Source organism: Hyaena hyaena, unplaced genomic scaffold (genome assembly GCF_003009895.1).
Source record: "Hyaena hyaena isolate Hyena2069 unplaced genomic scaffold, ASM300989v1 scaffold_84, whole genome shotgun sequence".
Taxonomy (NCBI): domain Eukaryota; kingdom Metazoa; phylum Chordata; class Mammalia; order Carnivora; family Hyaenidae; genus Hyaena; species Hyaena hyaena.
This window is the reverse complement of record NW_024080716.1, coordinates 3,069,791-3,141,879: the sequence shown is the minus strand read 5'-3', so window position 1 is coordinate 3,141,879 and position 72,089 is coordinate 3,069,791. Positions and strand designations below refer to the sequence as shown.

The 72,089-nt window shown below is 38.7% G+C and overlaps 1 protein-coding gene across 1 annotated transcript; it reads left to right on the top strand.

Moving 5' to 3' along the window:
- The first annotated feature begins 51,613 nt into the window (after positions 1-51,613).
- TMEM207 (transmembrane protein 207) lies at positions 51,614-71,046 on the top strand. Its single transcript, XM_039234193.1, has 5 exons — positions 51,614-51,688; positions 53,568-53,605; positions 60,464-60,508; positions 61,382-61,524; positions 70,910-71,046. The coding sequence occupies exons 1-5, from the start codon at positions 51,614-51,616 to the stop codon at positions 71,044-71,046; spliced, it is 438 nt and encodes a 145-aa protein (XP_039090124.1).
- The last annotated feature ends 1,043 nt before the right edge of the window (positions 71,047-72,089 follow it).

Here is a 72,089-nt window from a genome sequence, read left to right as displayed (position 1 = left end):
TCTTAATCCCCTTCACCTATAAACACAGTCTTCCTCCCCATGGAAAATTGCACTCATGAGTAACTTGTTCATAGAGAAGCCCCTTTAGAAAGAGAAATCAAAACATATACTTGGTTTGGGATAAGAGCAATGAAATAAAATGGAACTCGAACTATGAACTACAGAAAATCACAAGGATACACAAACACTGAGTTTATTATTTAACATTTTATGTTTTGCCATATCCCATTTGTGATTCATTTGTAATATCATTATTGTTTTATTGAATTTTATTTCCTTTTAGATGTATGGTTTTATGAGATTAGTAAACTTACTTTGTAGTTGTTCATATATAATGCTGCAAAAACAATTTTCTATTGGACCATACCCCACTTTTATAATGGAGATGGACAGAAAAATATGATTTGGTAAATATTCTTTATAATAAGTAGATTTTAAAGGATACCAATGCTAGCATTAAGTGTGTATTCATTCAATAAATATACATTTTTTCTTCACAAAATAATTTATAGCTGATATTTAAAATTCACAAATATGTCAGATATCTCTAGATGTTATTTAACATGTAACAATTTTTCTAACTGTAAAAATGAGGTAAGAGCCCTCATTCCCTCTGTGATAATGAAATATTCTGTAAGCATAAGTGAAATCACATGACACCACCATATGTAAACCAATTAAGATTTAAATGAAGAGTTCATCATGAAGCAGCCCAATGGAGAAAAAGAGATAGAGAGAGGGCCCAGAGCTCCATTTCCCTCAAATGCGGTTCTTTGAGTGCATGAAACCACAGAAAACAAGAGAGGAAGGGACACTCCCAAGAGTCCCTGCGATGCTTGGCTGGCCCTTCCTACTATTTGTCCAAGACCTAGCCTGGGATGGATGTTCAACTTTCTGACTGATGGCTGATGGATTCTTGAATAAGTTATCGGACTTCTCTATGCCTAGAAATTTAAAAAAAAAAAAAAAAAAAAACCCTTTATCTCAAAAGGTAAGAATTACTGTGAGGAGGGGTGCCTGGGTGGCTCAGTTGGTTAGACGTCCGACTTCAGCTCAGGTCATGATCTCATGATTTGTGGGTTCGAGCCCCGTATCGGGCTCTGTGCTGACGTCCAGCTCAGAGCCTGGAGCCTGCTTCAGATTCTGTGTCTCCCTCTATCTCTGACCCTCCCCTGCTCATGCTGTGTCTCTCTCTCTCTCTCTCTCTCTCTCTCTCTCTCTCAGAAATAAAAAAAAAAAAAGAATTACTCTGAGGATTAAAGAGATGATGCATTTAAATTGCCTTCTATAGTGTCTGGTGCACGATATGTGAACAGATAAAGAAAGTTTCTGCCTCCATCCACTGGCTTAAAATGAATTTCTAATGTGTCTCCTGTTCCTAAGGAACCATGGGTACTGTAAGGAAACCATAGCTGATACTAATTCTTATTCTCTCCCAAAGTCCAACACAATTCTTTACATGTGATAGGTACTTGATATACATACATTGATTAACACAAACATTCAATAAACACTTTGCTTGATCCATATTGTGGCAGGAGATATATGGTTTTAAGATGCTTTCTTGATTTATTGTGAGAAGTCCAAGGTACCAAGCCAGCTCCAACCTTACTATTTAAGAGGAGGGAAAGATCTTTACTGGAATTGTAATAATTACAACTCTTTAAATTTATGCACTTCAATGTACCTCACAAGACATTATTGTCTATAACTTGATCCTCAAAACAATAGGTGAGAAAACGAAGAAGCAGCACTAATTATTGTCCCCATTTTAACATGAAGCTCAAATTGGGTGATGTGACTTGCAAATATATAGTAAATGTCAGCAAAGGGACCTGAATCCAGGTCCTCCACACCATGTTCTCTTTACAATGCTGCTTTGGTTTATGACAGAGTAAGACTTGTTCCAACACAAGCCCTCACACAACCTTGCACACCTGACTATTAGTCGCCTCTCTCCGTGTAACACAGAACTAGTCAGCATTTTCATCACCAGGCTTCAGAGTGTTTGGCTCTGAGTCTACACCTATATATGCATTGTAGTTTATTGAGGTACGTTGACTTCCCCTTGAGAAAGACACAAAAAGATGATTTTTACTAAAATTATTGTAATCACTATAATTATTTCATATGGACTGCTCCATCAATGCTTTTCATACTCCATCTTAAATAATCATCACATTTGAAATGTTGTCCCTTTGAAGACCCACAAGTCAGAGCTAAGGCTGTGAAAAGAACCTTAGAGTAAAATGAGTGGCAAAACCAATGAAATGAAGTTGGCATCTCAAAAGGGAGACTGCCCGCATCTTTCTCAGGTATTGTTGATGGCAGCCGTCTGTCATGAGCATGAATGTCATGTGATTTGGCTTCACAAGCCAGTCTTGCTGATAGAACAACCTGATACCTTGTCACCTAAGGAGCTCTGGTGTATTAGGGAACATTAAATCATCTGGCGGCCTTTATCATCCCATTGGCGTGTCTTAATCTAAGATATAGGCACCAGAGTTGGAACTGATTGACAGCACAATTCAGAGATACTGAAACCACATGGTATGTAATCTATGGGTCTTTAATATTAGCCCTTCTCATGCCTACAGCCATGCACTGATTGTTTACCGTGCACCTACTATGTGCAAAGTATGGCTCAAGGATTATGGAGGAGAATATTCTAAATCTGACACCTTTTGAGAATCTCAGAGGAGGTAAAAGTAGACAAACAGAAATCACAGAAGAAATATGGAATGAGAACTATAGACAGTTACAGAGTGCAAAGCAGTTCAGAAAAAATACAAATAAAACAAATCACCCCAATTGCTTCCATCTGGCAAATGGTCTCCTCCATATATATTCCTTGGTTTTAAACAATTCTGTTAAAACCCAACATTCCGCACTCTCACTTTGCATCCTATGTTGGTTCTTCCTAGTCACCATCAAAAAATTAAGGTCTCTTTTTGCCTCTGCTATTCTTATTCTTGGTCTTAGGGAGAAAAAGCTTAGTTCTGCTCATTAAGTGGTTTCAAATATTATGTTTCATATTTCTGCTAATAGAAGTCTTGGCATCCATCTAGTGAAAATTTCAGAGGAGGTAGAAAATGGGGGCTTGTCCAATTGTCTGGACGCAAGCACATGACTTCTGACTTGGGACCCTCTCTTACAAAGGACGACAGGAGAGAGACAACGTATGACAGCAAAACGTGCATCCGGCTGTTGGAAATTTTAGAGGTCAGACTGCAAGTGACCTGCTTTTATATGTGAATTTCACAGTGACTAAAGAACAAATGTTCTGAAGAGATTAGCTGGATAAAATGACTATTATAAACTCACCATTTATGTATGTCAGGACAAATGGAGCAGCATAAGAGCATTTTTTTTCTGAATTTCTTTGAGGTATGACAGAGAAAATTAATTTGAGACTAGAGAATAGGAAGGGAGAGTTATAAATTTGGAATTTGACAAATAAGGCATGCTTATACAATGTGCCAAGTCTGAAATAAAAAATGAACTTATGAGAAAATCCCAAGTCCTTGTGAAGAAGTCTCTTTTCTTAAATTTTTTTTTTGCCAGTCAGTCCTTCTTATATATTTTTTCTTTTTTCTTTTGTGCTGTTACTCTTGTTTTTATTGTGTTTCTAGAGTCTTGAGCCATGATCAGATCATCACTACTCTCATCATCATGGAAAAAAATACATTAAAAGTGAATGCACATTTTTTCTGAGCTGTTTACAAGCTAGCATATAACACTAAGTTCCGCTTTAAGCCTGGGGGCGGGGTGGAATTTATGGAACCTACTAAAATTAAACAATAGTATTTTTATATATCTAGTTATATATATAATATGTATATAGGACAACTATAAATCTATGGTGCTGATTTTTCATATGCATATGTATACCAGTGCCCACACCATAGCCCACACACACCAGGCAGTGCTCTTACTATATATATGTATGTGTACACACAAACACACATGTACAATACTTTATATAGTACTTTGTCCATCTGTTTAAGAAGTTTCCATATATTCCCTTCAATAGAGTTGAATGTGCACATGTGTTTCCTATTTAAGATCAGGTGGATCCATCTTTTCTATTTCTGCCCTGCACATGGTGGAGGTGGTGAGTAAATCTTGTTCGAACTAAATTGGATTGAATGGTGAATACCACAAATAACGAATTAAATCAATACAGCGTTGGTATGAGAGAGAACACAGGCATATGAGATTTGGCTTAACACTGTAATCAGAATAGTTCAAATCCTGGAGTTTGGAAGTTTTAAGGTGCAGTAAAGAGAGCATATCGAGACATAGAAGTCACAGAATCTGGGTGCAAATCTCAGCTCCACTACTGAATAGCTGTGTGACTGGGGTTGATTTATTTAACATCTCACAACAGTACTTCCTTGTTGAAGCATGAAACATCAGACTAACTAACATGTACAGGCAACTTGTGGGTGCCAAATACTTAATACATATTGCACGCTCGCCTATTTTCTGGTCTAAGTTTCAGCTGTTTAATATTCGAAAGGAATAGCTTTGTCTTTCCCGGAGTTTAAATATGCCCTCCCTCTCCTACTTAAAGGAAAATTAATTGCTTAAAAATATTAGACCTTTGAATTAGTTCAGTTATATGATCCGTCATTTTATCCAGCGAGCACATACCTTCCAGTGTAATAGGTAACTGAGATGGGTCCACTTTTACACAAGGATGTTAATAGTGGACGAGACCTCCTGGTAAGGCAATGGCAGTAAGGAGAGTGAGAGCTGGACTGTGACCATGGACAAATCATTCCTGCATCCTCCGGGCCACAATCACTCTGTCTTTAAAATAAGGAGCTTAGACCGTATATCAAGGTTACCCTGACTTTGGTGATTCTGCATGCAGGAAAAAATTCTTGCTTATTTGAATTTATAAGAAATAGCAGAGAAAGAAGTGCAGCAGAAAAGAGAATCATTTGGCCCCACTGAACAATGGATTCTTTATTATTATTATTATTATTATTATCATTTCCTCTCTCTCCATAAGTGTTCAAGTTGAAATGCACCCTTTACCAGCCAACTGTCCAGAGCTAAAACTGTAGATCTTTGATTATGCTTGCTCTGTAATGTGAATGATTGCTTTAAGCCCTGATAATTAATCTCGTTCTCATATTCTCGCTTTAGGCAGTCTATCCTCTTTAGCCGCGTGCTGAGAGCTTCCTGTGTGTCAGCTGCCTTGGTGTTATGGGAGCTGCACAAGATAAGACATGGTCCCTGTTGCCAACGGAGACACAGAAAAAGAGAGAAAACAACTGAGGAAGACCAAATAAGTTTCTAATTAGGGCATGAGAAGGTGGGGAGTTTTGAGGGAAGAGTGATTAATTCTGACTCAAGGAAGCAATGCTTACTAATTTAAAATAAATGAATTGTTCATTTCCGTAACCCTCCTCAAGGTAACTATTTCTTTTCAAAATAATAATATTTGAGAATGTTGCAAATTTAGGCCTGCAATACTGCCCACGGATGGTTTTCTGCCTACGTGCTGGATCCCACTTGGCTTGATGAGAGAAGAGTCAAGGATTGCCTGGGAGGCTCAGTCGATTAAGCATCTAAATTTAGCTCAGATCATGATCTTGTGCTTCATGAGTTAAGTCCTGTATTGGGCTCTGGGCTGACAGCTCAGAGCGTGGAGCCTGTTTCTGATTCTGTGTCTCCCTCTCTACCTGTCTCCCAGTTGCATTCTGTCTTTCTCAAAAAAATAAACATTTTAAAAATAAAAAAAAGAGAAGAGTCAGATTTGGGGAAGATATTCTGTTCCAAACAGCCCTACCCACCAATCCTGCTTGCAATTCATTCATTCATTTATTCATTCAAAAAATATTTATGAAGAGACTTTTCTGTTCCAGGTACTGTCTAGGTATTAGGGATATAGTAATAATTGAATCCATAATTCAATTATTCACCACTTCACTTTTCGGGGAGTGGCTGAACCTAGGACTGGGGCAGGAAATACACGAGATGAGCCTAGAGCATCTCATAATGCCAGAAAGTAAGAAAGTGGTAAAAAAAAAAAATTGGTGGGAATATGTCAAATGAGAACAGGAGTGACTGAAAGAGTTCCCAGTGGCCAAATCTGGAACAATTTGAACAATAAACTAAATAAAGTAGTGTTGGATTATACCCCAAAGTATAAAATAGAATATCTTCAAGCTTATACTTGATCATTTAAAAGCAAATGATCAAAAATTTAATAAATTGGTCCAGAGAGACAAATCTCCCATGCAGAAGAATTCCAGATAATGTACACAGATACTCTGCCTCCAAGGATTTGGAGCATAACTGCCCCCTCTTTAAATGTGGACTGTGTATCGTGACTTCCTTCCAAAGATTACAATATGGAAAACTGGATGGGGAAAAAGAAACAGTACAGTGGAGGAAGCTGATAAATGCTGCATCGGCCGGGTGATCAAGGTCAATAGCATCAGTCACAAATCATGTTGATCGTATGCACTGTCTACATGTGATGAAAATGACACTGTACCTCTGTGATCTTCCTCTTCAACATTCATAAGATCAGTCTAATCATGAGAATAATATCAGAAAATTTCCCAAGGAGGACATTGTGTGTACTCCTACAATATATCTGACTTGTACACTTTCAAACTCTCAAGTTCATAAAAAGCAAACAAAGTTTGAGAAATTGTCCAAGCCAAGAAGAGCTTAAGGCCACATGACAACTCGTATAACATAGTATCCTGGATGGGATGCTGGGTTAGGAAAAGGGCATCATGGAAAAACTAAGGAAATCTGAATAAACTACAAGCCTCAGCTAATAATAATAATGTTTCAATATTGAGTCATTAATTGTGACAAATGCACCACACTAAAGAGAGATGTTAGTAATAAGAGAAACCGGGTATATAGGAACTTTCTGAGCTATTGTCTCAATTTTTTTTTTTTCAGAAAATACCAAGTTGTGCTAAAAATTAAAGTGTATTTTAAAAGTTTCACCATTTAATGGAGCTTAATAATTTACATAAGATAAACTGTAAAATATACAGTATATCTATAAAAAAAATCTATGAAAAGAATAAAGCAGAAAAGGAGTAGAGAGCACTGGTGGTAGTATAATTTTATCCAGAGCAGACAGAGAAGGTCTACTGGAGAGGGTAACATTTGAACAAGGATTTCAAAGGTGAGGCAGGGGAATCAAGAAGATCAAGAAGATGGAATAGGAAGTCCAAGGATTCTGAGGTAGGAGCAAGCTTATGATGTTTAAGGAATAGCAAGGACACCAGTGTGGCTGGAATGAAGTGGAAGATGACATAACACATTTACTGGTTGGTTAGATCACCTAGTGCCTTATTAACTACACTGTAAAGTATTTATCTCTTACTCAGGGTGAGATGTGAAGCTTCTAGTGGATTCTGAGCAGAAAATCGACATGATCTTTTTCTTTTTAAATTTTATGTATTTTGAGAGAGAGAGAGCAAGTGAGGGAGGGGCAGAGAGAGAGAGAGAGAGAGGAAGAGAGAGAATCACAAGCGGGCTCTGCACCTTCAGCGCAGAGCCCAACATAGGATTCGAACTCACGAACCATGAGATCGTGACCTGAACCAAAGTTGGATGCTTAACAGACTGAGGCTCCCAGGAGCCTCATCTGATCTATTTTTTATTGGCATGGAACATCTCTGAATGTCTCCCAGATCATAGACTGCCGGAGGAAAAACAGAAGCAGGGGAACTTGTTGCAATTATCTATGTAAGAGATGATGGTGGTTTCAGTTAGGGATTTTAGAGGGAGAGTTGGTGAGAGGTGGTAGATTCTGGATACATTTTTAATGTAGAACCAGTAGATAGCTCACTGTTTGAATGAAGGGAACGAGGGTGGTTGGTCATTAACTAAAGGGGGAAGATTATAAAATGAGCAGGTTTGTGGTAGGAGACCAGAAGTTCATCATCAAGGTTCTGTTCTTCTACCTCCCAAATATATTTCAGACTTGCCTTTCTGCATCTTCACTGGCACCTCTCTTATCAATTATCTAGCATTCTTTCTCTTGGACTTTTGCCATGGCTCCCTAACTGGGCTCCCTACTTCATTCTTGTCTTCCTCCGATCAATTTCCTTCCTGGAAATGACTATGATCTATTAAAAATGTAAACGGATCAAATCATTCACTGCATAAAGCTGTGCAAGTGATTTCCTTTCACTCACTGTAACTGAAATCCGCATCTGTCTATAGCTTCAGATTCACTAAGTTTGTTCTTATTTAACACAAACTCCGTCTCTCTTTGTTATTCTAAGTTACCTGTTCCTTTCTTCAAAATAAAACTGGTTATTTATTTATTTATTTTGAGAGAGAACATGCGTGAGCAGGGGAGGGGCAGACAGAGGGGGACAGCGAGAATCCCAAGCGCTCTCGGCACAGAGCCTGACTCGGAGCTTGAACTCATGACCCATGAGATCATGACCTGACCTAGAATCAAGAGTCAGATGCCACTCAGAAGCCCCACACGTATTTATTTCTTATCACAATATGTCATTTTGGTGCTTCTGGTTGTCTGTTTTTCCATCAAATCTGTAAACTATATAATCGGGTGTCAGATCTGTTGAGTCCAATAATTCATTCTAAATGTCTAATACCCACAAACCATATTAGGAGTTCAATCACTATTTGATGAATTAATATATATTGAGGTTTTACTGTCGTTTTATTGACACATTCTTGGGACAGGCTTTTGGCCTCAGTTTTACACCCTCATCCTGGATACCACACTATGGAATCCATAGAGTTCATAGAGAAACACCGTGAATGCTTAACCTGAAGAAGCCATTTAGCAGCTAGTGTCAGTGATAGAATCTCATTGAGTGGGCCTCTCTGTTCTGCTCAAGTGGAGTAAAAATAGGCACTGCTTAGCAACGAGCATTTTGTACTGAGCTCTTTCCCCAAGGAAGGCAGAGTTCTGCTAGGTCTAACACACTGAGGGGATTTAGGAACTAGTAAGTACAATAAACAATTAAGGAAAAGTGCTTTTTGGAAAAAGGTTTTGAACAGTTGCTCCAGAAAGAACATGAACATGACATGCTAATGATGAAAAGGCCCCTTTTTACCGTAAACTTTTGCATTGTCTAAATTAGAGAGTACGCTCAGGTCAGATTACAAAAGGTTCTTCGCATAAACCAAAATAGAACTACAGCATCTAAATCTCCCCTAACCCTCCTGTTTAACTAGATTCATTGCCCTTATTACCACATATGCACCAACCATGGAGATAAAGTGAAAGCCAAATTAAGAATTGCACTTTGTTTATTTGGGGCTTTTGCTTCTGGCTTGATTATTAATTCTAATCAGCCAGCTGGTATATCCAAATCTGTTTTATTTCTGCCACTCCATCTCCATACAAACTTGGGTAAGTCACTTTTGGGGCCTGAGAGCAATTTTCCACAACTGTCCAGGCAAGTGATTCAGTGACCTCCAAAGCCTCTTTTTCACTTAAGAGTAAGTGATGGAATTATCTTATTTTTATCAACATTCTAGCTTCCAGAAGCAATTCTTAGCATGCAGTTTATATTTTTAAAAGATCTAATGATTTCAAGAGACAAAGAATAAATAAAATACATTTATATTTTCATTACCAGGCACTCTCACTTATACATCTCGTTTAATTCTTCCGATGATCTCTTGAGGAATGTAATATGCATAGTTTACATACCAAAAACTGAAGCCTGAGAAAGTAAAATGTATAGTCGTAAGTCATAGAGAGCTATCATCTATATGTAATGTTAGTATTTTTATCCTGGTTGTTTGATTCTTAAACATAGAGAACATTCTCCCATATTACGGACAAGTTACAGTAAAATTAGAAAATTAGAAAAATAAATTAGGTTAAATGGATGATGCGCATTAAGGAGGGCACTTGTTGGGATAAACAGTGGGTGTAAAGAGATGAATCACTTGTTTCTACTCCCGAAGCCAAGGCTACACTGCATGTTAACTAACTTGAACTTAAATTTAAAAAAAGGAAAAGAAAAAGAAGTTAGTAATCTATTGTCTTCAATACATAGTCTTATCAACAATGGAATTTTTGTAAAATCTTTCCTTAAAAGTGAGCAGGAAAGACTTCTCAGTAGAGGGCGCTAATGGGACATTGTAGAAGAAAGAGGCTTCCTCTGAGGACTGGGGATCAGCAAAGTGGGTGTGAAAACGTCTGGTGAAGCCTCCCTCAGCGATGGACAGTCTCTCTAGGATCCTGCAATCTCTGCTCGATAACCTTCTTTCTTGCAGCCACCTGCCCAGATTCTCTGGATGAGTCCCAAGCTCCTGTGGCCGAAAGGGCTACACACCCAACAGTGGTTTCACCTGTAAGGCTCTTTCCCCGCTCAGGGTGGCCTGCCTGGCCCTGAAGTCCTCCTGCCCTGGCGTATCCGGGTTCTCGCTGTGCTCGTACACCAGAGATTGCTGGCCTTCCGCAGCTCATCTGTAATCAGAGGACTGGCTTTTTTTTGGCCCTGCAACTCTGATCCAGTTCCAGATGTCTCTGTTACTCCGTGGCTGAATCATACCTTCTTCAATGAGGTCAGAACTTCTTCCAAGTAGGTGCATTTTGGTACTCTATATGGTGCCATATAGAGTTTACTTATTACTTCTGATAGTGGTTAATTATTTTTTTATGTTTAACTTCTCCATTTTAATCTAAGTGGTTTCTATTTATCTCTTGCCTAGACCCAGACTGCCAATCAATTGAATTAAGTTGGTGATACATTTCAGCAGAGTATTGTATTTATTAGAGAGAGGATGAAGCTCAATTTCAATTATTTTAAAAAAGAGCATCTTAGAAGGGTGCCTGGGTGGCTCATTGGTTTGGGCATCCAACTTCCGCTCAGGTCATGATCTCATGGCCCATGGGTTTGAGCCTGACATCCGCCTCTGTGCTAACAGCTCAGAGACTGGAGCCTGCTTTGGATTCTGTCTCTGTCTCTCTGTCTCTCTCTGTCCCTTCCCTGCTTGCATCCTCTCTCTCTCTCTCTCTCTCTCTCTCCCTCTCTCTGTCTCTCAAATATAAATAAACATTAAAAATTTAAAAATAACATCTTAGAGAATATCATGACTTAGAGAAGATAACTTTCAATAAAGATTGATCTCAGGCTCATACTAATGGAATTAATAATGGAGTAAGGAGAGTAAGATTGGCAAAGACAGGTCTAGAAAACCAACCCTAAGGAAGGATCGAGGAACAATTTGGGTCATTGAAAAATTAATATTCAGAGGTGGTGCTTGGGTAGCTCAGTCAGTTAAGCAACTGACCCTTGATTTAGGTTCTGGTAATGATATCATGGTTTTTGAGTTCATGAGCCACATCGTGGGTGTGAGCCCCACTTCCATCTCGGTACTGGCAGTGCAGAGCCTGCTTGGGGTTCTCTTTGTGCCCTTCCCCCACTCATATGTGCCCATATGCACTAGTGTGCACATGTTCTCTCTCTCTCAAAATAAATAATAAACTTAAAAAAAAGAGAAAAATGCATATTCAATTTTGGATCCCAATATCTGTCCCTTCTCCCCCTATTTTTAATACTGTGAAACCATTTTGTAATTAAAAAGAAGGGCAGGAAATATTAATACAATTGAGAGTGAAGTTGACTTCTTACAATCCTTAGGAAGATTTTGTCTGCGTCTTTCTACATTTAAGAACTTGTAAAATATCCATCTCAACTTGAAGGGAAGACTCTAGTGGAATGACACAGAAAACCATCTTGTGTCTAATTTGGTTCAATGTCTCTGCTACTGCATTAAAAACAAAGGGTGAAGATTCGTTAAACTTTCCAATAACAGATGCTGGGAGGAATAATAAATGTATAGGTATAGAATTAAGAACCACAAAGATCTATGTAGAGTTGAATCTAAGTACTCTACTATGTAATAATGTTAAATGAAAGCTGAGTCCTCAGTAAATTCATATTTTAAGACAAGTTCCTAAAATCTTATAACTCTCCCCAGAGGCGAGAAAGTTTACTATTTTCTCAATAAGAAATTATATGTATTGCCCATTTCTGATGATTGCTCTTGGCAAAAGTGAATCCCTTGATGAATCTTCAGAAAGATTCATAAATATAAGGAATTCACTGTCTTGATCTTTTTTTTATCAGTTCTTAAGGATCCGACATGGGTTGCGCCTACACAAAGTCATAAATCTGGTCAATTCATGTTGAAAAGAAAAGCAAGTCAAATGAGTGGAAAATAAATCAAGATGTCAGTTATAAAACAACTCCTTACATGATTCAGTTTTTCAGTTTCCATGTCCATATGAGTATCTCATGCAGTATACATAATCACAGAAAATTTGAGGTGAATTAATGGAAGCTATGAAAGACATTATCAGCCCATAACCAAAAATGAGCTACCATATATAGGTGCCTTAGATAAAGTCACCTTAAAGGATTTATAATAATTAAGAATAGTATAATAATAAAATGTCTAATAATTACTGAGAGCACTCTATATTCCAGGTACTGTGATAAGTACTCTATTTCTTAGAGATTAAGTATTGTGTTAAATTCATACAGATGTTGGACTTGCATCCTACTGTGCCTGACTCCAAAACCACTTTTCTGCACTACCAGAGTTGAAAGAAGCCTGGAGATCATTTGGTCCACACCTCCTTTTGTGGGAGAACTAGTTCTAAGGGGAGAACTACGTGTATAACATGGACTCACAGGATCACAACTCAAGCCTAAGTCTCCTGACTTCTTGTCTGTTACGTTTGGCATCACACAAAGTTCATAAGGGACATCAGATTCTCCTTGATGGTGCAGAGTGTATGTTTTGTCTGCCTATATGAAGAGTAGAATAGGAAAAAGGTAGAGGTAGGGGAAGAAAGGATGAACTTATTTTTTAAGTTTATTTATTTATTTTGAGAGAGACAGAAACAGTGTACTTTGGGGAGGGCCAGAAATAGAGGAGGAGAAACACAGAATCCCAAGCAGGCTCCACACTACCAGTGCAGAGCCCGGTGCGAGGTTCGAACGCAGAAACTATAAGATCATGACCTAAACCAAAGTCGGACACTTAGCCAGGTGGGACACCCGGGTTCCCCTCATTGAATGAATTTAAATCAGAACCTATAGAGTTAGTAATGATCAGATATGGATAAATAGTTCAATACATGTTTTTTATGCTTTCTATGGGACAGTTACTACGCCAGGTGCTACAGGAGAGGAATAAGAGCAATAAGCAGATATAAATCTTTCCTTCAAAAGAATTATTTAAAATATAGTAGAGGAAAAGTATACATCCATAAACTATTTTAGTACAAGGCAGCCAATCTGAAGTCCATGAGAGATTTTTTTAGAAGAGGATTGGCTTGGGTGATTAACCACTGCATTCACTATATTGTAAGTTCCATGATTAAGAGCCCCGTCTTTGCCACCTGAAACGATCGACAAAACCAAAGGGCAGCCTATGGAATGGGAGAAGATATTTGCAAATGACATATCAGATAAAGGGTTAGTATACAAAATCTAATCTAAGTTCTAAAAGAACTAATCAAACTCAACACCCTAAAAAACAAAAAATCTGTTGAGGAAATGGGCAGAAGACAGGAACAGACACTTTTTCAAAGACATCCTGATGGCTAACAGACACATGAAAAGATGCTCAACATCACTCAGCATCAGGGAAATACAAACCAAAATCTATCACCTCACGCCTGTCAGAATGGCTAAAATTAACAACTCAGGAAACAACAGATGTTGGCAAGGATGCAGAGAAAGACCTCTTTTGCACTGTTGGTGGGAATGAAAACTGGTGCAACCACTCTGGAAAACACTATGGAGGTTCCTCAAAAAATTAAAAATAGAACTACCCTATGACCCAGCAATTGCACTACTAGGTATTTATCCAAAGGATACAAAAATGCTGATTTGAAGGGGCACATGCACCCCAATGAGTATAGCATCGCTGTCAACAATAGCCAGATTATGGAAACAGCCCAAATGTCCATTGACTGATGAATGGATAAAGAAGATGTGGTAAATGGAATATTACTTGGCGATCAAAAAGAATGAAATCTAGCCATTTGCAACAACATGTATGGAACTAAAGTCTATTATGCTAAGTTAAATAAGTCAGTCAGATAAAGGCAAATACCATATTGATTTCATTCATATGTGAAATTTAAGAAACAAAACAGATAAACATAGGGGAAGGGAAGGAAGAGTAAGAGAACAAAGTGTGCGTTGCTGAAGGGGAGTTGACTGGAGGGATGGGCTAATGGGTGATGGGCATTAAGGAGGGAACTTGTTGAAGTATGAGCACTGGGTGTTATATCTAAGTGATGAATCACTAAATTCTACTCCTGAAACCATTACTACCCTCTATGCTAAGTAACCTGGATTTAATTTAAAAATAAGTTAAAAAATAAGTAAAAACAGTTACTGAAATAATTTTTCCTGTCAGTTCTTCTGGGTAAAGACAAATCCAGATATACGTCATTTAGGATAATAAAGACAGGAGAGAGTTTTGGCATACAAACAAACCAAGCCCTATCTTTTCACAAGTATAAATGGATGTCAAAGGAAGAATTCTAGTTTGAGAAAAAGCCAAGAACTCAAAGCCTGTTCAAGGAAAGTAAATAGATCAAGAAATAATTACGTGCAATGGGACAGATCATGGTAAAGGGAGGAACCAAGTGAGAAATGGTGAAAGGCAGGTATGGAGAAGCTCCAGAATGGCAAAGTAATGTCTACTGAGCTCTTTTCCTCTTCTTATTCTTTGTTGAGAAACGTTTCAAAAAACATTGTTAAGCTCATATAACAGTCTAGCCAAAATTAAAATTTAAGAAAATATTCAATCAATCCCATTTTAAATGAGAATGATTTCTTTTTCCCCATTTCCCCCACTCCCCTTAACCTCTTGTCCATCATCTATCACAGTCCCTAAATAATTTCTAAAATAGATCTGTAAGGGGGACGCGATATAGAGAAATACTTTCATCCCTTGATGACCTCTTGCTCACACAGTATTTTAGTGCTTGATATTACCAAGCTCTTCCATAGATATTCTCATTCAAGTTCCACAACTATGAGATGTAGATGAAATTGGTTTCTACTAGATGGATCTAAATCCTGTGTTTTGTACCTCAGGGTCCATGTTCTTTCCAATAATCCCCAGTTAACTCCGCAGTTCATTTGATCTTCATGCTCTGGGCAGCTATGGGCACATAAAGGGTGCACTCCACAGTACAGGGCTCATGAGGACAGTCTGACCTAGAACCAGGTGTCTTAACCAAGATGAGGCAGAGGTTGAGCGTGGCAGTGGGGCCGAGGAGTGACCAGCCTGCAAGTGCAAGCCCTATATTTTAGGAGGGAAATGGGACATGAGTGAGAGATGTCAGGAACCCCACTAAGCAGTCTACTCTATAGGGCAGGGTGGGTTACTTAACAGACCTGTAGTCTATGTGGGAAGCATCTACAAAGACTCAGGAAAAATCTCTATCTACGGCCCCTTGGGCATATTAGGAAGACAAGGATTCAGGAATTATAGTAAAGATTCCAGGAAAAAGCCAGAGTCAGTGTGTTACAAATGGCAATGCTTTTCAAGCTTTTCAGTGTATTAGAATCACTGCAGGTCTTTTCAGGAATGCTGATTCTGATCAGACAGGTCTGAGGGAAGACCTGAGATTCTGCATCTCTAACAAGCTCTCCAGTGTTACAGATGCTCGTGGTTCTCTGCCGAGCTCTAAAAGCAAAATAGAATCAGGACAGATTAGGTGTCAGGGGCCCCGGGGCTGTCTCAGATGAAGATCCTTCCTGAAAACTCCCAAGTCCAAACTGGCATGTTTGGATCACTCTACCTCTGCTATGTAGAATGAAAGATCTCAACACAAGGCTCAGCTTGACCCACCTCCCCAGGCTCTGTTTCCTGTGACAGTAGTGATGGAGAGGAGTCTCAATTCATCAGGAGAGCACTTCCCTGAGACTCACAAGCCATACAGGGCCATTCTCAAGTAGTCATTTGATATATAAATACTTTTTAAACAGGCTTTCATATCTTTGCAGAAGAACTGGAGTCAGTCTTTTCAAACCCTGCCCTAGGTCAGTGGGAAATAATAAGTATGAGATTTTTTATTGTTTTAAACCTGGCAGAAAAATTTGGGAGCATGGCTCTGCATCTGTAGCTTACCCAAGAGGGCTGAAAATGGGATTCACTGGCAGAGAATGTCATCTGCTGTGTCTGAGATTGAAACAAAAGCCAGATGGGCCTCAAAGACAGAAGAGGTGGGGCAGATCAGAAATGCCCACCAAGGGCTATATAAAATGCGGGATGAGAAATTTATATTTTACCCTTTGAACTGAAAGGAGAGTGATCACCTTGAAATGAGGTGGTCAGCTGTCTAATGTCAAAGATAAAGCTGGATCCTAGTTCAAGTGGTAAGGACAGATTTTCATCAGTAATATACGATTACAATAAGGGGAAGAGTGCTATGCAAACTGAATTTTCAACTTTGATTGGTACAGAAGTGACTGGGCACGGAGAGGGAAAATGAAGGAATAAGGAAGGAAGTCAACAGAGCCTCAGCAGAGTCAAGGAAGTAAAAAATTACAAAAAGCAGGAAGATGGGGATATGGTCCCAGTCAACCCCATCTGGATTTGTCAACTGGTTCTTATCAGACATAGGCTCTTGGTTTCCCACACAGGCTGGGAGACAGGGACCCTATTTCAGATGCTGGTTGGAACAAGCAGTAAATCCTTTTGGCAGCTTTGAGTTTCCTTAAGCAGATACTTTAAGAGAAGCTGGGTCTTCCTAGGGATAGAGAGTTAAGTGGTTAGAAGGTACGATTGTATTTCGTACAAGTCTTTACAGGGCCAAGCGTGAGGCCTAGTCAAGAAAAGGGCTCAGAGGAGCCTGGCTGGAGTTGAGTCAGAGGAAATCTTTGCCTCTAAATATTGAGACATTGAGAGCTCTGGGAAGTTCCTAAATGGCTCTACCTTTGGAAAATTCTGAAGCCTGGAAAATACGCCCTCATTCAGTCCTTTGCTATTATATAATCAGAGCACTGAAGATGCATAAAAAAGAATTATCAGCTGTATTAATAATAGCAAAATAAACCATAAAAGATTCATGCTAGAAAGACTCAAAGAATTCATCTAGACAGCCCTGTCCTCACCATCCCCATCTCTGGTGCATTTCAGAAATGTGGACAATGCGATTCAAGAACAGGGAAGCGTCTTTTCCAAGATCACACTCAGCTAGGGGGAGAGTCAGATATATGTCAGATATATGGTTTAGGTTCAGAAAAAGGAGTTGCTGAAGCAGTGTGGGGAATTTGATGTCGTAAATGCTGGGATTCTCCCTTCCTAAATGGAGTTTGCACTGCTTTCCCGGCCCTCCCCACGCCCACCTCCCTGTCCATTCTCTGCACCGTCCACAGCCTCAGGTGTGGTGGGAGGCAGGAGTCCCAAAGCCATCTGTGCTGCTAGAATGCCCGAGTATTTCCACCACCACCGCCCCCTGCGTCTCATCTCCACCCCTAGATTTTCTGTTTAGGAAAATATGCACGGGGAGCTAAGAACTGCCTGAGCTCATCTCTCTCTCCCTCTAACCACTCCCCCCACACACAAACACACATTCCTCCCTTGAGTCAGTTTGTCAAACCTTTTGTTATTTACCCTTTCGTGTCACAAGTAAGTCTGGTCTTGCCAACGTGAACCCACACTGCAGGATTATTTATACGGCAGCAACTGCTTCCTGCATCTGTGATTATAACCTAGAGGAGAGAACGAGAGAGCCGGTTGGTCCTTCAAGTGTTTCCTTTTTGCTTAAGTCATTAATGTTCCAACATTCCGAGCAGGTTTTCTGCTGTGGCTTTTAGGCACTAAAGTAACGTTACATTAAAGTGATAAATGATGCTATAAAAATGAGGGACCCCAGCTGAGGGATTAATGTGAGGTGCCCTTTCAAAAGGATTTAGATTGTGTGTTTTGAATGTATTTGTGATGAGATTTCTTGAGCATCTCAGTAATATACCAGCTTTACACTCTTGCATTCTCATGTTGTCTGTTTAAACAATGTCAGATCAACTCTCGCTTCATAGACACCAAAGATAAATCTTCTCATTAAACAAAGCCCTTTTGGTCCGATCCAGGTGGAAGCCCATGGTAGGCAAATGATTAAGCGGCTCCTCTGAACTCATTACCATTCATTCTGTCCACACTGACTTCCTCTTCCTAATCTCTTCCTTTCTTTTTGCCTCCACAAGAGCCAGCCTGTTTTTTCATACCAAGTGGGTGAAGCCTTACTCTGACATCCTATATCGTATGCAGGTGGTTTGGCAGAGGATAAAAAAAATCTTCATTGCTGACAACTCCACTATTGAGTCTTTCCCCTAAAACAGGGCCATTTTATGGTATCATCAAAGTTACTCCAGACCACTGAGTGGTGAGTTCAAGAAAAGCTCATACATTTTCCTGGTTTTGCCATAGGTAGATTTATTTTATTTTTACATTTGTAAGAAGCTTTAAAACTAACACTCTTGTGGGGCACCTGGGTGGCTTAGTCGACTGAGCGTCCGACTTCAGCTCAGGTCGTGATCTCACCGTTCGTGGGTTCGAGCCCCACGTTGGGCTCTGTGGTGACAGCTAGCTCAGAGCCTGGAGCCTGTTTCGGATTCTGTGTCTCCCTCTCTCTCTGACCCTCCCCTGCTCATGCTGTCCCTCTCTCTCTCAGAAATAAAAAACAAAACAAAACAAAACAAAAACCTAACACTCTTGCTCTCCCAAATACAAGCTCTTACAAAGCATCAGAAAACATATGTGGTAATACTGGCTAGGAAGATAATTACATTTCCATTAACCAAAATACTAACATTAAATTATTTCTTAATGTCACCTTTAGTGAGTAGATCTTTTCCCCTCATACCTTTAATCTAATGTCACCATCCTAACTTCTTTTACTGGCACTCAAAAACAGGTATGATCCGGGATGACGTAGGTATAAGAGGTCTCATAGCAACCAGGAGAAGCTGTAATTATCCTGCTGTGTTATCATTTTGGTATTGCAGGGACTTATGTTCTTTAAAAAAAAATGTGTACTTTCTTTTCAAGTTAAGGCAATTAGAAATCTGTGCAGATTGGCTATTACTCGGAACCTGCAAAAGCACATCTGAGCCCAATTTCTCAGCTTATTTGCAACACACATCAAGAAAAATGGGGATTATGTTGCTAATTCAAGCCAAAGATGCTTTGGGGGATTCCTCGGGGTCTTCTGTTTTATCATGAATGTTCCAACTGAAAGACAACAGTCTTCTCGAACTTATCAAGCCTTCTTAGTTCTCCAGTTCTCTTTCCTCCCTTTTGGCTTAGAATTGATTCACAACCTGGAAGATTATGTGTCTGTGGGCACATACAGGGACACAGGGAAACCAGGTCCTTAAAAGTTAAAACCGAGAAGTGATAAGAATAATTGAAAGATGGGTATCTGTCAACAGTTCATCAGGATGATCACGTCCTTGTACTGAAGAGGCCAACTGGAAAAACCCGAATAATAGGTAGGAATATAGCAGAAATACTGGAACCTGAGCTTTGCTCTGTATGGATGACCATTTTCAGCTCCCCATTACTCATCAATTACCAAAATCTTGTTTGAGTTCACGACTAGCCAAAGCCAAGAAGTCTCTACTGTAAGTAAAGCTTTATTACACAGCTATTTGTGCCTTGATTTTACGTTTCATGATTTTATTTTTTAAGTTTACTTATTTATTTTAGAGAGAAAGAATCCCAAGCAGGCTCCTCACTGCCAGAGGGAGCTCAGTGTAGGGCTTGAGCTCAAGAACCGTGAAATCATGACCTGAGCTGAAATTAAGAGTTGGATGCTTAATTGACTGAGTCACCCAGGTGCCCCATACCTTTCATATTTTAAAAAATATTTTACTACTACCTCCATTTTCCCCTTCTTTTTCATTCCATACCTTAAAGGACTTTTAAGAAACCCTTAGTTACTGGGGTGCCTAGGTGGTTCAGTCAGTTAGGCATCAGACTCTTGGTTTCAGCTCAGGTCATGATCTCACAGTTTGTGAGTTTGAGCCCCACATCCTCTCTGTGCTGACAGTGCAGAGCCTGCTTAGGATTCTCTTTCTCCTACTTTCTCTGTCCTTCCCCTGCTCTCTCTCTCTCTCAAAATAAATAAGCTTAAATTAAAAAAAAAAAAACATTAAAAAAAAGGAAACCCTTAGTTGTTGAAATGATTTCTCAGCATTAAAATGTAATTCTTCATACTATTAGATTTTCATTCTGGCCAAACCTATGGTCTTTCAAAAGTTTTATTAGTCATTTGCTGAGCTAGCTTTGGTTAGATCACTAGACCCAGGGATCAGATGTACTAATTCTTACATCCATCTATAGAGAACTGTACTCAATTCCCCTAGAATAGACAAAACATAGCTAGAAAATGCTAGAGGGGTACCTGGGTGGCTCAGTCAGTTAAGCATCCAACTTCTACTCAGGTCATGATTTCACAGTTCCTGGGTTCAAGCCCCAGGTCAGGCTCAGAGCCTTGAAGACTGCTTCAGATTCTGTGTCTACATTGCTCTCTGCCCCTCCTTGCTCTCTCTCTCTCTCTCTCTCAAAAAATAATAAACATTAAAAAATTTAAAAAAGAGAAAATGCTTGAGGGAAGTAAAGGGAACACAGAAGAGGAAATGAGATGGTATATATAGTTCTAAATTATAATAATGGAATTTTATGAAAAATTACTTATTGTATCAAAAACAACATTTTCCCCCAAATTATTCTTGTCCTGTCTAGAATATTTGATTAGCTTTCCTCCTGGTTTCACTCTTTCCACAAAATAAAATAAAACTTTATTATAGAAATTCCCCAGTAGAAAAATCTACAGCAAAGCTTTTCAAGGTATGGTCCATGAACTCTTTTATTAAGGATCGTGTACCAAAAAAAGTAGATTCCTAGTCTCCTCCCCAAACTAGTTAGTCAGAACCTGTGTACCTTTCTAACAAGCCTTGTTGGTAATTCTTAAACCATCAGCTATTAATGTATACGCTAGAGTCTAAACTAGCCACCTTACCCCAAGAGGTTTTTTAAAACATAGCCTAATTTCTCACTAGTTTTCTTAGTCTGAGGATTAACTGGGTTCTTTTGATTTGAAACTTGAGGACACATTAAGGATTGGGGTAATGGTAGGGACAAACCACTCTCTGACTCATAAGAACTCCATGCTTTCTCTTCTTGGAACTTTAATTAAAATTCCTCAGAATTTTAATTTTCCATGGCCATGATTCTACCTTACAATTTTCTTTTCATATCTTCTCTTCCAGCTTTATCTTCCACTGAAACTTTGTGTTCCTAAGTTCAAATAATCGTAGAAGGCACATGATTGACCTCATTCATCTTTTCAACCAAGCCAGTGTATAGGTTTCTGACAAACCTGTGGAGTAGTTCACCTCTAATTCAGTGAGGGACATTTGGAGACAAGGTTCCATGGTAATGATCATGGCTACCTAAGGGAAGGTCCTGGGTGACGGTTGGATACATGGGTGGCCTCTAGGAAGAGGTTGTATATGGTCAAGCACTACACCCTTTCTCTCCTACCCAACCTACACATAGTGTCTTTCCTAAAGAGCACCGTAGACTTTCCCACCTCCCTGCTTTTGTGTGTATATTCCCTTCCAACTGAAATGACCTACTTTTCCCATCTACATCTACCGAAGCCTTAGTATTCCTTCAAGGTCCTTTCTCAATTTAATTTCATGGAGGTTGCCCGAACCCTCTAAAGAGAATTAAGCTCTTAATGATCTATTTTCTCTATACCCCTTTAAAATGCCTTCTCCCCCCTTTAAAGTTAAAGTCTATATATGTTGCCTACAATCAAGCTCATTGGGCAGCTGCGAGCCACTGGAGATCAGGAGATCAGGAACCTTGTATTCGTTGATAGTTACTCTGAAGAACTTAAGCGCAGTGCCTGTAAGCATTAAGCAACAAAATAGTGTTTTTGAATTTTATTAATCACGTGGCTAATCCAAAATTATAAAGTTCAAATAATTATTTCAGGCTTTGGTTACAATTTATGGTGGTATTATATCCACTACCATAGTTTCAGTTACATAATGTTAAAATATTTTATTAATATTATGTGAAAAGAAAGAGTAACACACACGAGGCCTATGATATGACTCTTCAAAAACATGGAGAGTCAAAGAGATATGACGTGTCTCATAGTTTATCTGATAAATAGATTAACATTGTAAACATCAAGCTCTATTACTTAGCTATTCTGGGTCTTATATTCCCCTTTATAAAATAAAGGGGTTTGTCTGCATAGTCTGGGGGGTGGGTCTCTCAAATCCCTCTCGGTTCTGACATCCTGGAATCTTAGGGGCTTTGTGTATCATTACCAATATAACTCACATCGCTTGTCATTCTTCTCCCTTTATTTCCCCATCCATTAAAATATTTTTTTGCATTATTTCTTATTCCTCTTCTCTGAAGATATAACAAAGACCTCCAAATTCATTACCTGTGCATTAGTCAGACTCTGCTTGCTCTTCACCTTCCTGGGGTTTACAATGGGACTTCTACACTGACCCCATTATGTTCCATGTCAAGCCACATCAGAAGAGGTGCTCCACATTTCAAATCGTTTTTAGTTTAATTTCCTTCAATCTAACTTAATTAGGATATTTTGCGTAAGTATAGAGTCTAATTGTCATGAAAAAATGCACAGGGACCTCCCGGAAGTTGGCTAGAGCCCACAAGCTGGGGATTCTCTCCCCTCCTGCCTCTCCTCAGGGAGCCCCAGCTGGTGAGTCAGGACTGTGCTGGGAGAACCCTTGAAAGAGCCTGGAAAATAAAATTCTTAAGCAGGGCAGATTCCTCTTCTCAGTGGAAAATGCCAGGTTGTAAAACCAGAGGCCGAATGACTGAACTTACAGCAGTAATTATCTCAGAATGATAATTAGCTATTTTCTTCAAGTTTTCAGAGATTTAAAAGCCTCCTACTTTGCTCTAACTGTATCCATTTTTTGCATAAGTGTGTTTGGATTTTGTTTGGATTCCAGGGAATGATTGAAAACTTGTTTTCCCTTTCCCCCCTAGGATTTTTGCACTCATTTCTCACTTGTTTTCACAGACTATGATGGGAATTACTTTTGTGGAACTAGTTTTATTTTGTGGTTGATGTTGTTGTTGTTTTTTATGCTTCTTTCAATTTAAGTGACCATGAGTGAAAGTCTCCATTTTTAGACCCACGCATTAATAGAGTTTTTAACATACTGACACAGTTAGGATCTCAAGCCCTTTGACATCAGATGGATTTGGTCTAGTTTGATTTCTGCCTCATGGTGGTATATAGATGGGGGGGGGGGGTGGTGGTAAGGGTGTCTGCCCCCGGTGCAGGCAGTGAGAGTACATTATGGGTAGAATTTATAAACAACAACAAAACTGACTATAATTCAGTTTGATTTTTATTATCACCATGTGCAGGCACCTCTAAGAAATGCCAGTAATAAAATATTCCTCTTTGAAAAAACTATTTTTTGGTCCAAGTTCTAAATCAATTTTTCTCAAAGTAAACTTTGACCTAAGACCTCTGGAAATACTAGAGATTCTTTCCAGGAGCTTGTACAGTCAAACCTGTTTTTATAATAACACAAAAATATCATTTGCCTTTTTCTCTTCTATATTCTTGAGCGTACAGTGAAGTTTCCAAAAGCAGAATGTGATACTACAATATGCCAGATGATGAAGCAAATAGGAGTGTTTTACAGTAGGGAAAATGCAAAGCCAATGTATCTCTGTGCTAATTTTAATGTAGTTTTTAATTCAAACTATGCTGTTAGCGTGTAGTATTTTTACTGTTATTTAAAAATGAGTTTGGGGTGCCTGGGTGGCTCAATCAGTGAAACATCTGACTTCACCTCAGGTCATGATCTCGTGGTTTGTGGGTTCGAGCCCAGCGTTGGGCTCTGTGCTGACAGCTAGCTCAGAGCCTAGAGCTTGTTTCGGATTCTGTATCTCCCTCTTTCTCTGATCCTCTCCTGTTCATGCTGTCTCTCTCTCTCTCTCTCTCTCAGAAATAAATAAAACATTAAAAAAAATTTAAATGAGTTATAAATACATAGTTGGCAGTTTTCCATTCTAGTTTCTAATATGGTAAATATCACTAGATATCATCTACAGAAGTAAAAGATATTCCATATCTTAAATGATTTAAGAGATCCTGAGACCAAAAGGTTTGAAAATCACTGTCCTAAACGAATGCTGTGGTTAATTTTCTTTTTGATAGCCACAGGGTGTTCCTCTGAAAAGGTGAAGCATACATTATACATTTAATTATTATACATTTAATATATAATATACATATATGTTTAATGAGTAATCAATTGATGGGCATAATTTCTAATCTTTACTATTATTAACAGATCCACGATTAATATACTTATGTGCAATTACTTTCACACTTACCTATAAGATGTTTATACCATTACATCCAGGAGACCATCTTTGAGGCTGAAAGGGTAGGGATACCTGTAATTATGCTGGGACAAAACAAGTGTAAACCACGACTATATTCCAGTCAAACTGAGATGCATCATCACTCTACTTATATAGCACCTACTATGTGCCAAGCACTTGGCATATATTACTATATTTAACAATCATGGCAATCCCATGAGGTACTTGCTATTATTATCCCCATCAAACGAATTAGAAAACTCTGAAAAAAGAAATATCAAATAATTTCCCCAATGCCATACATTCCGTAAATGCAAAACCAGGATTCAAACCCAGTCTGACTCCAGCATCTATGTTGTTAATCTCACATTATGTTGTCTCTCTTTGAGACACGTAGGAAATTACTAAAGCATACATTCCTAGAGTTATAATTGTGAGTAAAAGGGTATGTGAATTTTTATGTTGACAGATATTGCCAAATATCCTCCCATAAAGTTGAACCAAATCCTCTGACTAAGGATGCATAAGATTATCTATTTCCACAAATTCTCACCACTGTAGTATATTATCAATCCTTATAAAAATAATTGCCTTTCTGATAGGAGAAAACTGTATTTCAGTGTTTGTTTCACTCCTGATGGTAATTGAACATACTTTCATGTGTTTAAGAATGACACGTTATGATGGTTAATTTTGTGTGTCAACTTGACCGAGCCAAGAAACACCCAAGTCTTTGGTAAAACATTACAAAGTGGGTCTGTGAGGGCGCCCTTGGAAGTCATATCATTGGGATCAGTAGACTGAGGAAAGAAGATCTCCTTCACCAATGCTGGTGACATCCATCTTCTGCCCTCAGACATCAACCTTCCTGGTTTCCAAACTCAAACCAGGACTTCACACCATTGGCCCATTGTTTCTCTGGCCTTCAGACTCAGACTGAATTACACCATCAGCCTTCCTGATTCTCTTGCTTGTAGATGGCAAACTGTGGGACTTTTTGGCCTCCAAAAGTGTGTTAGCCAATTACTGTAATAAGTCTCCTCTTATCTATAGCTGTCTATCTGCCTGTCTATCTGTCTGTCTATCTGTCTGTCTATCTTATTGTTTCTCTTTCTCTGGAGAATGTTCACAAATACATTTCTGTTTATAATTGTTGCATTTTTTCAGTTATATTCTTCATCTTTGGCTTATTGATTTGTGGGAGACTATTAAGGAAATCAAACCAATTACCTGTCACATATAGTTCAAGTTCCTTCCATCTTCTTTTCACTATGTTTATATTACTCTGCCATATAGAGTCTTAAAAGTGCATTTGCATCATTAAATTCAATAATCTTTCCTTTCATGGCTTTTAAACTGCCCTTTATATTCAAATGAACAACTTCATTTCATGTACGGGTATGCATTTATGCCTGTGTATGTGTGTGTACAACTTTCAGAATTTCTTCCTGATTCTTTTACGGCCTAATTTTCACATTTCAATCTGTGAATTACCTGTCATTTATTTTAGTGCAGAAAGTGAGGTAGGTAGTTGGCTTTATTTTTATTTTCTAATATGCATTTTAGATTATTATACTGTCACTATATATTATACATATGATGATGTTAGTCATCTCTCATTTCTCTACTTTTTTTTTTTAATTTTTTTTAATGTTTTATTTATTTGTAGGAGAGAGAGAGACAGCGTGAGCAGGGGAGGGTCAGAGAGAGAGGGAGTCACAGACTGAAACAGGCTCCAGGCTCTGAGCTGGCAGTCAGCACAGAGCCCGACGCGGGGCTCGAACCCACGAACCGCGAGATCATGACCTAAGCGAAAGTCGGACGCTTAACCGACTAAGCCACCCAGGCGCCCCTCATTTCTCTACTTTTAAAAAAAAAATCCTGGATATTTTTCATGTCTAGTTTTCCACATGAATATTAGAAATAGCTAATCTAAATATAAAGTGAAAATTTCATTCATGTTGCTAATTAATTCTGTATAATTCTAATTTATATAGATTTTAATTTTATAGTTCACTTGAAAAAACTAGAATCTTTTTTCATTATTTCAAGTCTTATTTGAGTTATTCAATAGTTTTAAATTTGTGTTCACATAGATCTTGTTTGAAAATAGAAGGAATAGTTATTTTTATGTAATAATTTTATACATAGGGCCCTTACTGAATTCTAATGTTGCAGTCGTCAATATGAACACACAAACAATGATCAAACATAAAATAAACCTTTCAGTAGGAAAGAATTGAACAAAATAGATAAGCATAAAAGAGAGAAGATACCACTGGAGCTAACACAGATAATTCAAAGAAAACTAAGGAAAACTTCAAATAAAAACAACACTAATCTGAGGCTTTGGAGAGATGAGAAAAAACATTTCATAAATAAAACAACAACAGAATGCCATGGAAAGTGAGCAAATGAGTACAAGGACTCTTGGAATTTAAAATAACCACTCAGGGGTCACCTGGGTGGCTCAGCTGGTTAAGCGTCTGACTCCGGCTCAGGTCATGACCTTGCAGTTCATGAGTTCAAGCCCCATGTCAGGCTCTACTAATGGCTCAGAGCCTGGAGTCTGCTTCAGATTCTGCGTCTCCCTCACTCTCTGCCCCTCTCCCGCTCTCACTCTGTTACTCTCTCTCTCAAAAATAAATAAACATTATTTTGTTTAAAATAGAATAAAATAGGGGCGTCTGGGTGGCTCAGTCGGTTAAACGTTCGACTTCTGCTCAGGTCATGATCTCACAGTGCGTGGGTTCGAGCCCTGCGTTGAGCTCTGTGCTGACAGCCACCTCAGAGCCTGGAGCCTGTTTCAGATACTGTGTCTCCCTCTCTCTCTGACCCTCCTCTGTTCATGTTCTCTCTCTCAGAAATAAATAAAACATTAAAAAAATTAAAAAATAGAATAAAGTAAAATAACTGATCAGTTAAACAATTCAAGAGCAGTGTTCAAAGATGAGTTCAAGGAAATCTCCCACTTTGGTGCAAATCTAATACAATTCTCTATTTTGGAAGGAAGGGATTTTGTTGGTGTTACAGCTCTGTACCTTGAGATTTGTTTCCTAATCCTAATTTATCTAACCTAAATAGTCAAAGCAACTTTTCAGTATTGTAGATCAAGTAGGTTCTGGTTTGTTTTGATTTACGATATGAAATCTCCCTAGTGAAGCTTCACACTGCCCACTTTCCCCCGTATTTTTTGTTTAAGTACATAGTGTGTTGTATTATAAATTATCGATTTATACCTTTCTTTCACTATTAAGCTAGGAATTCCTAGGGGATAAAGGCTATATGTTTAGACTCTTATACATATTCTGGGAAGAACACGCACGCCCTAATGGACACTGAGGATTGCAATTGAATGAAAGTTCAGTGTAACAAATGTTGACTTTCCAAGTAGCAGAAAGAATACTACACGTTATTTGGAATCCATGGTAACACCTAGTGCATGATACTTTCAGTGTTTCTGAAAAAAGAGATGATGAAAAAGAAAATTAACAAGATACAAACTAAAATTGGGTTTCTCCTTCTCAACTTCAGCACTGTTGGTATTTTGGGCCAAATGATTTCGTATTGTAGGCAACTGTCCTGTGCATTTTAGGAGGCTTTACATTGTTTCTGGCCTCTATCCACAAGACATCTCACAGTTGTTACAGGCACAAATGTCACCAGTCATTGCCAAATGTCCCCTGGTGGGCAAAATTGCCCCTGGTTGAGAACCACCAAGGTAATGTAAGACATGTTTGGTAAAGTAATATGAACAAAGTACTTTGGACATTCGAAATAAGAGAGACACATTTGGTTGAAAAAATGAAGAACTTTTTCATGAATAAATTGTTTAAGATGGGACATTATTAGCAATTTGTCCAAGGCAATGTTGAAATTTTGGCCAAAATGTTCATCCTTTGAACTCTGAACAAGTTTGATTTATTAATTTTTGAGCATGAATTTTAGCAAAGGACATTTGTAAAGCTAGAGGCAAATTACGCTCTGAATATTTTCTCATGTATAAATATCAAGGACACAGGGCACCTGGGTGGCTCAGTTGATTAAGTGTCCACCTTCAACTCAGGTCATGATCTCACGGGTCATGGGTTGGAGTCCTGCTTCAGGCTCTGTGCTGACAGCTCAGAGCCTGAAGCCTGCTTCAGATTCTGTGTCTCCATCTCTCTCTACCCCCTCCCCAACTTGTGCTCTGTCTCTCTCTTTGAAAAAATAAATAAGCATTAAAAAAAGTTTTTAGGGACGCCTGGGTTGTTCAGTCAGTTAAGCCTCCGACTTCGGCTCAGGTCATGATCTCAGAGTGTGTGGGTTCGAGCCCTGCATCGGGCTCTGTGCTGACAGCTAGATCGGAGCCTGGAGTCTGCTTGGGATTGTGTCTCCCTCACTCTCTGACCCTCCCTGCTCATGCTGTCTCTCTTTCTCAGAAATTAAAAAAAAAGACATTAAAAAAAAAAGAATTCATTTCTAAAAAAAATGTTTTTTAAATATCAAGGACATAATACTATTCTTTAGCTGATTCTTTATATATTTTCAAATAAATCTCTGTATTTGCAGTTTTTTTGTTTTCATCTTGAAAACATAATTTAATAGTATTGTCTGTTTGCTTGATAAAGTATTCCTGTTTATTATATAATGACCCCTCTTAATTCCTAACAGACTTTTTTGCTTTAATATCTATTTTGTTATTAATATAAACTAAGCATTCCTTTGGCTAGACATTGTTTGATATTTTTCCCTGCCTTATAATTTCATTATTAATTATTTTATTATTTATTATACAAGCCTTTTCTTTTGTAACTAGCATATTTTGATATTGTTTTTTAACCCTTTCTGAGAATATTTTAATAGGCAATATTATACCATTTATATTTAACTGTCAATTTTAAATCCTTTACATTTACTACAATTAGCGACAACTTTATTTTATTTTATTTTATTTTAATGTTTTATTTATTTCTGAGAGAGAGAGAGAGAAACAGCATGAGCAGGGGAAGGTCAGAGAGAGAGGGAGATAGAGAATCTGAAATAGGCTCCAGACCCTGAGCTAGCTGTCAGCACAGAGCCCGACACAGGGCTCGAACCCACGAAATGTGAGATCACGACCTGAGCCCAAGTCTGACGCTTGACCGACTGAGCCACCCAGGCGCTCCATGACAACTTTAAATTTATTTCACCATCTTAATTTTTTATATACAAAAACTAAAGCGGTAAGAGAATGGAGTCCAGACCCAGACTCTGAGTTCTACTAACTATGTGAGTTTGAGCAAATTATTTAAATTATTTTCATGCCAATTTCAAAATCTATAAAATCACATGATTGTGAAACTTACTGCCTGACATCATTGTAAGAACTAAATGTGAAAACATTTAGACATTAGAAAACATCTAATACACTTATAATGGTGCCTAATTTTACTATATGCACTTGATGGTTTTATTTGTATATATCATTTTATATTTTCCATACTATACCTTCTTCTTTACACTTTTCCTCTTTGCCGTCCTTTCATTGGATTAACCTCAGGGTAACATAACATTTCTTGTTCTTGTCCCTACTAATTTCAAAGTTTTACATTGCCATTTATATCCATTTGTGATTACTTTTAACTTCTTAACGTTTAAGTTAAAAGTTTAATCAATAACTTTGCTTTCCACACAAACAATACAAAAATGATAAGATCATTTATTCACATATTTCCCAATATTTTGCTCACCATTTCTTCTTGCAGCCTACTTCTTCCAGAACTTAAAATCCTTATTTCTGAAGGAGGAGACTGTCAGGGGAAATTTCTCTCAGTCTTTGTTTATCTGAAATTTTCTTCATATGACCCTCATTCTTAAGAGATTGCTGGGCAGAGAATTATAGGTTGACAGTTATGTCTTTTCACACTGTGAAGATCTTCTTCCCTAATCTTGATCCCATTGTTTTGTTGTGCTATCTATAGTCAGTCTAATTACAGTCCGTTTTATGTAATGTCTTTTCTATTTCAGTTGTATTTTACATATTCTCTTTGATTTAATGTTCTGAAGTTTTAATAAAATATGTCTAAGTGTGGAGTTATTCATTCTTTATAGAGCTCATCCTTCTTGATGATGAAGAATTTTAATTCTGTAAATTCTCAACAATGTTGTTTTCAAACAATTATGTCGTTATTTTCCATATGGTTGTCCTTTGGAACTCCTATCAAATTGTGTGTTGGGCATTCATAGCCTATTCTCCTCGTCCCTGAGCTTGTCTGCATGTTTCCATCTCACTATCTCTGTGCTGCATTCCAGATGTTTTTATCCAATTTATCTTTCAATTCTCTAAATCACTCTTCAGTTCTTATTAACTTCCCCCAAACTATTTAATTGTGATATTTTGATAGACCTCCCTTTGTGAGAGAATTTCTTTTTTTTATTGTTTATATTGTTTATTTTGAGAGAGAAAAAGAGAGGATATGAGCAGGGGAGGGACAGAGAGAGAGAATCCCAAGAAGTCTCCACACTGGCAGCACAGAACCCAATGTGGGGCTCGATCTCCCGTACCTTGCGATCATGACCTGAGCCGAAATTAAGAGTTGGAGTCTTAATCAACTGAACCACCAAGCACCCCTGTGAGAGGTTTCTTTATGATCTAATGATGGAATATCTCTTTAGAGTGTTTTTATATTTGCTTTGTTAGGCACTAAATGATCTGGAAACAATTTTTATTCTAATTATTGAGAATGAGAGTTTCTCTATCTCACAGTTATTGGTAATTCTGACTCTAACATTCAAAGTCTTGCGTTCAGGTTTCTTAAGTTCTCCTTTTTCTTTTTTTCCAACCAGAATCAAAGCAGAGAGAATCTTCCCTATTGTCTCTCTTCTTCCCATGTCAGTGTATAGATTTTATTCTAACTGAACTTTTCACCAAGGTTTCAATTCTCTTAGGGCCCCAGCTATATGCATCAATCTTTTTTCCAACTTCTTACATGAATGAACTCAAGTTTTGTCATTAAAATCCAAGTGCTAGACATTCTGAGTCTGTTACTCAATGCTTCTCTTTATTGTGCCCTATGGTTTCCAGAGATTCAGCCCATGAATTCATTTCTACCACTTGGGGATTTTTATTCCATCTTGTTAGTTCAGCCACACATTTCATATATTGTTGTATTAAATCCAGAATCTCTAATTATTCATAGTGGGAGGAATTTTGTTTTCCTTCAGTCCACCATTTTACCAGAAGCAGATGAGATAGCACTGTTGATCAATTCCAATAATTTACATATTGAAAGCTCACCATGCACAAGACATCATAGGAAAACATGATAATATTTTCTTTTTTTTTTTAATGTTTTATTTATCTCTGAGAGAGAGAGAGAGAGAGACAGCATGAGCAGGGGAGGGTCAGAGAGAAAGGGAGACACAGAATCTGAAACAGGCTTCAGGCTCTGAGCTGTCAGCACAGAGCCCAACTCGGGGCTTAAACCCACGAACCTTGAGATCATGACCTGAGCCAAAGTTGGACGCTTAACCGACTGAGCCACCCAGATGCCCCGTGATAATATTTTCAAAGAGCTTTTAATTCAAACCTCTGTTAATGGTAATGGCAACAAGGCATTTCCTTTTTCAAATGTTAGGAAACCAGAAAGTTACTTGGCTTATTAAAAATATTCAGCTAACCTTACAGCAAAACCCAGATACTTCAGCTTCACTGCTAGGACCTTTTATTTTCAAAGACCAAAAATGAATACAGTTAAGCCTTGGCTTGAAAACATACTTTGTTCTGGAAACATGCTGTAATCCAAAGCACTTGCATATCAAAGTAAATTTCCCCATAAGAAATAATAGAAACTCAGATGATCTGTTCCACAACGCAAAACTCTTTGTATAAAAATGATTACAATACTGTAATATAATACAACATAATAAAGAAAATACAAAATATAAAGAAAAATAAATGACAAACTTGCCCTTACGTATGAAAACCTTCGTGGCTGGTGTGAAAGAGGGAAGAGGAGGGTTATTGTGTAGATCACTTTCACTATCACTAATGGAATCACCGCTATCTATTGGCTCAATGAAATCTTTTCATTTTCACCAACTTTAACAAGGATCCTATCCAATGGCACTTGCTTTTGCCTCCTTTTGAGGATTTCATGGAAATGTGACGTTGCGTTGTCGTTAAATATCACTCGCACTTCTACCACCTCATTCAGGCTGTGCTTTTCTATAAAATTTTGCACTGTTTCCCACATTTTACACATCTTCCTAATCTCATTTGAAGTAGGGATTCCTCCGCCTTTTTCTCCTCCTCTGAGATCTTGTCCATAACCTTTTGCTGTTGCTCGTGATGCAGATCCAGTGGTCAGCTCTAGAAGTTCGATGTAATGTACTATTCATATTGCTGACATGGCTCGATATCAAGTTAAAACTTATTAGAAATGTTTGCTCGTCTTGAGGAACACTGGCAGAAAAATGTTATTCGGAATCCAAGGTTTTATTGTATAGAGATCATAATAATATAACAAATTATACATTGTGGTTCTCGAAATGTTACTAAGAAAAGAATTACCCATAGAACATAAAGATGGTGAAATTATATTAAAGTGAGAGTTCTTGACAAGTTCTTTGAAAAACTGAAATGAAAAGGAAAATAAATTATTCACAGCCATTGAAATTCTGAGGTTCTCAATAATAATTTTGGGTATTTATTACATGCTGCATTCATATGTACCACCCAAATGTGAAATTTCAAATATAGTATGCATGAATTAGTTGATAAAAAACCTTAAAGCAGAATATATTTTAGTTTTCATTGCTCAATGGTTTTGTCTAATAAGTTGATCAGATATAGCTTCATGAAAAGTGCCAGGTATTATTATATAATTTCAAATCCCAATCAAAAACTACATCAGTGTTGGGGCACCTGGGTGGCTCCAACTTCAGCTCAGCTCATGATCTCACGGTCTGTGGGTTCAAGCCCCAAGTCGGGCTCTGTGCTGACAGCTCAGAGCCTGGAGCCTGCTTCAGATTCTATATCTTCCTCTCTCTCTGCCCCTCCCCTGCTCACACTCTCTCTCTCAAAAATAAATCAACATTTTAAAAAATAAATAAAACTGCATCATTATTTCAAAAATGGAATAAAAACACAACTTTTATATTTTTCTTATTTTTATTTTTTAAATGTTTATTATTTTGAGTCAGAGAGAGGGGAAGGGCAGTGAGAGACAGAGGGAGAGAGAATCCCAAACACGCTCCACACTGTCAACAAAGAGTTCAACACTGGACTTGATCTCACAAACCCGTGAGATCATGACCTGAGCTGAAATCAAAAGTGGATGCTCAACCAAGTGAGGCTACAGGTGCCCCCAGCTTTTATATTTTTGTAAAAGTCATTGGCTTCCTTTCTGTCTTCTTCTTCCTAAGATCAAGTGAAACTTATGGCTTGAAATCCCAAATAAATTACTTTTATCATAGCTTTTTACCTGTATGCCAGGTATAGGTAGTATCTGAATACAAATTCTAATGAACAAATGAGTATGTTGTGAGGAAGCAGAAATAAAAGTCATTGCATGAAGGAGCAAATATAATTTAAAAATTACTCCTTATTCATTTACTGAACAGTAAAAAGCTTATTAAAATCAAAAATTACAGTCACCATGGTTTAAGCTTTAAATCCATAAATTTCATGTGTATTTTATTGCCTAGCTATTCTTCTAAGTGATGAGAACCATAAAGAGCGTTCAGACAGCCTCTCTTACTGCAGGTTCATCATATTCTTAATTGCTTTCTCTAAAAAATGAGACCGATCTATAAGTTAATAAGCAGATAGGATAATTTCTAATTTAGATCTTAATTCCAAGCCTGCCTGAAAACTAAGCAAAGAAAAATATGCTCAGAGGACATGATGGATCAGCAGATGGTGATTATTTCGGCCTCAACTAATGGGGTGGCAACATTATAGACTAAGTCACAGATCAAAACCCAGTCTCTGCATGCTTCTCAGGCTTCTCTTTGACTTTGGTAAAATGCTAAAGTGCTTCTTAATAATCGAACATACTAAACAAAATTATCTATTAAGAAAGCTGTGTCAGGATTCTGAGTATCATCACCTCTTATTCTCTGTAGAAAATATATGTAGGATATCGATTTTATAAAGAATCTCTGCAAAGAGGTCTGATAATATATACCTAAGTAAATTAATGCTCTGATGAACAAAATGACTTTTCCAAGCACAAACAACTAATTAATTTCCAAGAGGAATACAGCTCAGACATTCTTTCTTCTATACCATGAGCTTTCTCATATACTGAATGTGTAGGTTTAATAACTGAGTACTGATTCTTTTGTCACACACTTTCTCCTTCCTTGAAATCAGAACTATAATTGCCTCTGGAATATATGATTCCTCCTCCTCCCCCCGCAAAAAATGGAGCAGAAGCCTTTTCAAAGAAAGCAGTCCATTTCTGGTATAATTATGTGAGCTCCCAATAGCCCAACTCTACTGTTGATAAGAGCTATAAAATCTAGACCAAAAAAAAAAAACAAAACAAAACCCACAAAGAGCAAACAAACAAACAAAAAACAACTATAGACTATGGAGGGGAGTGGTGATGTGGAGAAGCAACAATAGTAACAACATAGGGATGAATTTTCAGGAATTTCCGCCCTGCCCCCCTCCCCCATTTAGAAGCATTTGAAGGTGAACTACAACTTCAGACTGACAAGTCTGGAAGTTCCAAAAACTTTTTTTCTGGCCCCAGGAAACAAAGAAAGGAACATAGGTGGGCTGGGGATGTGCGCAAATGGACGAGAGCTAGGGAAGAATCCTTCATTCTGGGAATAAACTCTCATAAATCTCAGCCCCGCTGCAGGTACAGGACTGACTCAAACAATGGAATAACGTTTAAGAAACTGAAATGAGACTTGAGCAACCATCTTCAGAAAATGAGACAGAATTTATAACCCAGATACAGCTGGGTTGACAGACCACTAAAAGATAAGTAAAAAATGCTTTCCAAAGAATTATAGCAGATCCACGGTTTAAAAAATAAAGCATTCGCGGGGCGCCTGGGTGGCTTAGTCGGTGAAGCTTCCGACTTTCGCTTAGGTCATGATATCGCGGTTCGTGGGTTCGAGCCCCGCGTCGGGCTCTGTGCTGACTGCCAGCTCTGAGCCTGGAGCCTGTTTCAGTCTGTGACTCCCTCTCTCTCTGACCCTCCCCTGCTCACGCTGTCTCTCTCTGTGTCTCCTAGAAATAAATAAAACATTTAAAAATAAATAAATAAAGCATTCGCCAATTTTCCTGACATGATCTCAAATTAACTGACATACACAGAACTGGGAATTGTTAGCCATTCTAAGAGCAAGGTAACAACAAATGCCAACTTGAGATGACAGAAATGTTGAAATGGTCAGACAGGACTTTAAAGCAACTATTATAACTGTCCTTCATGGGATAAAGAAAATATATTAGGAAAGATAGGAAATCACAGGTAAGTAATGGAAAACAACAGAGAAATTTTAGACTGAGCAGAATGGAGATGATAGAGAAAAATGTCAGTGAATTTGGAACAGAAATGACCAATCTGAAGAAGAGGAAAAAAAATCGAAAAATATGAAGAAGGTCTCAGAGACCTTTAGGACAATCTAAAAAGACTTAACATATGCATAATTGGTGCCCAGAAGGAAAAGAAGAGTAAACAGAAGAAAATGATTTAAAAAGTTACCAAACCCCTTAAAAATTTAGATAAAGGATATATATTTACAGACTCAAGAAAGTCAATCACTCCCAAGCAAGACAAATCCACAGAAACCCATGTTTATACAAATTTTAATCAAACTTCTAAGAAGCAAAAATAGAATATCTTGGAAATAGATGAAAATGACACATTACATACAAGATAACAATTTAAATGTCCACAAATTTCTTGGTATCATACGGACAAATTAACTTAAGATAAATTGCCCCTAAGTGCAGGAGGTAAAACTATATAAAACTCTTAAAAAAACTCTGTGTAAACTTTCTATCCTTGGATTACACGATTTATTTTTAGAGATGACAACTAAAACACAAACAACCATAGAAAAAAAGATAAATTGGGCTTTATCGGAATTTAAAATGTGTGCTTTATTTATTTTTTAATGTCTTTATTTTATTTTGAGAGACAGAGAGTGGGGGAGGGGCCGAGAGAGAGAGAGAAACAGAATCGGAAGCAGGCTCCAGGCTCTGAGCTGTCAGCACAGAGCCCCGACACGGGGCTCAAACCAATGGACTGTGAGATCATGACCTGAGCCGAAGTCAGACGCTTAACCGACTTAGCCGCCCAAGTGCCCCTAAAATGTGTCTTTAAAGAGCACTGTCAAGAAAGTAAAAAGACAACCAACACAATGGAAGAATATGGAGCAAATCATATATCTCATATAGGTCTATTAGCCAGAATATATGAAGAATTTATATAGTAAAATGGCAAAAAAAAATTATACAGGCAAAGGATTTAAATAGATACTTTTCCCAAGACGATATACAAATAACCAATAAGCACAAGAAAAGATGCTAAAAGTCACAAGTCATTAGGAAAATGCTAATCAAAACAACAAGGCAATACTACATCACACCCAGTAGAATGGTTAGAATCAAAAAGCAAGATAATAACAAATGTTGGCAAGTATATGGAAAAGTCGGAACACTCGTTCACTGCTGATGAGACTGTGAAACAGTACAGCTGCTTTAGAAAACAGTGTGACATTTTCTCAAAAACTTAAATATAGAGTTACCATTTGATCCAAGAAATCCAATCCTATGTATATACTCAACAGAAATTAAAACATATGTCCACATAAGAATCTGTACGTGAATGTTTGTTGCAACATTATTTACAGCCAAAAGGTGGAAACAATCCAAATGTCCATTAACTGATGAATGAATAAACACAATGTCTCTACAATGGAGTATTATGTGGCCATAAAAAGGAGTGGAGTGATAATGTTATCTGCGATATTCATAAGCCCTGAAAACATTATGTAAAGTCAAAGAAGCCAATCACAAGGACTACATATGTTGTGATTCCATATATATTATATGTTCAGAATAGAGAATTCTATGAGGATAGAGAGCAGATTGTGGTTTCCTAGAATAGAGGAATTGGAGGGTTAGGGAATGATAGCTAAAGAGTATAGGGTGTCTTTTGGAAATAATAAAAATATCCTGAAATTGATTGTGATGATAGTTGCATAGCTCCATTAACATATTGAAAACTATTGAATTTTACACTTTACATAGTGACTATATGCTATGACATGTGAGTTTTATCTCCATAAAGCTGTTTAAAAAAATAATATGATAAGACCCATTAGGGATTATCCCAGAAATAAAAGGTTGGTGTAATATTCAAAAATCAACAGAGTGACCTCAGCAAAATGGCTGAATAGGAGATTCCAGGACTCAAACTCTTACAGAAACACCAATTTTACAGCCCCCCACAGATGAGAATCCCTTTATGGGAGCATAGAAGTCTGGCTGATAGGTTCCAGTTCTCATGTAGCAAGAAACTTAAGAGTAGATGCATTGAAGAGTGTAAGAAGAACAGTTTCACTATGATGTCATCTCTTGTGTGTGGGAGGAGGGAAGGGAGAGAGATAATCAGGGAATGAGAATTATGGTATGAGGACATCTGTGTTTCTGCCTCTCATGATGGGGTGGATTGAGAAATAAGAGAGAATACAGAATAAATAACAGCTTGATATGAGATGATGTATTGTGAGTACATACGTTAGCCATGGATATGTCTAGCAGGAAGTATAGATAGAACTTCCAGGTAGAAATATCCATGCGGCAGTTAAGTATAAAGGTAAGCAGTTCCAGCTGTAGCTGGAAACATTTAGTATGTGGATGACATTGAAGCCAAAAGACAGGATGCCATGGTCCCTTGAATGAACAAGGCAAAGGGCTATAGATGAGTTCCTGGGAACACTGACATGACATTGAAAGGGTTAATATAAGAAAAAGTATCCAGAGGTGCGGCTGGGTGGCTCAGTAGGTTAAGCTTCCAGCTTCAGCTCAGATCATGAGCTTATCATGAGCCCCTTATCAAGGGGCTCTGACAGCTCAGAACCTAAAGCCTGCTTTGGATTCTGTGTTTCCCTCTCTCTCTGCCCCTCCCCTGCTCATGCTCTGTCTCTCTCTCAAAACTAAATGAACATTAAAAAATAAATTTAAAAAGAAAGAAAAAGAATCTAGAGGGGTGCCTGGGTGGCTCAGTTGGTTGAGCATTAGACTTCAGCTCAGGTCATGATCTCGCCGTTTGTGGATTCAAGCCCCACATAAGGCTCACTGCTGTCCATGCAAAACATGCTTTGGATCCTCTGTTTCCCCCTCTGCCTCTGCCCCTCCCCTGCTCACACACACACACACACACACACACACACTCTCTCTTTCTCTCTCTCTCTCTCTCTCAAAATTAAAATAAAACTTAAAAACAAAAAGAATCCAGAGAAAATTAAGAAGATTCTGAGAGGTTAGAGGAAAGTCAGAAAGAGAGGGCTATTATAGATGCTCAGAGAGGAAATACAACACAGTGTATATGTTACAGTGAGAAGATGTGGTGGCCACTTTCCAATGCCCGTTTGTATCACCACATTCCAGGGGAAGCAACTAAAGCATTTAATCCAAAGAAGATAAAACCACAAGAGAGAAGCAGAAATAAGTACACAGTTGGTCTTCTGATATCTGCAGACCAATGATGCATAAAATGGAGTAGCTTTTTGTGTATATAAAAAAGTTCAAAAGCCTGAACTAGAGTCAATATGTAGAAAGTTCAGAAAGAAAAATTTCAGCTCAATTTAAGGGGAAAAAATTCTGCATTTTGTGAGAATTATCCAAACATTAAATGGGCTGCCTTAGCGGAGGTTGTTAGTAATAGACTGATAGATCACCTGTTAGAGGATCAGGGGTTTACACAGAGAGGTGCCACATATCCTTCACCATTAACCACAAGTATTTAATACTGTGTTGAATAACATATAATTGCTAATAGTTAGCCATTTTTAGCCAACAAAAATGACAATTTTATTTAGTTCAGTCTAGTATTTACTAAATGAAAAACATTATTGAAAAATAAATAACGAATGAACCAATGAATGAATATTGGACTAGGAAGTCCTTTTGGGTTTTGGTGAATAAAGATGTAGGTGCTTTTAAAAAATCTGTTCTAGGGGTGCCTGGGTGGCTCAGTCAGTTAAGCTTCTGACTCTTGATTTTGGCTCAGGTCATGATCTTGCGATTGGGGAGTTTGAGCCCCATGTCAGGTTCTGCATTAATAGTGCAGAGCCTGTTAGGATTCTCTCTCTCTCTCTCTCTCTCTCCCCCTCTTTCTGTGCTCCTCCCTTCACACACACACACATACACACTCTCTCTCTGAAAATAAGTAAATACACTTAAAAAAAATTAAAAAGTCAGTTCTAAAAACACTAAGGGAAATAACACAAATTGAGTATACGGTGTGCCAGAAGGAAATATGTTTCCTTCCATTCTCACATAGAAATTTTTTAAAGGGGTCCAAAAGCAATATTTTAGTTAAATATTATTATGTATTAATTTACTTGAGTAAATTTAATAAGAAATATTGTATTGAAAGTCAATTGTAAGTTTTGTAGACCGAACAGCAAAATTATTATTTTATTATTATTGTTATTGATAACACCAAGAAAGAAAAAAAATGTTCTCTAATAAATATGCTTCTGAATCAAGAAGTTCAATAGCAGAATTCAACTTTTTCCAATTTAAAAGAAAAATACCGTATTTACCAATTCAGCTTACATGATTCAATTTCCATTGGCTTTTATCAGCCATTTGTAAGGACCTTAAGCTACTTCGGAAGAAAAGAAATTGCTAGTTGTTGATTTTTTTAATGATTCCAAGTTACTATGAGTGTAATTTCCTCTTGTTGTTGCTTGGGAGTCATAAATGTCACCACAAGTGCAAGTTTTTGTTCTTATTTTGATTTCTATTGACTAAGCCTTTCCCTTTTCAGCCACTTAGTGTCACCCTATCACAATCCAAATTATAGTCTAAATTATAAAGACAAAGTGCTCCTTTCCTCAGCCACATTGGAATGCAGACTCCATGGAGCATAAATTCTTCCCTAGGGCATGAAATAGTAAATCTCTCATTTTCTTTCACTTTCCACATTCTAGAGAATTTCTGGTAAAATTACATGATAGGAAAATGAGTATTTTCTTCTTTGACATTTTGGTACATTTTGTACGTTTATAGTTGACATTATTTTCATCTCGTTAGGAATCTGATTAATCATTAGCGTGCCCAACTTTTGAATAAAAGCTAATTGAACACATAATTAATTATTAATAATATGCCGAAGAACATGCAGCCATTTTCTGGATCTAGATGTTAATAATTACAAACACTTCAGTTGATATTTTTAGCCAGGGTCATCTCTACATGAGGTGGTAATCATGGTATAATCTTGCTCAAAAACCTTCAAAGCAGGTTTATTTCCTGAAGGTAAAAACTTGTCCAACCTCTTTCTTCTAATATTTACGGCCTCCATGATCTGGCCCCACATCCCTGCTTCTAGCCACACTGAGGCCAATGCCCAACTGCCAGTTACACAATCTTGACTCTACTCTTTGGCTCACTCTGTTATTTCCACTTGACACGCTGTTGCATTATTTATCCCTATGCATCCTTCCCAATCCATCTCCAATATTGTCTTCTCTATGAAAACTGCTATGAAATAGACGTAACATTTTAAACACAAAACATCCAAAGTCAGAAACGTTTTGCCCTTCTCTGATTAATATTTCATAAGTGTGGAGAAGGGTTTCTGAGAAGCCATGCCCCCTACAGCATATTTCCTTCCATGTCTCGTTGTGTATAGGTGGGTCACATACCTTGCCTAAGCTAATTATTAACAAGGTGAATGAATGGACATCACATACAGTCGAGCCATCCATGGGGATGGCTGAAGAGTGAAAAGTTCAATAAAGGCAGTGTTATAAGAAGAGAGACATAGATTTTGGGTAGATTGTCACTGTCTTCAACTCTTTCTAATAGAAAATTAATTGTTATGTCTAGAAATTCTAATAACACTGTCTTTATATATAGGTATCAAAGAAAACGTATTCCAATTAGCCTGCATTACAGATGAGGAATAGACTTCAAAGTTTTATGTCTTTATCTCAGTATCTGGCACACAATGGGTACCAACAAAGCTCTTTGGAATCTTATTTAAGTGACTTTCCCTAGTATTCTTTAATAGCAGAACCGTAACTCTGTACCCGGTGTCCAGAAGAGCAGAACTCGAGGTTAAAGGAAGAAGAGCATTTGTGTGTACACACAGCAGGTGGTTACAGCTCCACTCTCATTCTGTGTCTGCTGCTCCCTACCTGTGTGAACTGTGGCAAGTTACAGAAGCTCCAAGGCTCCACTTTTGCCATACGTAAAGCGGAATGATTTTACGTAAAAATACAAAATCTTCAGGCAAAGTTGTAAGTGATTCAATGTTTGCAAATTGCTTAGCCCAGTGACAGAGAACTTAGTGATTGGTAGCTACAGTTAATAATCTCTTTGGATCACAAAGTTATGGCTGTTTTGGTCACGGCAGGGTATGGAAGTAAAATAAGCTTCCTGGAGAATGTATCCTTTCTATAAACCTAAACAAGCCAATCGCCACGTAGATAAATGGGGCTGGCAAGACACATTTACCTTTTATCTATTGTCATGGCAACAAAGTCAACAAAACTGATTAACTGAATTTCCCATTACCTTTTCTGGATTTAAAACAACACAGCTGCTCCAAAGTATTTTGTGATTATTCTTTAAAAAGAAGTCGACTATAATCATGATGTGAAAAGAGAAAAAACCAAGCACCCCAATATGAAGGTAGGAAGGTAAGTAATACGAGATATGGTCCCAAGACCTGACCTTCACAGTGGACCTGCTTGTACTCACTAAACTTTGTCTTAAATTTTTCATTAAGCTCCTCTTTTTAGCTTCCCTCTTAACTCAGGCAAAGAAACTGAAAACTACCCCTCAGTCTGATGATCACTTCCCTGACAAGACCTCCCACCAGCCCAGACCACCCAGACCACTTGAGCTAAACCCCTGACTCCTACCTGCACAGATAGACCCTGGAGTGAGTGACCCCCAAGGTCTAGAGCAATTGCTCTTACCTCATGATAATACTAAAATCTCTGCCCTCAGCCTGATTTACATAACATACAATGTATGTACAGGCATGTTTCCTTAAGGCACATGTGTGACATTATACTCACCTCTACATGCGATGATGAGGCTTCCTAAATATTCATTCTAACCCTAAATAAAAGGTATCCATTCACCTTCTCTCAGAGAATGAGAGGCCAGCTCCGGAAGCTATTCCCCATGATCTCCTTATTTGCTGCAAATAAAGTTGATCTTGTGCAGCAACTCTACCTGGTATATCTGTGACTCACCGGGGTGAACTCACATTGGTTGGATGACAATATGACAGGAAAATGAAGACTATTTATCCCGCATGCACTCACAAAGGTTTGAGTAATGTTTCATAAAAATCTAATTTGGAAGTTAGAATCCTGAACTTTCAGCATCTGACAAGAAAGAAAATTCCACTGAAGTTTGTGAAAGAGACTAAGAAGTAGAGTTTAATATCTGTCACATTACATTTACAAAGCAATAAACTCAGCTGTTTAGCAAATGCAATGTTTATCCAATTGTTTTTAAAACATGACCAGAATTTGCAATTTTCAAGAATTCAATAATGTCACCAGTTAATAAAACAACTCTTACTCACTTCTAATCTAAGCATGGTTTGTCAATTATTACCATAAACAGTTGCACTTACAGCAAATGTTTAACTCCAAGTTATGTCAAAGCACTTTTCAGAGTGATATAATTTGTGTTAAATCTGCAAAGGACTATATTTAATGGTCCATTTCAGACATGGCCTCTTAGTTGCTGGTACAATCTGGTAATGAATGTAGAACAAACCAATGTCAAGTTTTTCTATTCAAAAAGCTGTAGAGACACTATCTCCCCAAACTGAGCTTAAATTCATCCGACTACTATGCTCTTGTAGAAATTCTGATTCTTTCCCTCCCCAGCACCCATGTTTTTCTTTTCTGGTTAATACCTTTTTATATTCATGTGGCACTAGCTTGGCCAGGAAAGTTCCAGGAAAAGTGACCTTCAATGTGTGCTTATTTTTTCCCCTTCTCATATAATCTGGAAGGCACCTTTATTGTTGAAGAATATCTGCTCCTACTCTCTCACAAGCAGTTTGCTCTCTGGTCAGCCCACTGTTTGTGATGCTCTAGGCCAGCTCATTCAATCATTACTTAATCCATCAATTGGTTCATTGATTCAACAAATGCTTATTGAGTGCTTACTATGTGAAAGATGCCATCGCAGGTACTAGCATAGCAACAGGCCAAGTTTCTTCCTGTAAGCAGAAAGAGTTATGGGTCCCCAGAAAAAAGAAAGCCACGTTGGAGCTTTCTTGATGCAAGAAATGATACTTTTGCCACCTTTCCACCCGACCCAGCGATTTTCCGTGACCCAAGCCTTACCAGCTTTCCTTGGCCAAGCACACTTCCTGCAGAACTTCCTAGGAGGTGTCAGCATTACAAAGAAATGCAAAAACCTCCCTGGTTAAGGGTTTTAAAGGCTCAAAGGAAATGTACAAACTAACAAGTGACACCAGAGAGCCTAACCACGTCAGAGACCATCAGTCGGTGGTAAAATCTTCCAGTGCTGTTTGAAATGTAAGCAAGGCCCTGCATTCTTTTCCTGCAATAAGGAGCCCAGGGCTCGCCCAGTTTAAACTGTGTCTCAGAACACAGCCAAAGCGTCTTTCCCAGGCCACAGTTACCTCTGCTTCATTTTAATGTGAAAGTCTCCACCCTAGTCAGAGCACAAGCTTCATTAACATAACATAGGATGCACGTATAGGCATGCTTTCTAAGTATGTCTGCCTTTACAGGTGACAGCAAAGCTCCACTGTCTGAATATTTATCCTAGACCTACATAAATGGAACCCACTCACCCTTGCTCAGAAAGTCAAGGCTCTGGAAGTATTCTTTGTGATCTCCTTTTTTTTTTTTTTTTTTTTTTTTGCTGCAGATAAAGTTTCCTTCGTGTGACAACTTCACCTCGTGTAGTCTCTACCTGTAACTCACCAAGAAGCCAACTCATGTTAGTTGGGTTACATTTGCTCATGTAACCCAAAGGTTACACTCCAAAGGAAGAATAACAGTAGCATGACAAGTAGGCATTTCCGAAAATTCTTTGGAAAACAAGGAAGTAGCTGCATAGGGAGAGTTGCCTGGGGAGGAGGTTATCATAACATAGAGTGGTCAGGGAAGGCCTCTGTGAAAATGTGGCATTTTAGGCAAGAGATTAAGGAGGTGAAGAAGTACACCAAATGGGTAAATGAGGGAGGTGCCTCATTTAGACTAAGGGAAGAACAAATGCAAAGGCCCTGAGGCAGAGAAATTCCTGGAAAGTTCAAGGAAGAGCAAGAAGTTAGGTGTGCTGGGAACTGAGTGAGTCAAGAGGAGATCAGTAGAGTATAAAGTCAGAAAGGGAAGAGAGAGCAGACCTTACAAGGTTGCGTAAACTATTGCAAGTATTTCTTTGTTTCGCTTTGAGGGGAATAAGAAGCCACTCAAGAGTTTTGTGCGGAGGAGTGACAGGATCTAACTTACAATTAAGAGCATGACTGTGGCTGCTTTATTCAGGTAGACAGTACTGGGGCAAGTGTAAAAAAGACCTCCTAGGAAGCCATTGAGATAATTTAGGTGACAAGTGACAGTGATTGGGGTTAAAACTTGCTAATGAAAAGTGGAACAGGTGTGCCTGGGTGGCTCAGTTGGTTAGGCATCTGACTTCGGCTAGGGTCCTGATCTCCAGGTCTGGGAGTTGCAGCCCCATGTCAGGCTCTGTGCAGATCTTGGAGCCTGCTTTGGATTCTGTGTCTCTGTCTCTCTCTGGCCCTGCCTTGCTCACACTCTGTGTGTGTCTCTCTCTCTTTCTCAAAAGTAAACAAACATTAAAAAAATTTTTTAAAAAAGAAAATTGGTAGAGGTCTATACATACAGTAAAACCTTGGTTTGTGAGCATAATTCATTGTGGAAACTTGTTTGTAATCCAAAGGACGTGTATATGAAAGCGAATTTCAAGAACATTTGGCTCAGTTGTGATCCTGTGACATTTGGCATCATGTACGACTTGTCTTGCAAGACATCGCTTATTTATCAAGTTAAAATGTATTAGAAATGTTTGCTCCTCTTGCGGAACACTCACAGAACGAGTTACTCGTGATCCAAGGTTTTACTGTGTCTTGAAATCAGAGACCATAGGATTACTGATTGATTGAAGATGGAATAGGAAAGAGAAAAAAAATGTTTTCAAGTTTTTTTTGCCTGAACAACCAAAAAGATAGGAAGAATCGGTGGGAATAAGAGGAGAGGAGAGGTGGGAAAAATCATAAGCTAGGTTTGGGGCAAGTTTATTTGCGGAAGGTCTGGTGGACATCCAAATGGTGACATGGAGCTGGCATGTGGTTATATAGGTTCAGGGAACAGATCCGGATTGGAGAGATGAGTTTTGGAGTCCGTGGTTTGTAGAGGAAAATCTATGAAGCTGAATGAAAGTCCTGAAAGTGTGCTTGTATATAGAAAGTGGTCTTAGACTCATCCTCACGATGTCTCAAACATGTCAAGTCTAGAGAGATGAGAGCAAATCCACAAAGGAGATGGAGAGAAACAGTCAGTAAAATGGAAGCAAATCAGGAAATGTATTGTTCTGGAAGCCAGGTGAAGAAAGTGTTTAAAGGAAGAAGTGATTGCTTATGTCAAATGCTGCCAATTAGGTCAAGTAAGGTGAGGACTGAAAATTGACCATTGGTTTAGCAATGTGATCAATACTTTCACTGAGATGAAACAGCAGATAATGAAATCAGACAGCAAGACATGCTGCCTCATTTGAAGTCCCCCTTACCTACTCCCGGATCCCATAGTTTCCATGAACTGAACTAATTTTGGAATTTCCTTCTTTTATTTTACTATGCTCCAGAAATCACTACCTCATGTCTGTGCCTTGTCTGATTTCATGTTGATATTTCAAGTAGATCTTTTTAAAAAAATCACGTGAAGGAGGTAAATTATTATTATTATCATTGTTTTGCAGGAAATACAGTTTTGAGAGAAGATAAGTGTTTTATTGTTATACTTCTATTTAGTGGCAAAGTGGTGACTTCAGCCCAGGTCTTCTGACTCCTAGAACTTTCTCCTGCCCCATTAATTTCCATAAAGAGAATGGTTGATGCTTCCTTCCTTCTTCTTTTGATGTTCCTTTATGTATTGCCTACTTCTTTTCATAACTTCTGTTTATTCTCACTTAATCCCTTGAATTTGGGTCCTTAGATTTTTTTTGAACACCTGCATGCCATGACCTTTAAGGACAAATATCGATAGAACATTAGAGATTCAGGGAATCTGGCCTTCTGCCAGGCTCCAAATCCACATAATAGCTTCATATCCTCTCATGTCCACCCTTTGCTACAGGATTTACTCTCTTCTACTATTCTGCAAAAGAGAAAGGCTCAGATAATTGACCAGCACTGTACCACTGAACATATAGCTATCCATTCTCTTGTCACAAAAATAATGATAAAGAGTTCAACCTCCAACTACTCAGTAAATATTGGGAGTATAATCTCATCTATCATCATGGTCTCAGCCCTCCTTCTCCTTCTTCCTGATTCTTTCCAAGAGTTTTGTTGTCTTCCACCATTATACTCAAACATAGACATCTATAGGATCATTTTTAAAATTTTTTTTAATGTTTATTTATTTATTTTGAGAGAGAGAGAATCCCAAACAGGCTCCACACTCAGCACGGAGCCCAGCGTAGGGCTCAATCTCACAACCATGAGCTAATGACTTGAGTTGAAATTAAGAGTCAGAGGGGCGCCTGGGTGGCTCAGTTGGTTAAGTGTCCGACTTTGGCTCAGGTCATGATCCTACAGTCTGTGGGTTCGAGCCCCGCATCAGGTTCTGTGCTGATAGCCTGGAGCCTGCTTCAGATTCTGTCTCCCTCTCTCTCTGACCCTCCCCCACTCGCTTTCATCTCTGTCTCTCAAAATAAAGACATAAAAAATTAAAATAAAAAAAGAATCTATAAGAGTCAGATACCTAACTGACTGAGCTACCCACGTGCCCCAGAAGTCCACAGAATCTTAATGATGTATGAGATCATGTTGTTAAGAGTAGCAGTCATCCATCCAGATGGCCAACAGACACATGAAACGATGCTCAGCATCCCTCCTCATCAGGGAAATACAAATCAAAACCACACTGAGATACCACCTCACGCCAGTCAGAGTGGCTAAAATGAGCAAATCAGAGAACTCTAGATGCTGGCGAGGATGTGGAGAAACGGGCACCCTCCTACACTGTTGGTGGGAATGTAAACTGGTACAGCCCCTCTGGAAAACAGTGTGGAGGTTCCTCAGGAAACTAACAATAGAACTCCCCTATGACCCAGCAATAGCACTGCTAGGAATTTACCCAAGGGATACAGAAATGCTGAGGCATAGGAGCACGTGTACCCCAATGTTCATAGCAGCACTCTCCACAATAGCTAAAACATGGAAAGAGCCTAAGTGTCCATCAACGGACGAATGGATCAAGAAGATGTGGTTTATCTATACCATGGAATACTACATGGCAATGAGAAACAATGAAATCTGGCCATGTGTAGCAACATGGATGGACCTTGAGGGTGTTATGCTGAGCGAAATAAGTCAGGCAGAGAAGGACAAATATCATATGTTTGCACGTATAGGAGGATTAGGAGGAACTTGACGGAGGAACAAGGGGGAGAAGAAGGGGGGAAATGGTGGGGGAAAGGGAGAGAGGCAAACCATGAGAGACTCTTGAATGCTGACAAAAACTGAGGACTGATGGATGTGGGGGGGAGGGGGGATGGGCATGGAGGAGGGCACTTGTGGGGATGAGCCCTGAGTGTTATGTGGAAACTAATTTGACAATAAACTATTTGGAAAAAAAAAAAAAAAGAGTAGCAGTCATCCATCTTCAACTTGACTTCCCGGGGATGGTAACTCACAACCATTCGTGTACATAAGCATGTATTTGGGGGAAAATATTGGATTAATCACAACTTTTAGATGATAAAACATAAATTACAAAAGCCTTACAGGCAGTGAACTGTATCAGTGTCAATTTCCTGGTTACGATATTGTACAAGGCAAGATGTTACCATTGGAGAAAAGGGTATATGAGACCTCTGTGTTACCTCTTAAAAGTGCATGTGAATCTACAATTATCTCAAAATGAAAAGCTTAAAATTTATTGAGGTAAGAGGACATTCATGAGCAGCCTTCTTTTTCCAAGACCTTCAAACTGTCATAACGCTGGGAAGGGGATGCCCAAGCGAAAACTGCTGTCTTATCAGAATCTACCGTGCTGGCCTTTGGAAGTGGTATAAAAATGTCACAGAAGCCAACAGATAAATAGCAATCTGGAAATAGAGAGGGGGTTGAGAATATGAATTTTTATTTTAGCACCAAATATAGTCATGGTGTTTGCAGGATTGATGTTAGTATAGATTCCACCTTCTGTCTGCTGCCATCATCCCAGATAGCCACCGGATAGCAAGATCTGGTGCGGTGTTTTCGTTTTTTGCTTTTTGTTTCCCACAAGAATTATTTAAATCTATGTACCTGGCTGGTTATAGTTCCTGTTTCCAGAGCTAAATCAAACATGTTGTCCTTGTTTTCACTCCATCTCTTTTCTAGTCTTCTGGCTTTCCTTTCCTTTCCCAGGATTTTATAAGATCATTGACTCCACTGACGGAAGTCAGGCTTCTGATCGCCTAATAAATAAGTTCACCAGTGAAGAGCCTACTTTTCCTTCTGTTTAATTACAGGCTTCAGAGACACTCAAAATGGAGGGTGTCCTAGGGACAAATAATACTGTAGGCTTGGTTTACTTATCTCCTGTTGGCATTGGCACCAAGCCCTTCCTCTGCTTTGAAATTCATGGTCGTGTCTGTGGCTGCATACTAAACAGACTGAGGCCACCACACAGCCTGCTTAGCCTGTCCAGATGCAGTTCAACTAATCTAGATACCTTAATGGCCAGCTCATACCAGTAGTTTAGATAACGAACACTGCTGGTTTGTTTCTAGTGCAATCTAGGTACGCGATCATAAATGAATTCATGTATTATCATTTGACTCGGATGTCGTGAACTATCCTGTTGAACTACAACGTGCTTGTTGTGAATTCTGTGATTGGCCTCAAAACTGATCTTTAGAAATGTATGTGTGTATAAAATGATTAGATGACAGAGTGAAAAATAAAATCAAATGTACCAGAAGCTTTAAATGTGAAAAGTAAATTTCCCTCTGACTCCTGTTTCCTCACTCTCGTTTCCCTTATACAGAGAAACTCACTATTAAGTTTTAAGCAGACATATTCATTCAACGCATATACGAGCCTACGTGTGTGCGTTTCATATAGCTATGTTTCCTTAATTACTGCATTAAAAACTAGCATGATGTACACAATGTTTCACAATTTGTTCCTTTTACTTAATGATACCTCTTAGAGACCTTTTGCATGTCAGCATCTGCAATCTCCCCTACCTTTTATTATTTATTTATTTATGTAAAGTAAGATCGACACCCTACGTGGGTAGTCAACTCACAACTGTGAGACCAAGAGTCACATGCTCTCCTGATGCCCCTCTCATACATTTTTAAACAACTGCTTAGTATTTTGTTGAGTGGATACAATCCTTTTGTATTTAAACAGCCACATTTTGATGGGTATTTGCTATTTCTAATATTTTATGACCAACAATGCTTTGGTGAACACCATTGTGTGTAATTATTTGTGTCACGTGTAGTAGAATCTTTACGATTTATTCTTGGCAGAATTCTTGGCCAGCGGATATATTCAGTTTTTAGGTAAACAGGTATTGCCTCTTCCAAAGAGGCTGTACAGTTTTCCCAGTCGTGTAAGAGAGGAATTGTCTCCCCACAGCTACCTCTCTTTATTCTATTATGGACTTTTGCAACTTGCCATTCTGATTATTATTGTAAGCAATATTTATCTAACTATGAATGTGGTTAAGCATCTTAAAAATAGTTTGCTACATTCTTTCCACTAACCACTCAGTTCTTCATCATTTCCTGAATAATGTCTGTTACTCACTGGTTTGAAATGGCAGCTGTTTATTTGAAATGGCATCGTTGTTTATTTTAATAGTTTCTGAAATCTATTCTATTGTTTATTGTTTATTTATCTATTTAGAGAGAGAGGGAGAGAGAGAGCAGGGAAGGAGCAGAGAAAGGGAGAGAATCTTAAGCAAGCTCCATGATGTCAGCACAGAGCCAGATGCGGGGCTTAATCTCTAGAACCCTGAGATCATATCCTCATCCAAAACCAAGAGTCAGACGTTTAACGGTCTGAGGCACCCATGTACCCCTGTGAAATACATCTTATTGTTTCCATGCATCAGTACCAATTTTTGTAAATTTCTATATTTTTCTAATAAGTCTTAATATAAAGTAACTATGCCTCCTTATTCTTTTTCAGAACTTTCCTAGATATTTTTACAAAGTTTTAATTTTTTTGTGGTTGTATTGAGTTGTTTTATTAAAATAAACATTGAAAGATACGCTGCTTAAAAGTAGAGTAGGATCATTATGAGACAAGGAAATCTTATGCCCAAGGTTGGGTTAGACCTGGGACTGACAATGATATGCAGAAAAAGAGGAGCAAAAAGATCAACAAAAGGAAGAAAACTAAATAAACATCCCAGGTACCGGGTATACAACCCAGAAATGCCCTGGAATAAAACATGCTCTTGAATGTCCCGAGCTAGTTAAGCAGCCAGCTGGTTTTGCAGGTCAGCGTGTATAACCCTGGCTTCTGAGGGCTTGACAAACACTAGCAGGGTTCTGACCTTACACTGAAATTCCTTGAACTCTGTGTACCTGTGCGCATGCACCCAGCATGCCTGCCCCTGCGTGCATGTTACCAGTCACAAGGAGCATCATTAATGAGTGCTCCGGTGGGAAGCGTAACTTAGAGACTAACAAGTTCTAGGGAAAGAGGGAGATCGACACAGACAGCCACCAGACTCGAGCAGAGCAGCTTGTTCTTTAAGTATGGTGAGATCCAGACCTTTTAGTTTTACATCAGTCATCTCAAAAACGGGAACCTCATGTTTGCCGCTATTCCAGGTAACTATCTCTCTTTCCGGGAAAAGATTTTCAGAGGTACTATAAGAATCTGATTATTATAGATTTGTTCTTCGGGCACCTTAACTACTCTTACATTTAAAAGATTCCCTTTAAGAAAGTGTTTCCAGCATCTTATGACTTATTCTATTTACTGGTCAGAGATACAGAAAACCGAATGGTCCGTGACATTAGTCTTTCTTCTGTATCTGTTCTGTTGCTATTGAAGTAATATGATGCAAGTGAATCTTTGCTTAACTTTGCTAGGCTGTGAACTCTTTTAAATAAAAAACGTTATCGATTTCTCAAAATGCTGTGGCAGGATTCATTTTAAGACATGTTTACTGCTGCCTGCAACCTGTACTTAAGGCTTGACCATTTGTCAGTGCTGAACAATGTATACCAAACCATCTCAGAGTTTATTTTGGTGCCTCTGCTCTAGCATCTCATTGAGACTAATACCTGCATCTCTGTATCTGTGTTACTTGAACGCAAGGTATCTGAAAGATTTAGGTCTGAAATACATGAGGACTTTGCTCGCCATTTCATGACGACCCCAAAGCCTGATAGCTAATGCACTGGCAGTGAGGTGCTAGTAATATAAGACTGTGGACTCCTTGCTAGGTAGGCTACAGCACCCCAGAAGTCTAGGAAGTGACTTGAAATTGAAATGCAGGCTTTATTTGTTTATCTGTTAAGCTGGATCCCAAATGATTTTATGGGCTCATAAATAAACTTTCCTTATGAACAAAATTTGAATGTTCATTTTCCTCTCAGTTAGTATGCAAATCTATTTGCAGCATTTCTAGCAAAAGAGAGTGCAACTCATTTTCTGTGCTTATAAATTGTTCATTACCATGCTCTCTGATGGCCAATTCATCTGCAACTCCACAAATCTCTTTGCCCAGATAAACTTGGTGGAGTAAATATAAGGTGCTAAAGAGGATGCATTCGGGATTAAAGGGAAAAAAGACATATCTCGCAAAAATTCCCAAGGCTATCATTTTAAATTTTGTAACTTCATACCTGCACTTTTTGTTTGTATGGGATAGTCCAGGAAAATAAATACTTCACTGATCACATTAACCCGAGTTTTAGGACTACATATAAATGACATGTAAAGATTTTCTGGGAAGAGTCTCAGTTCAAGGGAAAAAACAAATCTACAAGCAAAACCTTCAGGAAGGAGTACTTTCTTTCCTCTGTGATGTGAGTTATTGTAACCTGCAAGGCTCAACACAGAGAACTAAGATGGAAAAGCCTATGGTTTGGATCCTTTAAAACAAAGCAATCAAGGTTATTACTTTTTCTCTCTTCTTTGATAAAGAGAGAAAAGTAAATCTCAGCCTGAATGTCATGTAATTTTAAATCGACCTTCCCCTTAGAGCTAGTTAAAGTCACTCCTTCATGCATATATTTAACACCCATTAATGCTAATGCAATGGACTTCTGTTTTCATGTAGGGAACTTGATTTCTTTGTGTGAAAATAATACTCACAAATAATGAACTTCCTTCCTCTGGCTAAAATGTGAAAGCAAGGAAAAAAATGCAAGGTGCAAAAAAGGTCTTTAGAGCAGGCCAAATCTGCCTAGGGAACAAACAAAAGACCTTTTCACATCCATCTATATGGGTGCGGCTGCGTAGGATAGGAAGCTGGCTCACAATATGTATCTTCTGTCACTGCGGAGCTAGAGAACCTACCCAGAGATTTTCTTTTTTTCAATTAAAATTCTGTGCACCAATAATAGACTCTGCAACAGAGCTTTTAATTAAAAAAACAAACGAAATGATATAAACCCACATTGTCTCTAAGCGCTGTTTGTATTAAAGGATTAGACTAATGAGAAGTTCGGATTTTATTGTTCTACACATGTGTTTCAGTTGGTGCTCTCGGACCCACCATGTGAAGAAAAGGAAATGTAAGTAAATAGCAAGAGGCTCCATGTTTTTATTTAGCATTTTCAAAATTCAAAGAATAAATAAGGCTCAAGTCATTTGAGAAGCCCCAAATGAGTTTCAAATGATGATTATAATCATGCGAGAAAATAAGAGTAAGTTGTTTTTAAATGCAAATAGCTCAATTTTTCTAAGAGCAGGAAAAAAAGATGCACTTTCATTATGATTGGCTTTGTTAAATATGTGGGGCCTCATTGACTTCTAGGCAGTTTTGCTTCCTGCGGTCTCCACCATTGAGGTATCCAGGGTTCTTTAGGTTCATAGAAGAATCACAGCATCGTCTAAGGCTGTGTCCACACTCGTAAGTCACATTGATAGTGGTCTGCAGTTTTCTGGATATTCATTTTCAAAAATAAGCAAACTCACAAAAATTCTAACCTGTATTATGTGTATATTTCAAAGTGCTTTTGATATAAACTACATGAATAATTGACTCTATTTCCTCACTCTTTGTGCTATAGGCTTAATGATTCCCAGAGTTCTATTTGGGAAATGAGGAGAAGGTGCCATTAATAACACCACTGCTGATTAATGATAATTGCAATGCACTGTGACTTCGTGAAAATGTCAGGAAAGCATGTCTGCCAAGCACTGTCTTCTCCTGAGCGTAGCCCTCACTGCCAACTAACTGTTTTCAATTATCGTTGCCTGTTAGCCTCAAGGCCATGGTCTCAAGGCCTGGGCACTGCCTCTAAATTAAGAGGCCATGTTACGTGAATGCCTTCCTTGGCTGTGGAATGATTCAGTTGGTTTTGGTGGATCCTCTCATCATTGATAATATGCATGTTGAGTCTGTGCTATTCTTCCAGCTTTTGCATGGCTCTCCTTTGTTCGTTCCTTGCTGATTTTAGACTTTTTTTTCTGTCTTCTGGTGTTTGTGACATAATGGAGTTTCTGATGACTTACCAAACTCTGGACCTCCTGGCTGCCTTAACTTGCCCACTCATCTTCTGCCTTTGACCCAGAATAAGAGAATAAAGAAATTCATAATTGGAAAGGTTCATAAATGTTGAACCTAATTCTCCAATCAATATGATAGAAAAATACACTGTTGAGGAACCTGATAAGCTGCCTTCAGAGTCACTGAGGCTGTTGGTCTCCTTTTCAAATAAAGAAATTGAGACTCAAAGAGAGATACAGCAAATGAATGCAGGGTTTCAATTAGTTCTTAAGTACAATTCTTTTTTTGGCTATCTCACTTTGCATGTAAATGTCTGTTGTATTTGTCGTTATAACACCAATGCTTTTGAATGGAAATAAATTTCCTACTTCAAGTAAAATGCAAGTTAGCAGAAAATGAAAAGAGAAGGCAAGAAAGTACCTGGTACTGTAGGTGGGATTAAGTAACTCTATGTATTGAAGATGCTCTCCCAAATCTTTCACCGCTACAGGAAAGTGTTTGAGAGATGATTAGTTCTATTTAAATCTGTTTTCAAACCCAAACTATTCTTTCTGATCTAACCTACTCTATTTATTATTATAATAGAAATTTTTTAGTATGAACAATACATTGCTATGCTGTCTTTGTATAAAATTTAAATACTGTAAGTATTTAGTATATAAAATAAACATGATAGAGCCTCCCATTACATAACTAATCCTTTCTCTTCCCAGAAATAAGCAAGTACAGTGACGTGCATATAAGTTTATAAATAGAGTAACTTACAAAACCTAAATATCATCTTACATATATAGGATTCTGTCAATCAATTGCATTAATAGATTGCATTAATTACATTAATAGATTAATATGTCACTATCTTACCTGGCTTGAGGAAGTTGAGTGTTTTGCTCAAGAGTAAGCAGGTAAAATGCAGAGCTTGGATTTGGACCCACATCTGACTCCTGAGTCCAGAATTTTATACAACTCTGTATATATATATATATACTAGTACATATATATATGTACTACTATACTACTATATATGTGTTATAATTTTGCACTACCAAGCCATATTGTATGTCTAATATTAAATGAAATGGTACACTGGGTGAAATACCTGAGGGATATATGGTTCACCTATTCTTCGAGATACTATACACTTACCTCCGATTAATTGGGTCAAGCCACCAGTCCCTGGGTGATATGATAGGGCATCCATCTCTCTCCCAGATTATTGTAGCTAAGTTGCACTTTTGCCTATGTTAAGGAATGATTTAAAAAAGAAAAGGATCCATGGAATTTGTTACTGCATTTATTCTAAGAGCATATGAAAAACATTGCTCCTATTGCCAACAGTATCCTCTTCATAAAGCCCCCTAGTTTGAATTCTCCTCTGGTGTCTACTCCAGGAATAGTTGTACATCTGGTGAGTAATGCTGCATGATTTTGTTAATTTTAGAGGACGCCATATAACCAGTTCTCCCTCTCATCCTATTCACGGCTAGAAAGGTTAAGCCAGATCTCGAGTTGGGTTCTAATTTTACAAACTACATTCAGTTTTTAAAATGATCTCACTCTTGGCTTATTCTCTTTGTATGATACCTTCCATGCTCTCATTTCTATTACTTTTTTCTTCTATTTTTAATATTTTTAAAACATGCTGGAGCACAGGATATTGAATGCATTCAGGCAGTACTCCACATAGTAATGTGAGGCCAGAACTGGCTTTTACTGGTCCCAGTGGGGGAGCTGCATGGTGGTAAGAGACACCAACTCCACTGTTAGACCCTGAGGGTGCACTTGCAGCTCTGTTATCTTGGGCAAGCTACTTAATGTCTCCATGACTGAATTTTCTCAATTGTAAAATGAGGATTGTAATCTTGTGACCTTACCCAATAACACTGTAAATTTGAAAGCGATTTTCAAATAAAATAAATTTAATTTAATTCCCCTCAAGTTATGTAACTGGTTTAGAAGAACGCCTGGCACGGGAATTTCTGGGCAATTCTAGCAAAGGAGCCAACAGAGTGACTCTGCAGTTTTCTTCCTGAATTTATCAAATTAATGAAATGGTAGTTACTCTTTGGTCCACAGAATCTCAGCACTGAGAAGGATAATAAAGATTCATAAGTCTAATCATCCCTGTAGTGGAAGAATCATCTCCACAATGCCCAAGGAAAGTAGAGCAATAGCCTTCAAGTAGTGTCAGAAATGATCTCCTTCAGCAACTGCTTCCAGAGAATTCTGATTATCGGGAACGTCGTCCTTAAGTATCATAGTCGGTTCTGATTTCTCCTGATGGTTTTTCATTTTTGGCATCATCCCAGTTTGACCAATCATATATAAATCTCCGAAGAGTAACTTTGCTTTTTAAAAATGTAACTATTCCTTCACTGAATATCTTGCATCTAAAATTTGAGTAATTAGAACATTGTTACAGTTTATTGGATTTTTTTTTTAAGAATTAAGAAGAATCTGTTTAAAAGGCATCCTGCTGGCTATCCCAGGGTCATGAGTTAAAGCCCCATGTTGAGCTGGAGCCTACTTAAAATGAAAAAGATTTTAAAAAGAAAAAAAGAATTTAAAAAATCTGTTTAGAAATTGACCTTGAGAAAAACATGGAAAGACTGGTGAGGTAGGAGGAAAGCACACAGAGTCAGGAGAGCTGTAATCTGGTTTGAATTCTTCAGCTTTGGGGCACCTGAGTGGCTCAGTCAGTTGAGTGTCTGACTTTGGTTCAGAAGTCACAGTTCATGGGTTTAAGCCCTGTATCAGGCTCATCAGGCTCTATGCTGACCGCCCAGAGCTTGGAGCCTCCTTCGGATTCTATGTCTCCCCCCCCCCCCCCCCCGCCCCCAGGCCCTCTCTCTGCCCTTCCCCTGCTCATGCTCTATCTCTCTCTTTCTCTCAAAAATAAGTAAACATCCAAAAAATTATAAACAAATAAATGAATTCATTCTTGGGCCAGCTAGTGACCTCCCCACTGACTTTCCTACTCTGGGTTTTTGTTGTAGAGTGTGTAAAATCCTAAGAGTGAAAGAGATGATCCCAAAGATGCCTGCACTTCTGAAATTATATGATCACCTTGCAATTGTCCAGCTAACTGGTTTTTGGACATTGTATTTAGTGCATATCAGAAACTCCACCAATGGGTGCACAGGATCAGAAAGAGAAAGTGAAATAGGTCAATTTGGATAATAGCTATCACTGGAAATAAATATTGAGTGGCTCAAAAATTAGATCTGAGAAACAAATTGAGGGAGTTTATCTTTAGGATTGACATTGTGATGAGGATATGGTCCTTTTTTACATATACAGAGGGTGAGCAGAGATATAATGGAGAAAGATGAACCAATCTATACTTCTGATCGTACACTTAGATTTTAAGATTCCAAACCAGGAACCTCTTCTCTTTTATTGGGCTGGGACACAAGAGAATTCCCCCACATCCATCTAAAATGAGATACTACATGTTAAAGATTTATATATTTTTAAGATAATATTTAAAATTGTATGGCTATAAAAGTAATACATTGTACATTCAAACAGTATGGAAATATGGAAAAGATAAAGTGCCTCATGATACCATCTGCAAGAGAAGGAAGCATTGTTAGTAATTTGGTGTATATGAGTATACAATTATATAATACCTATTTAGCGAAATATTGTATTTGTGTAAAAGAAAATATACAAAGAGAATTGAGCCCCCTATATCATTTTACTTCACAAGGCTTTTATTTTTTTTAATATTTTATTTATTTCTGAGAGAGAGAGAGAGAGAGCAGAGGAGGGTCAGAGAGAGAGGGAGATACAGAATCTGAAGCAGGCTCTAGGCTCTGAGCTAGCTGTCAGCACAGACCTGACATGGGGCTTGAACCCACGAACTGTGAGATCATGACCTGAGCTGAAGTCGGACGCTTAACCGACTGAGCCACCCAGGTGCCCTATGGCTTTTAATTATAAATATGAATCTACATCCTTTTTGATGACTGGATAACACTCTTTTATAAGGATATGGCATTAATATTTTTAAAATCTTTTACTGATGATTGCTTGTCTTAAGATGGTTTTTACAGTTATACCTCAGCTGCCATTTTTTTCCAACCATTTGTACCTGTGCCTTAAGGTGAACACGCACACACACTCACACAATCCAAAACACAAAAAATGAAAAAACTTGCTCTCAGGGTGATTAACTTTCCTATTAGATGTTTGGGGGAAAATTTTGATGTTGAGACTTCACAACTGTTAAAAAGTCACTTCTGACTAGTGTGATGGTAATCATGACACACGGCCTCCTTGGAGATTCTGGGAGCAATAAATTAGCTGACGGTTATGAGCGCTTTCAAGCTGAAAAGTACTGAGTGTTATTCTAACAAAGGCTGAAGTAGCCATGATTAAGTACAGTTCCGACTCAAGCTTATCGAGCTGTGATGGACAGGTTTCCACTGTTTAATCTCAGAATACTTTGACGATGGCCTGTGTATCAAAGTATGAAAAATTTCCATCACCAAATCTACATTCAGCCCACCATGCCTACCATAGTGGGATAGCACAGAGGTATCTACACCTGGGGAGTGAAATCCCCTGAAAATCACACCGTGAATTTCATTTTCATGTGATCTTTTTTTTTTTTTAATTTTTTTTTAATGTCTTATTTATTTCTAGGAGAGAGAGAGAGAGAGACAGCATGAGCAGGGGAGGGTCAGAGAGAGAGGGAGTGACAGACTGAAACAGGCTCCAGGCTCTGAGCTGGCAGTCAGCACAGAGCCCGACGCGGGGCTCGAACCCACGAACCGCGAGATCATGACCTAAGCGAAAGTCGGATGCTTAACCGACTAAGCCACCCAGGCGCCCCTCATGTGATCTTTTTAAACTTAGCTAAGAAGGGTGCCTGAGTGGCTCAGTGGGTTGGTTGAGCATCTGACTCTTGATTTCATTTCAGGTCATGATCCCAGGGTGGTGGGACCATACTCCATGATGAGCCCCACATAAGGTTTTGTGCTGAGAGTGGAGCCTACTTAAGACTCTCTCTCTGTCTCTCAGTCTCTCTCTCCCTCCATCTTTCCCTCTCTTTCATGCTCTCTCTCCCTCTTTAAAAAATAAAAATAAATAAACCTGTCCTGGAATGATTGAATTGTGCCTAGACACACAAATGATTTGTCCATCCTGATGGAAGAAATCAACTTCTCACTCCTTGGTAAACAGCACATGTACCACATTCATCCATTTTCTCCTTTTCCCAACTTCTTCCTCCAAGCAGGTTCTCAGCCTGCTACTTTTTACCAAGATATTAAAGGTGAACAGAAATTTTAAACCTTCCCTGTGAATCTGTATTTAAAAAAAAAAAAACCTCTAGGTCTCTGGATAAACAGAATGGTGGGATGATTATCCACCTAATATCTAATACCTCTGACATGGTAGGCCTGACTTTCTCAATACCCAACTCTGTGTGTAACTTGAGTATCAATCCTATTACAGTGCAATTACTTATGAATGTATCTGACACCTTCAGCTTCATATTTACTTCAGATAAATGTATTCTTTTTTTTTTTTAATTTATTTCTAGGCGAGAGAGAGAGAAAGAGAGACAGCGTGAGCAGGGGAGGGTCAGAGAGAGAGGGAGTCACAGACTGAAACAGGCTCCAGGCTCTGAGCTGGCAGTCAGCACAGAGCCCGACGCGGGGCTCGAACCCACGAACCGCGAGATCGTGACCTAAGCGAAAGTCGGACGCTTAACCGACTAAGCCACCCAGGCGCCCCTAGATAAATGTATTCTTAGACATTTGCTTAACTGTGCTGGGGGTAGGGAGTGGTACACAGTGAATACATGATTGTTCCAGGGAAACTGGTATGGCCAGAACAAATAACATGGTCCAAAAGAATACACTTTGGCCATCCAGAGGTCCAGCACTAACTATTTTTCTTCTACCACCAGGTGCATAAACTATAAAGATCAATACACAAATGGCTGGTATATCTGGTAAGGACATCCTCAATTTGTTATAAATTCTTGGTGTTGTATATACACTCTGTTTCCTAAATAATTGACATGGCACATGAAATCATACAGTTAAGGAAATTTTAGGGGTCATGTAATACACATGGAAACATCACTTTCAGGTTAGCGTCTACACTTTCAGGTTAGCGTCTACTGTTTACTTATGTACTTCCTGTGACAGGGAACCTAACAATTTTTAGGCATAATAGCTTGTTCCCAATTTAGAGACATTTAACAATAAAATAATTTTTTTCTTTCTCTTGAAATCTCCCTGAAACGACTCCTCTACCAATTTCAAAAATCTTGAAAATCCTCAAAATAAGACTGCTACCTTTTGCAAGCTAGTCCTTCAGAAATCTTAAGACAGTTGTTACAATTCTCTTAACTCATGACTTCTATATTTTCTAAACTAAAGTTGATCAGTTCTCTCTATTAGATGGTTAGTTCCTGTCTTGTCCACCTTTAAATCCCCAACCCCAACATCTAGAATCCGTTCAGTTGCTTAAATACTAGTTGAATGCATGGCTGGCTGGCTGAAAGAAAGGAATAATGAATGAATTAATTAAGGAACCAAGACACTGCCCCTTAGAGCACCCCTCCAATTTCCAGAGGAAATGATCATCACCACCTCGCCAGATCGACCACTGTGTGGCAGGGAACATTCCTGATTCAGTGAGAATGGATGAGGTGTGGCAAGATGGGGGGTGGGGGGGTGGGGGGGCGGAGGGGGGTTGCTTAAGGAATTTGGCCTCACAGGTTTCTTGCATCCTGTCTCCTAAAGCTCTTGCCCCCTATCCAGGAGGTAGCAGGAGCTCCTACTCACTCCTCCGCTACTTCTTCTTCTTCTGGCATCAGGTTCTTGTTGCTGATTTTCCTTGTGGCTCTTCTCTGTGGAGTAGTGTTCTTCTGCCTCCAGCGCTGGCTGAGGAGATCCCGAATTGATTCTCCAAGACGCACTATGGCTGTTTTTGCTGTTGGAGACTTGGACCCCGTTTATGGTGAGCTGTCTGCACACTTCTAGACTTCCTGTTTGAAACCCAATGGCTTGTGGTAAATTGAAAAACTAACCTCTGGAAAGCAGATTTGTGAACTGTGAACAAGTCTCCTTTGGAGACTCAAAGGAATTCAATGGCGAGAGAGTCTACATAAGATAACTTCAGAAGACGGGAGATCCCTACCCAAAATGTGTCTTGGGGTAATGACTCATAGTTGAACCTAAACATTTTGCTCAGTCAACACACAAAAGTGAAGAGAGATACAGGGCTTGTCACTCCAAGTGAGTGGGAGGGCTTAAGGTACAGAACTGCTTCTCTGAGTCCGATATGAGTCTAGACTGCTGTGTTCATAGTCTCATTACTAAGTTATCTATGCCTCAGTTATGTGCAATGACATTGACCACGTTTTCCAGATTATCTGCTACCAACGCACAGCCTGAAATACTTGGAATTGGCAGGTGGATGTCAGTATCCATATCTTTTGTCCCCAGACACACAGGCAGCACCCTGATCCTGCCTGCTTCTAACCCCCACCCCCAAAACCATGCCAAAATAGAAATGCTATTTTCTAGTATACATAAGAGTAAGGAATGGAGGAAATTCAAGTTTTTAGAGTTATTTGCAACTGCTAGACTTACCTATAAGTAACAAAACTACCACTTAACTGATTTCTGGGAGGTCGCAGATCATAGTTTATTTATTTACGTTAAGCATTGTTCTCAACCAGATCATCTATTGTGAAACTTTCCCTATAAGGTGCCATATTGTACACCATCCAATATGGTTGCCTCGAGAGGGCATGGTAGAGATTAACAGCTGCCCTTCGGGAACGTGGGCCCGCATAAGATTTTCAATACATGGAGCAGGGCACGCTCTAGTAAAATCAACAGCTAAATAAAAAGTGGGGTAAAAATGAGCTTACATGTTTTAATATCAAAACGTGGTACTCTAAGATTTAGTGATTATATGTACTATTGGCTTTTTAAAAAGTCATTATTTAACGGGAGAAACACATGTCAATTTGAGAAATGGTTATTTGGGGAAGAATAATTAAAGCCTCCGATGAAATAAAAATAATCTTTCTCTTAAAATCGAACACATTCTATTAAGCATAAGAGGAAATAGGGTCACTGACATTCTAATAAATTGTATTAGTCAAAGTGGTCAACATGGCCACTTTGGCCTATTTTTCTTTATTTAATTTGAGGTATTTAACAAATAAATGCATTTATGATTCTTCTAACCTGACTTCAGTTTCTAAAGAGGAGAATCCGCCCTGGTCTTCTTAGGCCTTTACTTACTAGGAAGAGGACTGTTTTCTAGACTGCCCTGAATCTTTAAAAACGTCTCCTCTTAATTGTAAGTAAGCTACCCAGTTATACTGTTATCATTTTTAAGGCGATTTATTTGACAGTTATATCCCCATTTATCTAACATGTTATATCTCCTGTGTGGTGGTTTACACATATGCTTTTGAATTTGCCTGAACTTGCCTGAACAGGTATGTCTGGGAGAGAAGGTGTTAAGCCAGATAGATTACTTCAATAATCTGTATGTTTTCATACCAAATACAGGGCATTAGAATCACATTCTCTATATTACTATATTACCCTGAAGTCATTACGGATAGGAAAAGAATATGCTTGGGAAGAATTTTTTTTTAAATATATAGTCACAGTTTATTTCACATCTACCAAGTGCTAGGCGCAAGATTGAGGCTTCTCAGATATTTCTAACTGCTAAATACCAACAATTTTCCTCTAATGATATTATATACTTTTCTCACTGTGCTGGATAAATATACCACATAGACCTTTGCTGCAAATCAACTAATAGACTTCAGGTTGTCCATAACTGAGGGAAAGGAGCCGGCAGAAATCTGGGCCGGGCATTCATGGCTCAGTCACCTCATCCCTTGTGCTAAGTACAGCCTGGTATCTCAAACCTCCAGATGTCTCCACTGAGTGACTCTTACTCTCTAGAATCCTCATTCCCTTTTTCATTCTCCTGGGTCCTCCTTAATCCCACCGCTACCTCACTGAATCTTATTTTGCTCAGGAAACAGTTAAACTCCCCCTCAGCTTAAGTTGTTTCATGAAACTCATTTTTGTTGCTTACCGTCTTAGGACCAGGGACTCAGTTGCCCATTTCTATTTATTTATTTATTTTCCCTTGCTTAGCTGGGTGTTAGGGTGTCCCACCCACCACACATCTTCCATCCTATCTCAGGGATGCTCAGAAACATTGTACAGCCAGTGAACAGCTATTCACACCATCTTTGATGTGGATGTGGTTCCCAGAGCTGTGCTTCCAGACATTCCTGTATCTCCTCTCTAAACCAAAACACAACAGTTGTTTGGGGCACCTGGGATATCAGATATTTATCTGACTCTCGATTTCAGCTCAGGTCATGATCCCTGAGCCACACGGTGCTCTCTCTCTCTCTGCCCCACCTCCGCTTGTGCTCTCTCTTTCCCTCTTTCTCTCTCTCTCAAAAAAAACATTACAACAGAATAATTTATGAGGTGGTGTTCGCTGTGATCTTTAGTGACATCTTCCTGACTAGCAATTGTTTTACAAATCCCAGGAAGTCAATAGTTTAAAGCATTCTGAAACCCAGACCCAGACTGGATTTCTTTTCCTCACTGGATCCCCATTACACTTTCATTTCCTCTGACAAATGATCCTTTCTATCCACTCTTTCTAGAAAAGGAGCTTTTCTCCAAAAGGGAAATGAGAGAACCACTCCAGGATCTTTTTTATGGCTACAGGGGAGGTCAGGGCCAAAGTCTCCACAGCACCCCACAGAGTCTGTGCTCACAGCTTCAAGGCGGGAGGAGAGGGAAGGGTCCAGTCCCTGCCAGATTCACACACCCATGCTGCTGGGTATGGGGCTGCACCTGAGTCTTCCTCACAGTCCCAGGTCAGAGGACAGGGGAATATGAGAACCCAGTTGGAAGATAACGGTGACGTGAAATATGAAATAAGGCTTCTGGATTCTGTGCCTCGCTTTGAGCACGAAGGGATACATAGCACATTCCTTCCTGAATACAGAATGTAGGAAATGGGTCATTCAAAACACTTTAATGGAGAGAACTAGATTTGCTCTATTAAACTTGGGTTTCTTCCTAGACCTTTATTTTATTTCTTCAAAAATTATCTCATGCTGTTGCCACTATTTGTTGAATATATGAGTTGAAACAGCTCTGCTCTTCTGACCCGTGGGTCCAAGGTTTGACTCTCAGGATCCCATGGAAGCTGCCCTCAACCGAAGAACCAAGAAGAGAATTTTGACAGAATATGGAAAGCTAGAGTAGACCGAATCTGAGTGCTGTTAAAATATGTACAATGGGAGATTTCTCTCCCTACCAATTCCACACAGTGTTATTATGGCTCAAGTTGTCAATTATCTTTTCTTAATGTTTACTTTTTTTTATTTTTGAGAGAGAGAGAGAGCATGAGCAGGGGAGGGGCAGAGAGAGAGGGAGACCCAGAATCTGAAGCAGGCTCCATTCTCTTAGCTGTCAGCACAGAGCCCGATGCAGTGCTCGAACCCACAAACCACAAGATCATGACATGAGCTGAATGAAGTTGGACACTTAATCAACTGAGCCACCCAAGTGCCTCATCAAGTTGTCAATTATCTCAATTAGAAATATACAAGAGAGAAAGGCAAACACACGGCTTGGGATCCTCAGAAACAGTGTGTACGGAAGGCCTTGCCAGCCCAGACAATCCTAATGCATGATAAGATTTCTGTCTGGGACTGGTCCTTGGGATCTCACGCAAACCCCAGGCCCCAGCTGCATCTCCTGGGCCCAGTAGTCATGTCCTCACAATCTTCTGCTGATCTGGTGCCCAATTGTCCCTGTCTTCCTTTCCCTCTCATGGGCTCTATGTTTTCATGTCCATAATATGTCACAATGAAGTTTTCTAGGCACCTTAAGGGGAGAAAGAATCCCTCTGATACCCCTTGGAGGATAAGGAGGAAAGGGTGGTACAGCTAGAGAAATAAGGAAGGAAGGAGGGGGACTAAAAGAAAATCAAGAGGATGAAGGGAAAAGGGAAAGATGAAGAGCAAGAGGGGAAGGAATCTATAGTTTGAGGTTGGAGAGATTTTGAGGACTGAAATTAACACCTACTTATTCTCTATAAGCCCTGAAGTCATGGTTTTGTTTTTGTTTTTGTTTTTGTTTCCTGCCTCAGTCCTACCTCCTCTTCCTGCACTCAGCCTCTGGGGTCTCCTAGACAGTCCCTTCCCCCATTATCACCCCCCCCCACCCCCGACTCATCTTCTGGATCCAATTTTCCCTTAGCATCCCTGCGATACCCTAGAGAGGACCTGTTCACTGCCCTATGCCTTCCTGAATGGGGTTGTCCATAAAGTGGTCTCTGAGACCTCTCTCCCCTTCTTTCAGTCATGAGACTCTAACAATTCTAGAATTAACTTAGCATCTGTGTTAGAGGCAAACATGATTTCTTGTTTCAATGTTGTCTTCTGGCCTTGCCTTACCTTACCTATTTTAATGATACTTTTAGGCTTATTATCTGAGAAGCCCACAGAAAACAAGAGATTTACAGGCTCTCTTCCTCCCCACCCCCAATGTATAAATGGAGAGAATGCACACTGGGCAACAGAAAGTGATTTTTTAAAAGAAGGTATACAAATTTTTAGTAAAGGTGGGAAAAGAAAATCATTAAAATTCTCCATAACCATCTGTATCCCAAGGTCAAGGACTGTGAGACAGGGTGAAGAGACAGAAAATACAAGTGACTTAAGAGAAAAATTTTGAATTTGTTAGTTTAATGGTTTTGCTTATTAAATCTGTATTTTAAAAAAATGGGAGACATTTTAAAGTCGATTGTAAACAGAAAGTGTTCTGTTAATTTACTGAAAATAATAAAAACAGGTTTTCACTGTAAATAAGATTTTGAAGCTGAATAAAACTCTTATTTATGAGAGAGCAGGACATTAAGGGTAATGAAAAGAAAAATGTTTGGGGTCTGATAGGTGAGGGAGGACTAAGGACTTGAGACAGCAAAAGCAATCAAGTGCTCATTAGAAAAGAAAATTTGAGAGCATAGAAGAGAGATCCCCACTGTTATTAACAGCATAGCAGAGAGATCCTCATCATTATTTAACTGAAATAATAAATTACTATAAAATCTATATTGACTGCTCTTCCATCCTCTGTGACTCAGAGCTGGGCCCTGTTAGCCCTAACAGGGTAGCAAACAGACCCCATGCCATTCCTGAGATGCCAGCAAGGTGAGCACTTAAAGTGACACTTTTCCTTAGGCCACTCATCTTGGCTTAGCTCCTCTTGGGGGCTGATCTCCTCGATAATGCTGCCTTTCAGAGATCCAATCTTCCTGACCCCATTTCTTCTGCAGTTCAGAGATAATCTTCCCTTTTTCTTACTTCAAGGTAAATAGAATTACTAGTCTTTCAGCAGTGATTAAAGGGGAGGGTTCTGAATTGGGGAGGGGAAGGAGACCTGGACAGAGAGAGAAGAAGTACGCCCTTCCGTGCCAGCTCTTTTCTCCCCCAATTCTCCCGGATCCTTACTTATTTTAGGATGGTTTCTTTTTTTTTCTTAATGTTTATTTATTTTGAAAGACAGAGGGAGAGAGCAGGGGAAGGGCAGAGAGAGAGGCAGACAGTGGATCTGAAGCAGGCTCTGCACTGACAGCACAGATTTGCAGCTCAAAGTCATGAACCATAAGACCATGATCTGAGTCATAGTTGGACACTTAACTGACCCAAGAAGGTGCCCCTAAGATGGTTTCTGAAGTGTTATCTCTGTATACTTTATGGTCTCCATGTAAATATTCTGTGACTCATTTTAGTCAAGGAAAGAAGGAGCATTTCATTCACATGCTTTCTTTCCAGGGCATGATAGCAGTAACAGCTTACATTTATTGAGCATTTACCATGAGCCATGCTCTGTGCTAACATCTCTAGTCTTGTTTATTCTTCCCTACAACCTTACGAGGGGTCCACTATCATTCCCAATACTCTAAAGATGAGGGAAGCAAGACACTTAGAAATCAAGCCACACAGCTAGCTGATAGTAGAACAATGACTGAAATTCAGGCACTGTCAGTTACTCTCACAGAGGAGGAAGAAATGAGATACAGAAATGAAAAGAGAAGAAAGAGGTAGAAGGGGCAGGTTCAAATAAGGCAAGCCAATGGGCCCGATCTTAATGATGTGGGAAATCTGAACTCTAGCTATAAAAACTCAGCAGTGAGTATATTGGTTTTACAAAATTAAACAACAAACTCATACCTTCGCTGGCGGGTCCATAGAAAACTACAGGAGCTTTTCATTTTAACTGAGTTCTTCCCCGTTCTTAATTTGTCAAAAGATAAAAATTATGTCTGTTCACCGCCCCCTTCTTATGATACAGGTGTTCCCTGCTATCTGAAAGCAAGCCTTGTATAAGCCAAACAGACTTAAAGAAGCGATTACCATTAATTCATACAGAAAAATTTGTGAGTGTCTCCAGACCCCAAAAATAATATCTCTTTAGCTTTTCTGAGTTGTTAGAATGCATCTTGCTATCGGATGCACAAAGTCAGGATAAAGTACAGAGAGATGCTCAGAGACACACTTCAAAGCCATGGTGGCTTGATGTTGAGATACGGAGTGTAGCCCCAGGGAATGAACTGTGTGGGGCCACTTTCCTGCTCAGGTGCACACTGCGTATACAGTGGTGCACTGCAAAATAAATACTGAATATCATTCACTTTTCACCCTTTTTTTGGAAAAGCAAAGATCCTCCCTGAAATTCTTTTAGAGCAAAAAGCAGGTACTAATGGAGGTCTTTCGTAAAACAGAAGTAGGGTAAATGGAACATTCAAAAAGTGAATTGAAAACATTCAATACTTCTATAGCATGTAAACCTGCTTTGAAAAAAATTAAAAACTGATATATGTTTGGTTCAACAAAAGCTTTCTGAACACAATGACTGCGTTATGTTCATCAAATGAATGCCCTGTGGTTTTCATGACGGGCTTAAGAACAATGGCCAAATTTGTAGTAAGATGATAACATAAAACTTTCTACCACAGAGAGTAATTGTTAATATCCATTTGCCAGGAGCACGATATTGGTAATAGCAGCAGTAGAGATAAATTTGATCTGGTAATTGTGTCAAGTCAATCTGATCAACCACTCCAGGCAGAATGAGAGCTAAATGACCACTGACTTGGTACTGCATATACCAGGGGCAGTTCATCTCGGAAATGGACAGTGCTTAGCACCAGTACCCACAATGCAGGGAGGTGCTGGGGCAAATACACTTTGCCAATGCTAACTGTTTTATCAGGTGCCTCAGACTTACCTTACATCATTCTAAGTTTCCTAACTGCAAAAGGCTCTAACTCCACAAATTATTCTGTTTCATAATCTCTGTGCTATAATGTTGATAATGATAATGATTAAATATTTCACCATTAAAATAAGATAAATTATAAAATAATATTGTAAATAAAAGAAAATGCATGCATATTCCTAGCATATGGTAGAGTTCTTAATATACTACTACTACTAATGATAATTAGCTATTAATGGATAATTACTGTGTATCAGGTTTTGTCTTAAGCCCTCTAAATTCGTTAAGCCTTGCTTTTACAGACAAAGGTCGTTTTGTTGCATAGGAGAAAACTGACATACAGAAATGTTATGTAATAGCCTAAGAGTAGATTATTCAATTCAATAAATAATTCCTTCAGGAAAGTGCTGAACCAGGCTTCTATTCAAATTTCTCTACACTTCATAGATTTTATTAATATCTGAATTATTCTATTCTGCTCTCCCAACTAGTGAATACAAATACAAATATATGAACATTCATGGTTCCAAAATGTTCCATAAACATTGTGCACTCCAAGGTAAAGATTCTGAATAACCTGAGTTTGGATTCCAGTGATACAGCTATTGCCTAACATGTAACTATTCCTTAAACTGTTTTGATAATTGGGTCATTCTCTTTGGGATCCCCTTGGTGGTATCACATTTTAATCCTTCGAGAAGAGGTCAGCAAACTTTTTCCTGGTAAGGGCTAGATAGGAGACACATTTGGTTTTGCAGGCCACAGGTCTCCGTGGGCACTATTCATCTCTGCCATTGTGATGCAAAAAGGAACAATAGGTAAATGAATGACATGGCTGTGTTCCAATTAAACGTAATATATAAAAATGGCCAAAGAGCTAGATTTTTTTCAAGGGCCTATTTTTTCTTTAATGGTGAATTTAGAGTTGTTACTGAAATTTATAGTTGTTATTGTCTTGAAAAGAAGGAATCAAATCATTTCAAGACAGCCAAAGACCCTGGTTAATATATAAAGGGAAAGAGAGAGATGTGGTTATGAAATAATATTACTGTTGGTTGCTGTTGTAACTCAAAAACTGTAATAGTCTTTCAAGGGAATACTAATAGGAGATTTCCAGAAGAGGTACTGAAATAAGTTCGTCTCTCAAGGTGATCTGTTTGAGGAAGAAAATGCTTGTTTTTGATATTTTGTGGCGTCTAGTGTGCATCATTTAAAAGTTGAAATTTTGGGACGCCTGGGTGGCTCAGTCGGTTAAATGTCCAACTTGGACTCAGGTTATGATCTCAGGGTTCATGAGCTTGAGTCCCCCTTCTCCCCATCCCTCACCCCCATCCCCCATCAGGATCTGTGTCGACAGCTCAGAGCCTGGAGCCTGCTTCAGATTCTGTGCCTCCTACCCTCTCCCTCTCTGTCCCTTCCCTACTCGTGTCCTGTCTTCTCTCTCTAAAATAAAATAAACATAAAAAATTAAAATAAATAATAATAAAGTCAAAATTTTGATTTTGAAGCCTTTTTTAAAAATTTCGTAATGCTTTTTCTTTATTGTGTGTATGTACTTTAAGTGCAAACTTTGCACAAGTTAACATTTTTACTATTTGTCATAGAGAAATGTTTAATTACATTAGTTATAGTTTGCAGAGCATGCATATAAAATAATGAGGTTCAGACAATATATTTAAATATTTCTATTGAAATTTGCATTTACCATGAAGGAAACATTAGCTAAAATACCATTAGTATTTACAGGAATCTTATATCCGAATCTACCAAAAAGGGCATCCCTCCTACCTTCGGCTGCTAAACTGTAAATGCTTCTTGATGGGTTTGTCGATGATGATATAATCTGTTTATGAGAGCAAATTTTCTTGCGATAGTGACTAAACTATCACTGCAGAGAGCAAGATGGTTGTAATTTTTTTTTCTCGAGGGTACAAATAATTTTCTGTTGCTCCAGTGATCCAAGAAATGCCAGATTTTATTAGGCAGTTCATGTACTTCTGTTTTATGCTGACTAGAAAGATTACAGTTCCCTGTTTTTCTCTTTCCAGGGACAGACATGGCTGTGAATCCAACTGTTGGAATTCATCTTCAAACTCAAAACCCTGAATTGTACCCTCCCCCATGTTTTGGAACATTAGGGCCCCCACCTCCATATGAAGAAACTCTGAAATCAAGCCGATTTTAGCTCTGGATCACCAACTGGAAACATCAGAAATATTTTTTATTCGAAACCATCAAATTTAGGAACAATTTTTTTATTTAGTGGGAATTCCCAGAAATCAGTTAATATAGCCTGAAAAGGGACAAATAGGCAGAAGGATGAATGTAGAGAAACAATTTTGGTCAGGAAGATATTTCAGTAGTAACTTGGCGGACCCTTAGTGTTTTATTGCTGTGTTATATTTTGTGCTACCTGATCAAGTCAATGTACTCCATCAGGACTCAAATAGCCAGTGATTAAGAGATGGAGTGGGTCTTCATTAAGTTTGGAATTTTACTCTGAGTACACATCACAGATTTCCTAGCCTTATTATCTCTGTTCTAATCTGACCTCTCCCCTAGTATGGAATTAGTAAGAAACACCATAATTTCACAATGACCCAAGCAGATATTCAGACATCCCAGACCCAGACCAGAAAGAGAATATTTGAATTAGGGTAAAAGGCGACACTAGGGAACAAGGGACACTCAGAGTTGAAGGGTGAAGGATGAATGAAGAGGAAGATAAAAAGTCCAGTCCAAAGATTTGCCTGTCTCAGCCTGAGAAAAGAGAGAGTGTAGATAGAAGCTGAAGGACTCTACCTAAGCTGTGGGGCATATGTAATAGCACAGTGTAGAGACAGAGAAACCTCCCATTTTGTATGAGTGGATATAGACTCTAAAGCCTCCAGTCTTTCTCTGGTGTCTGGAGACCATTTGGCATTTCTTGCGGAACTATGTGAAGAAACTTTGGCATAGATATCAATGTTCTCATTTAGAACCCTGACCACAGAAGTAGCGATGGGACATTTTCAACTGGCATTTTTGGGGTGGCCATGAACAAGGCGGGGGTGGGGGCAGAAAAAATCTGTGGCAGATGCCTGACCATCATCAGCTGACATATTTGTCAGACAAACAATCGATATCTCCACTTACTCATCTAATATACCCCTTAAATCTAACTTGACCAAATTTATTTCCTAATCTTTTCCCAAATTTGTTTATCCAAACTTCCTTCTTCTCAACTAA

Coding starts and splice junctions, on each gene's coding strand:
- TMEM207 (XM_039234193.1), top strand. CDS start 51,614: ATGGTGAGATCCAGACCTTTTAGTTTTACATCAGTCATCTCAAAAACG. Junction 60,509..61,381: donor ACAAATGGCTGGTATATCTG/GTAAGGACATCC, acceptor TTCTGGCATCAG/GTTCTTGTTGCTGATTTTCC. Junction 61,525..70,909: donor AGACTTGGACCCCGTTTATG/GTGAGCTGTCTG, acceptor TTCTCTTTCCAG/GGACAGACATGGCTGTGAAT.